Genomic DNA, 72,089 nt, shown 5'->3' on the forward strand with positions numbered 1-72,089 from the left:
AAAACGGCCTACACCCGAGCATAATAGGGAATAAATCACTATCATTCAATTTACAGCGCACTCTCTCATGCCTGACTGTTTACGTCCCACGTTACACATTCGTCCGCCCAAAACAATGCTACTTCCGGTCATGCTGAGTTTCGTTCCGCCTCAGTTCCCCGTACCTGCAATACAGCTGCCCTCTGGTGGCCCGATGGTCAAACTGCTTATGTTTCATCCTCTGTTGTACAACATATATCTGTCTGGATAACTACTAGAGCTTACCCAAATTGTTCAAAGCGTCATGTATGCAATTCACATTTAACTATGGTCCCCCTGCAGTCAAATACTATCATCTCCTCATTGCACCAGTCTGTTTCTGACCCAACCCCGGACTTTAATGTACATCATTTTAAAAATAGAAAAGGACTGGGCCTAATTCATTGGAACATTAGAAGTCTTGTTAAAGATGGAAAACTAGATCATCTCAAAATATTTATATCTCAAACAGATCCTGATATTCTGGTCATGACTGAATCCTGGTTAAAGGACAAACACAATGACTCTGAGGTATTCTTAAATGATTATAATTTATTTAGAATTGACAGAACTACAATTAGAGGTGGCCATTTATGCCAAAACATGTTATTCTGTTATTGTTCTTAAGGCTGTTGCCGTTGTAAAATGTTTTGAATTCATTGCCCTAAGAGTTAATTTGGGACCAACCAATTCAATTATTGTTATTGGTATTTATAGGCTTCCTTCTGCTAAGCCTGAAGCCTTAGAGAAATTGGCCAGCTTAATCTCTCATTATAAGGATGCAGAAATGATCATAATGGGTGACGTTAACTTAGACTGGGCAACTAATGTATCTGATAAATGGAAAGAAATCTGTAGTAATCTTAACCTCACCCAATTAATCACAGAACCGACTAGACCCAATTTTAATAACATAGAAAGATCAAGCCTTTTAGATCTTATTTTATGCAATAAGAGTGATAAAATAACTGCCTCCGGTGTCTTTGAGCTTGATGTAAGTGACCATTGTCCCATTGCCTGCATCAGAGACACTCGGGTAAAGAAAGCACAGCCACAAGTTATTGCTAAACGCATTTTAATGTGCAAGCCTTTTTTGATGATTTTCACCACAGTGATATTTTAAGCACTTCAACAATTTTGGAACCTAATCTGGCACTAAATCACTTTACTAAGAATTTCAATCTATTGGTAAATAAACATGCTCCATTAAAAAAATCAAAGAATAAAAAATAGATCTAGCCCATGGTTCACCATGGATTTAACCGAACTGCTCAGATTAAAGAATAAGGCATGGACCTTAGCTAGAAAATACGGTGACCATTCTCACTGGGCCGCTTTTAGGAAAATTAGAAATAAATTTACTGCATCAGTGTCGAAAGCTAAATCAATTTACTATTTAAACAATTTCTCAATCTGCTACTCAAATCCAGCAAAATTCTGGAAACTAGTAAACTCAACTACTAAAAATAATAATATTATAACCATGCCTACTCATATAAAGTATGATCAAACTGTCATATCTGGTGAAGTGGAAATATGCACATCATTTAATAATCACTTCATTACAGCTGGGCACCTCTTTGAAAACACTCACTCTGATAATGTCATGAGGAACCTAGAAACAAATGAGTCCACTTTAGCTGACCCTCATGAAACCCCTCAGTTTACGCTCAAACTCCTTACCTCAGAGGAAGTAGGTAGAGCACTTTCAGCTATTGACCCCAAAAAAGCAACTGGTGAAGATGGTTTGGATCCCTATCTTCTCCAGCTTTCTGCCTCAGCATTTCTGAATCTATTACTCATATCTTTAATCAATCCATTTTATCAGGTGTCATCCCAAATGTATGGAAGATTGCCCATGTTGTTCCCCTGCACAAAGGGGGAGATAAAATGGACCTAAACAACTACAGGCCTATTTCTAAGTTGTCATGTCTATCGAAAACATTGGAATCCTTAATATGTGAACAATTCACAGGGTTTTTAGCTAGACACTCACTGTTGAGTCCTTGTCAATCAGGCTTCAGGGCTAACCATAGCACCATTTCGGCTGTATCTCTGGTCTTAAATGACATCGTGTCCGCAGTGGATAACAAAAAGCAATGTGCAGCTCTGTTCATTGATCTATCAAAGGCATTCGACACTGTGGACCACTTCCTGCTTTTGCGCAGGTTGCAACACATTGGATGTGACTCTAATAGTCTCAAATGGTTTTCTAATTACCTCTCTGATAGAAAACAGTGTGTGAGAGCTGGAAAAGTTCAATCTGCTCTTCTACCCATATCTAAAGGTGTTCCACAAGGTTCAATCCTAGGACCGGTTTTCTTTACCATTTATATAAATGACATTGCGAAGGAAGTGAAAGATTGTAACATCCATCTATATGCTGATGATACGATACTATACTGTTGGGCAGACACTATGCAATTAGCTTTTAATAATCTACAACGTGCTTTCAATGTTTTACAACGTGCCCTTTTTAATCTAAAGCTTGTTTTAAATGCAGAAAAAACGAAAGTCATGCTCTTCACTAGAGCAAAATCAGTTGATTTTTCAAATCTGTCAATTTGCACTTTATATGGCACTCCTCTGGAAAGAGTCAAGCACTACAAATACCTGGGCATCTGGATTGATGATAAATTCACTTTTAAATTTCACATTGAAAACCTAACCAAAACATTGCGGGCTAAACTGTCCCTACTTTATAGACACAAATCTTGTTTCCCCTTGTTTTGTAGGAAAAGGATAATAGAGGCTGTCCTACTCTCAGTCTTTGATTATGGGGACACCATCTATAGACACGCTGCTGCTACCACCCTAAAGCCCCTAGACGCCATTTATCACTCCGCTTTACGCTTCATCACAGGTAACAATCCCTTCTCCACTCTTCCAGACGATCGCACCTGACCTACTCCCCTTCATAACCGCCATCATCAACAGTTCTGTAACTTCAGGCTGTGTCCCAGCTGCCTTCAAGACAGCCAGAGTATCACCACTCCTCAAGAAACCAACTCTTGACGCCTCGGACGTCAAGAACTACAGACCGGTATCCCTCCTCTCATTTCTTTCAAAAACCCTTGAACGTGTGGTCTCTAACCAGCTTTCTCTCCGTCTCTCACAGAACAACCTGCTGGACCCCAACCAGTCAGGTTTTAAACCGGCCCATTCCACAGAAACGGCACTCCTAGCAGTCACAGAAGCACTCCATGCTGCCCAGGCTGCATCCCACTCTGCAGTCCTGATTCTTCTGGATCTATCAGCGGCATTCGACACAGTGAATCACCAGCTGCTCCTGGACACCCTTGCTGACCTAGGCATCACCGGGACGGCACTAAAGTGGTTCTCCTCCTACCTGTCGGACCGGACCTACCAGGTCTCATGGAAAGGTTTGCTTTCATCCCCCCGAACCCTCCAAACGGGAGTCCCCCAGGGATCCGTACTTGGCCCTCTGCTGTTCTCCCTGTACACCATATCCCTTGGTGCTGTAATCTCTGCTCACAATCTATCATATCACTGCTACGCTGATGACACTCAACTGTTTTTGTCCTTCCCCCCTTCTGCCACCCAGGTGGAAGAGCGCATTGCTGCATGTCTGGCCGACATCTCACAGTGGATGTCAGCCCACCACCTCAAGCTGAACCCGGACAAGACGGAGCTACTCTTCTTCCCAGCTAAGTCTTGCCCCATGCAAGATCTCACTATTTCCATAGATAATGCATTGGTGACTTCAGTTCCGACTGCTAGAAACCTTGGTGTGGTCCTGGACACCCAGCTATCATTTAAGGCACATATTGCATCAGTCACCCGGCCCTGTAGGTTCACACTCTATAACATCCGTAAAATCAGACCGTTCCTCACCCAGGAGGCAGCGCAGCTCCTCATTCAGACATCTGTCATATCAAAACTCGACTATTGTAACTCTCTCCTCAATGGTCTCCCGGCATGTGCACTCAAACCTCTCCAACTGATCCAAAATGCCGCGGCACGACTGGTCTTCAACCAGCCTAAGTTCTCACATGTCTCTCCCCTTCTCCGCAGCCTCCACTGGCTCCCGGTTGCGGCCCGCATGGAATACAAAACACTGATGCTGACCTTCAAAGCAGCCAAAGGTATGGCTCCTCCATACCTCCAAAAGCTGATCAACCCCTACAACCCCACTCGTTCACTTAGATCAGCCGACACAGGGATGCTGACCGAACCCTCGCTAAAAACTCCAGGGCAAAAATCCACTCGTCCGAGACAGTTTGCCCTCTTGGCTCCCAAGTTGTGGAATAAACTCCCTGTCGCACTTAGAACAACGGACTCACTCGCTACCTTTCGCCGTGGACTGAAGACTCACCTTTTCAGACTCCACCTAAACCCTTAGCACTACAGTAAAATCAATGACCATACATGAAGCTAGTTAACATTTGTTTGTTAGGTTTCTTTAGAACTTGATTATATTGTGTTTTTCTCTAGATAGATATCCATTTACATTGTTATATTGCTGTTAATGTACTGACCTATTATCTTGTTTATTATTGCGATGTTGTATCTGCTTATTGTAAGTCGCTTTGGATTAAAAGCGTCTGCTAAATGCCTAAACTGTAAACTGTAAACTGTAACCCATACAACACCCACCACTGCACTTTATACTCTACAGTAGGTTGGCCCGCTCTCTCCGTGAGACGGGATCATCACTGGTTCGTTTACATTTATAAAGCCCTTTTAAAGAAATCACCAGAATATATATCCTCTCTACTAATACCAAACCCCTCCATTCACCACACACGTTCTCAAAACTATCTCCCACAAATAGTTCCCACGGCCTATACCGAACTCGGCAAAACAGCCTTTGGTTTTAGTGCTCCTTTTAGTTGGAACGAGTTACAAGGTATTTTAAAATTAGAATCCTTGATTTCATTGGGACGTTTCAAAAATCTGCTCACAAATCTTATTGTTTTTGATTGTCATTGTTTTAATTAAGTTGTCTGTTATTGTTTTTGTACTGTTCTTTCTTATGGTTTTGAATAACATAACTTGTTTTGCTGCTGTTCTTACTTTTACTATTATTGTTGTTGCTTGTTCTTGTTGTAATCTCGGCATTCTTGAAAATGAGGGCCTGCCCTCAATGTATTCCCGAGAAATAAATAAAGGTTGAATGACTTGGAGGTATTGTGGTTCTAATTATGTCACTTATGTCACGTTGCTGTGTGTGTGTGTGTGTGTGTGTGTGTGTGTGTGTGTGTGTGTGTGTGTGTGTGTGTGTGTGTGTGTGTGTGGGTGTGTTTGTGTGTGTGCATGCGTGCGTGCGTGTGTGGTTCTAAATAGCACAGGTAGGCCTACATGTAGGCCTAGTAGCATACTACTGTAATTATTATTTTAGGGTAATTGATCTAGCCTAGAAGTACCCGGTGATTCTAAAGTGGTGGACACTTTAGCCTATGCAAACTATGTGTGAACTGTGAATGGGTCATTGTGTGAATGGGTGACATTGATATATGGGTAGGGTAGGCTACACTCACTAGAATACCTCACTCACTCACTCACTCACCTTTGTTGTCTATTTTGGGCATCTGTGACAACAGGGCATGCAGTTTGTATATGATTTATAAATATAGGCGAGTATTCCAAACACATCGACGACACTGTCGGCGACATGCAAAAGCTGTCGGCGACAATACCAAGTCTGGCAGGTGAGAATTCCACCCAAATTTGTGAGCCTTCCTCGGCGACTCTTCCACGTTTTCCGGCGACCTTCATTCCGGCGACTCTACCGGTTACCTCTGGCGTCTTACTGGTACTAGTCCTTACCCGTCCTTACCAGTGTTGGGCAGTAACGAATTACTAATAATATATTACTGTAATATTATTACTTTATCCAGTAACGAGTAGTGTAAGGTATTACTCTGTCAAAAACGGTAATATATAACGCTTTACTCCGCCCAAAAAACGCCTCGTTACTATATTACTTGTGCCTCGCTGGCAGGAGAGGAGAGCACTCAGAGCAGCGCATGCAGCTGCTTAATTGACGGTCGTTAACTTCTTTTGATGTTCTCTGAGAGCCTAGGTCAACTTGACACAGAGTTGCGCAGCGAGTTGTAGATTGCGTCGCAACACACACACACACACACACACAGACACAGACACACACACACACACACACACACACACACACACACACACACACACACACACACACACACACACACACACACACACACACACACTGAAGAGAGAGAGAGAGAGAGAGAGAGAGAGAGAGAGAGAGAGAGAGAGAGACACACACTGAAGAGAGAGAGAGAGAGAGAGAGAGAGAGAGAGAGACGGTCAGTGAGCCCCTCCTCTTCTCATTTACACACGACGACACACAGGGAGAAGTAGTTTCTCTTCATCTCCGTGGTGCTGGATTGTTTTTCAACTTACAGATACTCCTAATAAAGTAGGCTGCTTTCTGATTAGGCCTATATCCTTTATTCTGAGTTAAAGACCATACAGAGCCTAGGGTCAAAATTACTGACAGTTTTAAATGTCTGGTAAATGCACTGATCACAGCTGTTAAATAAAGCTTGTTTGGCTGATTGGAGACTTATTTTTCCAATAAATTGGATTCTGTTCTAAAAGGAGCTGCCTGGGGGCACGGTGGCGCAGTGGTTAGCACTTCGCCTCACAGCTAGAAGGTCCTGGGTACGATTCCCGCCGGGGGACGCTGTGGGTGCTGGGGGCGTGTTTCTCCCTCCGTGTCACCAGCGCCCACACCCTAGGTGGGGTCGACGATAGGGCCTTTCTGTGTGGAGTTTGCATGTTCTCCCCGTGTCTCCTAGGGTTGATACCCTCACAAAAACATGCAGTAATCCTGGTCTCAATAATGCCTCCCCCTGGCCAGCCGGGGCGCTTGATGGAGGGGAAAGGAACTGGTTGGAATAACGTGTTCCTTCCACGCGCTACGTCCATCCCGGGGAAAATCCCCCCTGTCAGGTGAAAAGAAACAACTTGGACTACTCATGTATTGAAGGAAGCATGAGGTCAGTCCGTTGTCTCCCCAGGCGCGGCAGAGGGAGAGCAGAGCCCAGGATTACATAGGCAATTGGCACTGGGTGAAAAAATGGGTTGCAAAAGGAGCTGGCTAAACAGATTGTGTCATTGTACCCTACATCTCTTTTCTTTTGCGGGGTAAAAAAAAAGAAAAAAGTAATATAACTTAATATATTATATATTACTCTTGATTCCAAGTAATAAGTAATATAATATTATTACTTTTTCCAAGGAGTAATAAGTAATATGTAACGATTACTCTCCTAAGTAATATTGCCCAACACTGGTCCTTACCCGTTTGAACTCTGAATTAGAGGTTTGCGCCCGCTTCGCCCGCTTATGAAATATCAAATCAAGTCCATAAATTAGAGAACAAAATGTTTAAGAACTTAAGAAGTAGGGAAAATAGTAGATCTACAAGCTCACATCTGCTATTTTCACTAGTTTGGGTCCCTGCCGGGCAAATGTCTGTATTACTCTTCATGGGAGATCAAAGTTTGGGAACCACTGATGTATATTATATAATATATAAATGTTTGGTCTGGTTATTTATTATTCTATGTTATGGTATTCATTATGCATCATTTCTGCTTATATGTTGCCAAAAAAATATATACTTTTATTTTTTTTATTTCTTTATTTTTGTAACAATACAATGGCACAGTGCAGCACAACATCAAACTAGAAGCAGTGCTCTTCGGAGCACAGGTCTCCACCAGGCCAGGCGTCCTGGTGGTGCTATAATAGGCCAATGTAAAAAAGGGTGGCATGTGTTCTTCACCAATCTTAGACCTTTCATGGTGCTACCATGAGGCTGATTTGAACATTTCGTAGTGTAATTTCTTCCTTGGCCTTTTGCGAATGTGAGTGCACAATTTCATAACAATTGCACGCTGTGTTTGATTTGAGTTATTTTGGATCAATCCTGCAAAGTTTGGAGGCCAATCTTAGCCAATCAGGATGGAATATTTAATATGGGACAGATCCGTCTTGATCATATGACTGTAGAGATACTGTGTACTGATTTGTGTTAATTTTGGGTAAAATCTGAAGGAGTAATATCCAAAAATGTGTCTTACATAAGTCGGCCTCCTGGTGGTGCTATAAAAGGCTGATGTGAAGAATGCAAGGAAAGGGTTTTTCCTTTGCCTCTAGGGAGTGCACTTACAAAGTTTGAAACTAATCGGTGGAGTTATAGGTAAAACCACAAATTGGCCTGTTATAGCGCCACCATGCCACCATTAAGTGGCATTTCTTCCTTGGCCTAGTGGGAATGTGTGTGCGCGATTTCATGTTAATTGCACTCTGCGTTTGTGATTCGAGGCATTTTGTCCAAAACGGACCAATCTTACAAACTTTGAAAGCCAATCTCAGCCAATCAGGATGGAATATGGACAATCAGACAGATCCATGTCGATCACATGACTGTAGAGATACTGTCTACCGATTTGCGTGATTTGTGGACAAAATATGTAGGAGTACTGGCCAAAGGGTAGCTTTGCACAAATTGGCCTCCTGGTGGCGCTAGAACAGGCCCATGTGAAAAAGGTGGGGCAGAGGTTCTGAATTGGCATCCAGGGAGTGCGCGTACAATGTTTGAAACTGATCGGTGGAGTTATAGGTAAAACCACGAATCGCCACCATGAGGCTGATTTCAAATTTTTGAAGTGGCATTTCTTTCTCGGCCTTCTAGTGGGAACATGTGTGCGCGATTTCATGTTAATTGCCCTCTGCGTTTGTTATTTGAGGCATTTTGTCCAAAACGGACCAATCTTACAAACTTTGAAAGGCAATATCAGCCAATCAGGATGGAATATGGACAATCAGACGATCACATGACTGTAGAGATACTGTCTACCGATTTGTGTGATTTTTGGACAAAATCTGTAGGAGTAGTGTACAGAAATTAGGGCTGCGAATCTTTGGGTATATCCCACGATTCGATTCAGAATCGATTCTTGGGGTCACGATTCACAATTTTTTTCGATTCTTTCAAATCAAACGATTCGAATTCAGAAACGATTATTTTCCGATTTAAAAACGATTCTCGATTCAAAATGATTCTCGATTCAAAGCAATTCTCTATTCAATTCATATATCAGGATCTACTCCAGCTATCTCTTACCCTAACCTTAACTCATTCTGTGCCTATCCCGAACATTGGATATGTTCAATCCAATACAATTTTTGTTTTTATTAATTGACTTACCCTGAGCTGCTTGTAGAGCCGTGGGTGGTCCTGGCTCGTCCTACGCTAGCCAGCTAGCCATTTTACATGGTCCGACGATATATTCCATTAAAAATGGTTTAAAATACATTTTTGAGACCCCCAATGTTCACCGAATGTTCAGCGCCGCTTCCGGAACGTAGTCCAGTGTGCCTATCCCGAACATGTTCAGGATTTTTAATGAAATGAATAAAATGATCCGAGGCCTTCTGAAGCCTGAGCCTAAATTTAAAATCCAGAGTTCCAAATCCGGGGGCCACCCAGCCGGCCGTTACCCGCGAACGAATCGCCGAATCGCCGCCGAATCCAATGAAAACCCACATCTTTGAAGGGCCATATCTCTGGATTGTGTCTTTAGGGAGGCGCGCCGAGGTTTATTTACGGCGAAATCGCCGAAAAATGATCTTTAAAATGACAAGATGGGAATAGCTATTCTGTTAGCATTATCATCCGGGACCTTTCCATGACGTGCACGAACGTGAGCACGCTCGTCACTGCAACGTGAGCCCCCGGATGCTAATGCAGTCCCCTATGGGAGAAAGTCTGGCATTCTAACGGCGCCATCTAGGGGTGGCACTAAAACGGTTAAAAGACCCAATGAAATGACTATTTTTGGGTATTTTATTTTGAAGTTTCAGTTTGAAAAGGAAGCCTGTGTGTTTCTGAACCAATCCGAGGGGACCAGCCCTTCAGGCGATGGGATTTAAAATCTGAGTAATGGGAGTAATGGGAGCCAGCAATGGGAAACAAACAGGTGAATGTAATCAAAGGTTCATTTATATTCAAAAAGTCTATCGATGTCATCACTTTTTGAATTTCTGTTCACAGGAAGTAATTAAGAATGGCCTATTTAGGGACCTTTGATATAAATATACACAGAAATTGTTTATTTTCAATTTTTTTGGCATCTAGTGTTAGGTATGGCCACATTATCACTACAGATATGCTCTAAAAGTGTGAAAAACATGTTTTTGATTTCACCCTGTCTTTAACCTCTATGGACGTGTTGCCACTCCGACAATAAGAACGGAGTGGCGACATGTCGGAATGGAGAGACCCCCCGGTGAGGTCATGAGGTGATGACGTAATGCTGTGCCTATGTGACAAGTAACCAGCAGTAACAACAACTACCTTTTCCGGTTTTACCTTCAGAATAAAGTATTTACACTGCCCCATACCCAGGCCCTCATGCGACGGCATGGCACGCCACTTAACATTATATAGACTGTAGACGCATTTGATGTACCGGAGCGCAAGAAGCAGGTGGCGGAGCCAAGCTCCGGCAAGCTCCGGCATTAATTAAGCCCTGGGTCTTGAGCTTTTGAACATGTGTAGCAGAGTGACTCAGCCTGATGGCCTCAAAAGTTTAGTATCTCTCCTGGTACAAAGGGATATCCCTTTGGTCTGATGGTTAAGATCAGTGGTGAAAGTGAGCCGGAACGGCCGGAACCCCCGTTCCGTTAAAACATTTGGGGCCGGAACGGCGTTCCGTTAAGAAAAGGAGAAGCCAGCTGTCAAAATCCCATGTTAAATAACCTGCCACAAACGCACGTCCAGGAAGAAAACAATAGCCTATACTAAAGTCATATTAACATACAGTAGGCTACACAAGTGTTAGTCTACTATATTTTCTGATAAAGTGCTTCTAAATTATTCCCGTGGGTTTGTGTAGGTCAGTGTAATCGATTCTGTTTCAGTGTTTGACACGGAGCGGGTAGAGTAGAGGTGGGACGTTCGTGAACGAATCGAGTCGTTTGAACGGCTCTTTGAAATGAACGATAGGATTCGGTTCACAGTAGATAGCCGTTCCTTCGAATGAGCCAGTCTTTTGAACGGCTCTTTGAAAGGAACGGAGCCATAAATCCCATCTCTAGGAGAGACTCGTCGTGTCTGTGGCACTGTGCCTGCCATGGTGCCTGCATGCGATGCAGCCTAGACCAAAGGCAGAATAGACCAAAATGATTCTATTCTGCAGTAAAGTAGGCTAGGCTATACTTAAAACCTGTACTTAAATACAGTACTTTAGTAAATGTACTTAGTTACTTTAGATAACTGGTTATAATAATATTAATAATAATATATTATATTATCTGGAATTTATATAAAGCTTTCAAATATGCTTCATGTGTGTGGGGGCCTGGGGAGACAACAAATAAGAGAGCAAGATATGGTGACTAGACTAGGATAGAATAATGTTGCTCTATCAGCATTTCTTTCTTTGTTGATGCTGCTACTGTATGTGTTTATGTGGATATACTAAACAAAATGTTGTTGTACAGTGACCATAAACATCTTATCTTATCTTAGGTGATTCTGCTTTTTTGTTTTTATGAGATACTTAAATGGTTTCCTGTGGAAATAAGCTTAGTCTTTTCATGGATCTCCTTTTATAGTAGACCTTGTACCAGTGAACTGTACCGTCATGAAACTGTACCTTTTCCTATGCAAACTAATAAAGTCTTCAATCAATCAATCAATCAATCAATCAATGCTAGCCCTACTGCTTACCCTTCTGTATGGAACAATGAACAATATGAGGAGGCTTAGATATTTTCTTTAGGATTTCAATCATGTTTCATGTTACAGTAAGTGTAATGCCGTTGCCTAATTCAGGTGTAGGACCTGTAGTGTTTTTATGTGTGTATAACTATGCCAAAATGCAGTTTTCTATGCATTTCAAGGGTTTTGGGGGGTTAGAGCCTCCCAATTTTTTCCGGCCGCGCGCGGCCAATTTTGGGACAGTTCCGGCAAGAATTTCAAACCACTTTCACCACTGGTTAAGATACACGGGAAACCCGCGTTCGAATCCTGGGCGTTACACATGGGGATATAACAACCAAGGTGGTAATTATTGGTAACTAACTGGGCCAGGTTATAGGAGGCGGAAGTCTCCTAAAAATCTTACGCTAGACCTACATGTCATTTAAAAGTTTACTGACTTTTTTGTGAACCTCAGACAGTAATATACGTTTCTTGAGTCAATATTTAGATAGGGATGGGTATCGTCTGCGATACTTTTAATGGTATCAATCGCATGACATCGATACTATCGAGTATTGGTTCACGTAAAAACAAACGATACCTCGTTTCGATACTCTTGAACACACCCCTGGCCGGTCGCATCTGTAAGAGTTGGGCTACTGAGACTGCTTTAGTAGGCTACACTCGTTACCGTGGAAAATAGCCGACAATAGCCTATAATGTTTATTATTATGTGTATATTCTATTGTAGACAACCAATAGAATTATACAATAGCAGCCATAACAGTAATAGTAGTCACATCAACTACTCTACTACTACTACTAGGCCTACTTGACATGAAAATGGCTGAATAACTGGCTTAATAACCTATTTTGGTGTCTAAAATAGCCCATATATAGAAAAAGGCAAATAATTATAATAATAATAATAAATAAAAAGTATCGAAAATGGTATCGAAAAGGGTATCGTATCGATTCCCAGGTATCGAAAAAGGTATCGTATCGATTCAAAGGTGAACGATACCCATCCCTATATTTAGATATCTGATATTAATTTAAACAGTTATACAGTATGAGAACCAAAATGGTGATTGGTTATTTGAGGTGGAATTCCCCAAATAGGCTACAAGTAGGCTACAATGAAGAATTTCTCCTGCCGAAACAAAGAAAGATAGAATTGAAACCGCTGTCAGCAATATTTTAAATATTTATCTGTCCCTTAAAACAATGATTTGTGGTTGTCTGGGTGGCCTAGACAAAAGGCCACCCAGACAACCACCCAGAGAACCACCAATCATCTGACCCGAAAGTTTCCAGAAAAACAGTGAACTGAGAAAAGGAAAAAAAAAGGAACTGAAATCATACGGCATGTATTTCACACGTATTTCATTGCACTTTCGGTGCGAGTTCTGGCACCCATGGGGAGCGTCAGGGAGCGTCATGGCCGTTCCCGGCGGTCACGTGGTTTCCCTTCCTTATTTGAACTTGCAAATACGCGTTCAGACAAACCACAAATCATCTGACCAGATGATCAAGTGCTGTCAGCAATATTTTAACTGTGTATTTGTCCCTTTAGCAAAAACTGTATTTTTTTTTGTTAAAGACAAGGAACTTGCAAATACACCCAGACAACCCACAAATACCCGAAAACAGGGAACTGAGAGAACTGAAATGTGCAACATACTGCATCTGAAACTTGACTTGAAGTGCATTTTAAAAGTTCTGTGAATCATTGTTGATTGACTATAATAAAGGCCTGACACTTTTTGTTAGTTTTCTTTTAACTAAATTATTGACGTAATCTATGTTTGCATTTTTTTTTATTAGCAGCATTAAACTGACAGTACTAGACTTGGTTCTGGGGCAATTTGAGCCACTTGACTTGACCAATTCTTTTTTTAATAACTCATATTTGTATGGCCCTTTGCCATAGATGCTTGGCATGAAGGCAGAGTAAATTTACGTAGCTTTTATAATTGTAAAGGTTTTATCAACTTATTGCAATAATGTAAACACACAAAGGTAAATCTAAGACAACATGTCTGATTTATTCATGCTTTTACACATTCTTTTAACTCATACAAACACAACATAATATCTAATAAATTATCGTAATAAAAAGAATCATAATAAAAAATCATAAAATAATAAATCATGAAAATCATGATATCTAATAAATATTATCTAATAAAAAAATAGATTTTTGGAAAATGAGAATCGATTCTGTTAGAAACACGATTCGAATTCGAATCGATTTTTTCCTGCACCCCTAACAGAAATGTGTTTGCAAACATCGGCCTCATGGTGGCGCTAGAACAGGGCCATTTGAAAAATGTGGGGCAGAGGTTCTGAATTGGCATCCAGGGAGTGTGTGAGCTCATTTTGGCAGCAACCGGGCCAACGGCGCCAGAGATTAGCTGGTAACAAACTCGGAGGATGGACGCACGCACGGACGGAAGTACGAAGGGACAGGGGCGAAAACATACTCTCCCCCTGCCTTCGGCTGGTGGAGACAATTAAGTTAAAATACAGTCAGTCCAAGAAACAAATAAATAAACTAGAAGCAGTGCTCTTCCGAGCACAGGTCTCCACCAGGCCAGGCGTCCTGGTGGTGCTACTGTATAGGCCAATGTAAAAAGGGTGGCATATGTTCTTCACCGTAGACCTTTCATGGCAATCGGACACTGCATGCATGATTTGAGGCATTGTGTTCCAAAAATGTGTTTTGCTAAAGTCTACCTGCTGGTGGCGCTATAACAGGCCAATGTGAAAAGGGTAGCATTTGTTCCTTGACATAGTGGAAATATGTGTGGCAAATTTCACGGTAATTGCAAGCTGCGTTGATGATTTGAGGCATTTTGTTCAAAAATTTAGCAATTCTGCAAACTTTGGAAGCTAATATTAGCCAATCAGGATGGAATATGAAATATCAGACGGATCAGACTTGATCACATGACTATAGAGATACTGTGTACTGATTTGTGTTATTTTTGGAGAAGATCTGAAGGAGCAATATCCAAAAATGTGTTTTACATAAGCCGGCCCAAAGGTGGCGCTATAAAAGGCTGATGTGAAAATTGCAGGGAAAGGGTTTTTCCTTGGCCTCTAGGGAGTGCGCTTACAAAGTTTGAAACTGATCGGAAAAAAATAAGTGGCATTTCTTCCTCGGCCTAGCGGGAACGTGTGTGTGCGATTTCATGTTAATTGCACTTTGCGTTTGTGATTTGAGGCATTTGGTTCAAAACGGCTCAATCCTACCAACTTTGGAAGCCAATCTCAGCCAATAAGGATGGAATATGCAAAATCAGACAGATCCATGTCGATCACATGACTGTCGAGATACTACCTACCGATTCGTAGGATTTTTGGATAAAATCTGTAATAGTGTACAGAAATGTATTTTGCAAACAATTCGACCTCATGGTGGCGCTAGAACACGCCCATTTGAAAAATGTGGGTCAGAGGTTCTGAATTGGCATCCAGGGAGTGTGTGTGCTCATTTTGGGTTAGGGTTAGTCAAAAATAGCTACAAGCTCACAACGCGTCACAAGTTGTGACGCGTTGTGAGCTTGTAGATCTGCTATTCTTTGGTGAAGTTTCCCCCCCAGAATAGGGATGCTGGGTTTCAAGTAGTTGTAACATTATTTTCAGTCAGTTCTGATGGAAACGGATATTTCTCCTTAACATAGCCTACTGTATCTCAGGTGGGAAGATATGCATATTGATGTTGCTTGATATGATGTAAGATTCTAAAAGTTAACAGAGTAATTCAAGGGTGCAACGTGAATCTTATCGCCTGTCTCTCGCAATGCAATGCCTTTCTCACTCAATAATAATATTTCATACAGTTAAGCCTCACTGTTGGCTCTGTACTTGGTCTAGCTTTTTTCCCTCTACAGTTTAGAGGACCCCTGTGTGTGTGTGTGTATGTGTGTGTATGTGTGTGTGTGTGTGTGTGTGTGTGTGTGTGTGTGTGTGTGTGTGTGTGTGTGTGTGTGTGTGTGTGTGTGACAGTGTTGCAACAGCTCTGTGCTGTGTCAAAGCTCCTCCCCTCTCTGACTCAGAGGAGTCAGGAAACAGAAACTTACAGCACACTCTTCTCTGTTGACACAGACAGATACACACACACAGACAGGCGTAGATTCACGGTCAGTTCGAACGCACCTTCCAGTGAGGAGGACAGACAGTCTTTCCACAGCTACAGGAGGGAATACTGACCCAGACCACTGGAACCTGCTGCTGACTCTGTCAACTGAATGGACTTTAACAACAACCACCATTCAAAGGGAAAGTAAACTTCAGGGAACATTCTAGAGGAGGGAGTGTTACCACCACTGACTGGCTCATTTCCTTTATTGAGCAGAGTGTTTGTTGCTTCATTCAGGGACAAAATGGCATCCAAGGCAACTCGTCCAGAAGAGGATTATTCATGTCCTGTGTGTTGTGACATCTTTAAAGATCCTGTTCTCCTGTCCTGCAGCCACAGCTTCTGTAAAGCCTGTCTGCAGGAATGGTGGAGAGAGAAGGTAATAAAAGAATGTCCAGTTTGTAAGGAGAGACATTCAGTGGATCCACCCAGAAACCTGGCTCTGAAGAACCTGTGTGAGGCCTTCACACAGGAGAGACATCAGAGAGCTTCAACAGGGTCTGAGGTTCTCTGCAGTCTGCATGCTGAGAAACTCAAACTGTTCTGTCTGGAATGTCAACTGACCGTGTGTCTTGTGTGTCTGGATTCCAAAAAACACACCAAACACAGTTTCAGACCAGTTGATGAAGTTGCACTGGAACACAAGGAGGAGGTCCAGAAATCACTGAAGCCTTTACAAGAGAAACTGGAGGTCTTTAATAAAGTTAAAACAAACTGTGACCAAACAGCAGAACACATTAAGGTCCGGGCCCGGCACACAGAGATGCAGATGAAGGAACAGTTTAAGAAGATGCATCAGTTTCTACAAGAGGAAGAGAAGACCAGGATCACTGCACTGAGGGAGGAAGAGCAGCAGAAGACTCAGATGGTGAAGGAGAAGATTGAGGGTCTGAACAGAGACATATCAACCCTTTCAGACACAATCAGAGCCATAGAGGAGGATCTGAGAGCTGAACACATCTCATTCCTGCAGAACTACAAGACCACAGTGGAAAGAGTCCAGTTCACACTGCAGGACCCACAGCCGGTCTCAGGAGCACTGATAGACGAGACCAAACACCTGAAGAGCCTGACCTTCAGAGTCTGGGACAAGATGAAGGACATTGTCTCCTACACTCCTGTCATTCTGGACCCCAACCCTGCCCATCCAAACCTCATCCTGTCTGATGATCTGACCAGTGTGAGATGGGGAGAGAAACAGCAGCTTCCTGACAACCCAGAGAGGTTTGACCACTGGTGCCGTGTCCTGGGTTCTGAGGGCTTTAACTCTGGGACTCACAGCTGGGATGTTGAGGTTGGAGACAACACACGCTGGGCACTGGGTGTGTCTGCAGAGTCTTTTCAGAGGAAGGGAAAGGGAGGGGGTCAATACTGGGGCATAGGTTTATATGAAGGTAAATACACAGCAGGCTCCTCACCAGGGTCACTCACTGATCTCTCAGTGAAGCAGAACCCCAAGAAGATCAGAGTCCAGCTGGACTGGAACAAAGGAAAGCTGTCCTTCTCTGATCCTGATACTAACACACACATACACACCTTCACACACACTTTCACTGACACACTCTTTCCATTCATTAACACTAGCCGTACTGTGACTGTCCCTCTGAAGATGTTACCATGGAAGATCAGTGTAACTCTGGAACCACGTAGTTCCAGAGTAACTGGCCAATGTGAGAAGGGTGGCATCTGTTCCTTGGCCTAGTGGGAATGTGTGTGCAAAATCTCACACACATAGCAGGCTGCGTTTGAGACATTTTGTTCAAAAAGGAGCAATCCTGCAAACCTTGGAATTCAATGTTAGCCAATTAGATAGAATATGATATCGGACACATCTGTCATGATTACATCACTGTAGAGATACTGTGTACTGATTTGTGTGATTTTCGGATAAAATCTGAAGGAGTAATAGCGAAGAATGTGTTTTACATACTGTAAGTCGGCCTTCTGGTGGCGCTATAAATGGCAGATGTGAAAAATGCAGGGCACAGGTTTTTCCTTGGCCTCTGGGAAGTGTGCATACAAAGTTTTACACTAATCGGTGGTTATAGGTAAAAGCACAAATTGGCCTCTACACAACATGTGGGTCAGTGACGTGACGCCCCAAAAAATGTGTTTTTAAAAAAACTTTAAATTGCAGGCATAAAAGTTATTTACTTTTGTTCTACTCACTCTCAACCTTATGGAAATACATTTTGTTTTTAGATATTTTATTGGAATCAGACTTTATTCAGCAGTTTGTTGTACTTGTGCCTAAAATCGTCATATGAAATAATTGTTCATAAAATGAAAATGGAGTACATCTTTCTTAAGTTACTCACTTTATCAAAGTCCTTTATCATAACTAACCAGTGATCCACTATAGTTTTTTGAAAATTAATTATATCTGTATATTTTTTTCATAATCGACACTCTGTGTGAGGCCCATGTTCATGATCTTACAACATATTTTAAATGTATTCTGTCAAAACTTTCTCTAAAATTACACAAATATTTGTGACTCTTCCTGATAATATTCTCTATGTAATCCATAAACATTTTTTTGGTTTAATCATTAATAAAGGTATGATTTTTCACTATTTGGAATGTCACACCAAATGATTTAGTGTCACACCGTATGATCATATCTTCATGTGTCAAAGCAAACTGTGTTTTAACCTACCTATTATTGAGTACTGAACTTTACTGATTGATTAAACAATTACCCAGGATAACATGGCCTTAATATTTCTGAACAGGATATTATTGTAGGGCTTTAACATGGGATAAGAAAGAATTGTAGTAGTAGATGGATGATGAGGATGTGCACAGGAATGCTACGCACACCTAAGTCTTCTGCCGGCCCACGGCAGAAGGATCCTAAAGAGACAATAAGGCGCATAGCCACACTTGGAGCCAAGGCAACATTTTATTAACACCAATTAGTGTAAACAGAACTCAGCATTCAGGTAAATTGCTTTTTTCCGAAGTCTCCTGAACTTGAACACAGCATTTTGTGTTGAACAAATGTAATTAGGAATCATGACATTACACCACATCTCCACTAGCTAAAGAGTGCTGGGTTGCGCAACTCCGAAAATAGCTGATCTACAAGCTCTCGCAGCACAACGTGTTGAGAGCTTGTAGATCAGCTATTTTCGCTAGTTTTGTCTCGGGTCCTACCTTAACACTGTCCACTGTCCAGTCCAGTGAGTGAAAGTACAAAAGTATTAGATCAGATTAGATTATACATTTAGACTGTATTGTACATCAGCCAGTCGTATTTGGTGAGGGTAGCAAACCGGCTGCCTTGTTGCGGTTCTGCTATGCCACAGATAACCTCCTGCTCTTCGTAGAAAATGCAGTCTCGCCCCTTTGGCTCCTCTCTCCTTGCTGGGTCATTGTTTAGTTTCTCCCTGTACTTTCTCGTTCTCTCAGCACTTGTCATTTTCCAGCTGACAAAAGAAAATGGAATGTATAGTTTAAGACAAAGAGAAAATATTGTTTAGATTGAAACAATATGTTAAGGTTTCTGTGAAGGGGTTTCTGCTCTGTCTGATGAATTTGAAGTATCACTGAATGAAGCTAAATTACATTTTATGTAAAAATGTTTAAAACAAATGTTTAAATGTACAAAAGAAACTTGGAACTTTGTTATTTATTGTTATATCTGTAGTTAAATACAGTATAAATCATATGGTGTGACAATCAAGTCATATGGCGTGACAAGCAGACATGTCACACCATTATGATTAAGTGTCACACCATATTACGTTTTCTGCATTTAGGTTTACCTTGAGGCTACTATGTACACATTAGCATGCTAACAGCATGCTAGCTATAACAAAGCAACCTAGATCTACATGGAAATATGACCAAAACTTCAAATAACTTAAGCTTTTTTTAATGAAAAGGTGTCACACCAACAGACATCCAAAGTGGTGAGTTTGTCAAAGTTTCAACAAGATGGCATTTCATGAAAATGTTAAAATCATAACTCACCTCAGACACCTGTCTTGCAGTTGTGCTGGGAGTGCTGAATAGCCTTACAGAAGAAGGACCTCTCTAGCCAATAGGTGTCCAAATAATTGCCTGTTTAATTTGTCCAAACTAGTGTCACACCAAATGATTTTGGTTTGGGGGTCAAAATGTTTTTGATCAGAAATGACTGAAAACATTATGCTTTGACTTTGAAAAGATATAGGCTCACAAATAGACATTTTTTTAGCCTAAATTCATTTTCAAATGATTTTTAGCAATTCTTTTTCTTAGTTTTATTCAAGTTCCCACTTTGAGAAACAAGGTCAAGACAGTCACACCATATGTGTTTTGCCATGTTTGGTTGAAAATTCTGAAGAAATGAGGAATGAAATGTTTTAATCTTGAGTAAGTTCACATAAAGCTTAATGTCCTGCACAATATTCAGAAGGTTTTTGACAAATATATTTTTTATTTATACATGTTTGACACCGAGGACAGCGAAAACGTTACGTCACGTCACCCACCCATGTATGCAAAAGACTGTAGGCCTATATGCAACAGACATAAAAAACTGTGATACTATGCACCTGGACAGTTTGATGATGTACATAGTAAGCCTTGCTGAGCTATGAAGACCATATGAATCGGCCGAGCCATGAATCTCATAGGGCAGGAGCCTATCTCCTGTTTCTGTAGCTTAAGGCAGCTTGATGTACAAGTACACCCCCTGGACATGACGCTAGTATGTCGCAGGGAGTTACCCCCAATCCAACCCTTGATGCTGAGTTTCAAGCAGGGAGGAACTGGGTCCCATTTTTTAGAATCTTTGGTATGACACGACCCGGGTTTGAACCCGGATCTCCCATTCTCAGGGCAGACACTCAAACCACTAGGCCACTGAGCTGGTTCATGATATCATTGCAATCCTTGAAAATCACAACATAGGTGTAGACATGACAGTTTGTATTATAATGCTGGTTTCAGGATTTATGATGCAAAATACATTATTTAGTAATGGCGGATATTAAAATACGCATCAAGGGGGGTTGGGGGACATTTTTAGGAAGGCTCCATATCAGACATTGTTCAAGGAACCAAACTGTAAAGTCTACCAAATATCACGGTTTTATGCTTGTATAAACCCCAGGCGGGATTCGATCCAACGACCTTCTGCATGAAAGGCATATGCCCTGACCACTACATTAGGCAGCCACAGGATCTGTTAACCATGTTTGTTTAAAAAAAAAGTTCTATGTAGGCTGAGTGCCTTGATTTTATTGATTTCTTTTTTATATTTTGGAGGCTTGGGGTGAGTAAATGTAATCTGAGTATTTCTGACATTTTCGAGTGATCATATTTTCTTTCACTCAGAACAGAAAAATAACGGCCGGTAGAGAAGGGCTCATTTTAAACATGAACGTGATCTGGAGTTAGATCAGACGTGTCAACATTAAAGAGTTTGACATACGCACATGCCAAGGGCATACAGGATGTTAACATCAGCTCAACCCGATGCGGGGTTTGAACTCACAACCATCCGTATATCAGGCACAGGCACTGACCACTACACTACGGCAGTCACACATAAAAGACCTGTCATTAAAAAAAAAAGTTTCAGGTAATGTACTTGACGCCTTCTTTCAAAATGATATAGCGCCCCCCTTTGGCCAATTGGGGTAAGATTGGTTTCAGCGATGTTTGGACTAACCCTCTACAGTAGTTCATCATGAAAATTTTACTTTGCATGTATGTTTTAGAGGCAGAAGAATAATTTGCATACAACTTGCAATATTGATTGAATTATTAAAAATGCATGTTTAAATTTTTTAAAAATCCGATCTGACAGATCTTTAGATATTGGTCCAAAGTTCATGTAAAAAAAGTTCCGTGCACGTGACGCGAAAGTTCCGGAATAAAAGCGGGTTTAAGTGTTTTACAAACTGCTCAAAATGGCGGAAAATCTAAGGGCGGAGCTTACTTAACAAAGACACAGATGTCTTCCGCTTGAGTCAAGGCACGCGTGTAAGCAAGTTGCATGTTTTCAAACGAAACGAGGCATGACTTATGCCCCTTTAAAGTTTGAGTTTTCAAACGCTTCGTATAGCGCCCCCCTTTGGCCAATTGGAGTAAGATTGCTTTCAGTGATATTTGGACTAACCCTCTACATATTTGCCAAATGCCATGAACGTGTCACTTTGCATGTATGATTTGGAGGCAGAAGAATAATTTGCATGAAACTGCATTATACAGTGAATTATTAAAAAATAATGTTTCGCTTTAAAAGAAATCCGGCCGCTGTGCGATGACCGTATTGGTCCAAAGTTCATGTAAAAAAAGTTTCGCGCACGTTACGCGAAAATCCTAGGAGGAGATAGATTTTGACCGTTTTTCATATAATTCAAAATTGTGGGAGAGGTAAAGGTCAGAGGTCAAAAGTCAGAGCGTAAAAGTTGTTCGGCATGAGGAGACGCATAAGTGTATACAGGTTTCATTGCTGTACCTGAAACAGGGCATGAGCTATACCTGTTCAAAGTTGGCATTTTTCAAAGGCTTCCTACAGCGCCACCCTTTGGCCGATTGTTGCGAGCTTCACGTTTTAGCCGTTTGGCATAGTCCTCTGCCATACTGCCGAGTTTCGTAAAAAGCGACTGCAAGGTCTAGCCGCTAGAGAAAAAGTGGCGGAATAATAATAGTTATGATGAAGTCCAATATCAATGAATGGCCTTTTGGCCACTTCGTGGCCCTTGGCCACTAAATATAGCTGCAAGTATAGTGATAAAGTGGCCAAGCCAGAAAAAGTAGGAAAGGAAAAAAGCAGCGGAAAAAAGCAGGAAAAGCAAGAAAAGTGGGAAAATAAATAAAAATCACACCCGTGTGAACTGAGCGGTGGTTTACCCCCCCCCCCCCCTTCCCCCCTGTGTGTGTGTGTGCGTGTGTGTGTGTGTGCCTGGTCTGGCCTGGCCTGAACAACAGCGCCCCTCCCTTAACATGTGTGGTCATAAAAGGTACTGCAGGCCTGCAGGCTACATACAGACACACACACACACACGCACACACACACGCATACACACACGGCCACGTATAGGAGACGGTGTAACCACCGCTCAAAAATAAAACTGGAAGCAGTGAGCAACGAGCACTGAGAACAGGTCTCCGGCAGGTAAGGTGGGTTTTTTTGGCCTCCTGGTGGCTCTATTATAGGCCAAAGTGAAAAGGGTGCCATGCTTTCTTGGGCCTTTCACGGCAATCAGATGCTTTATGTGGGATTTGAGGCATTTTGTTCCAAAAATGTGTTTTGCAAAAGTTGACCTGCTGGTGGCGCTATAACAGGCCAATGTGAGAAGGGTGGCATCTGTTCCTTGGCCTAGTGGGAATGTGTGTGCAAAATGTCACACACACATAGCAGGCTGCATTCACGATTTGAGGCATTTTGTTCAAAAAGGAGCAATCCTGCAAACTTTGGAATCCAATGTTAGCCAATAGGATAGAATATGACATATCGGACAAATCCGTCATGATTACATCACTGTAGAGATACTGTGTACTGATTTGTGTGATTTTTGGATAAAATCTGAAGGAGTAAGTCACAAACAAACAAACACACACACACACACACACACACACACACACACACACACACACACACACACACACACACACACACACACACACACACACACACGAACGAGGGAGCGGTTCTGTATGAGTAGGTCACAGCAGTAGTGGATGTAAATGTGTCTGGTGAAATATGTGTCCGCCGGTGAAATATGCCATCAGGCACAGGACCATTAAGCAGGCTGCCGAGCGTTCAGATCCCGTCGGCCCCCGGTACAATAACAAGGAGAGGCAGGGATTGAGGTGCAGTGGTATAAAGTAACTAAGTGCAGTACATTTACTGCACTTGTACATTTACAATGGCCTCGATATTGAAGAATTTGTTTTACATACTGTAAGTCGGCCTTCTGGTGGCGCTATAAAAGGCAGATGTGAAAAATGCAGGGCACAGTTTTTTCCTTGCCCTCCTGGAAGTATGCATACAAAGTTTTACACTAATCGGTGGAGTTATAGGTAAAAGCACAAATTGGCTTCTACACAACATGTATGCAAAAGACTGTATATGCAACAGACATAAAATACTGTGACACTATTCACCTGGACAGTTTATGATGCTGTACATGATATCATTGTAATCCTTGACCATCACAACATAGGTGTAGACATCACATAGTTTGCATTATAATGCTTGGTTCAGGAGTTATGATGCAAATAAGATGGACGACCTCCGAACCCGGCTACACGTTGAAAGGGATATAAAGAACTGCTGTGTGCTCTGTTTCACGGAGACGTGGCTGAATGTTGACGTTCCTGACAGGGCGGTACAGCTAGACGGCTTCTCTGTGTTCCGCACGGACCGTTCGATGGCAAACACGGGGAAGACAAAAGCGGGCGGTGTTCTGTTTCACATCAACGACTCTTGGTGTACTAATGTGGATATAGTCTCACAGCACTGCTCGTCGGTGCTGGAGCATTTAACACTACGGTGTAGACCGTTCTACTTGCCCAGGGAATTTCCTTGTGTGTTGCTGACGGCTGTATACATCCCACCAGAAGTGAGTGCATCCGAAGCTATGGACGAGCTGAGCGATGTCATAGGCAAGCAGGAAAATAAGCACCCGGAAGCCATATCAATCGTGGCTGGGGACTTTAACCACTGCAACTTGAAATCGGTGTTGCCACACTTTTACCAGCACGTTAAGTGCCCAACAAGGAAGGTAAGGACGCTGGATCATTGTTATTCCACCATCAAGGCTGCCTACAGAGCGGTCCAACGGCCCCACTTTGGGAAATCTGACCACCAAGCGGTGCTACTGCTACCTGCCTACAAGCAGAGAATGAAGAGCGAGCAACCCAAGGAGAGGTCTGTTCAGTGCTGGTCCACAGATAATGTATCTAAACTCCAGGGCTGCTTTGAATCGACAGAATGGTCCATCTTCAAAGACTCAGCCACAAGTTTGGATAACTACGCTGACACTGTCACCAGCTATGTTAAATTCTGTGTGGATAATTGCATCCCAGCGCGAACCGTTCGCTCTTATCCCAACGAGAAGCCGTGGATGAACCATGATACTCGTCTGAAGTTGAGAGAGCGCCGAGCCGCCTTTCAATCTGGGGACGAGGAACGGTACAAAAAATCCAGATACGACCTGAGAAGGGCGATCAGAGACGCTAAGAGACAATATAGGGACAAACTGGAGAACAACTATAGTGGCTGTGACGCACGGCGTATATGGAGAGGGCTGCAGGCGATTACGGATTACAAACCGAAGCCGGCTGTTATTAACACCTCGGACTCTCTACCGGACGAATTGAATAACTTTTTCGCCCGCTTTGAAACTCACAACACGGACCCAGTTACACCGGTGCGGGGAACACCCGGTGCGGTGGAGCTGCAGGTGACACAACGAGATGTGAGTAAAACTTTTAAAAGCGTTGGGACTCATAAGGCGGCCGGCCCTGACGGGATTGCCTCACGTGTCCTTAAGTTGTGTTTCGACCAGCTTTCGGGAGTCTTTACTGACATTTTTAATATGTCCCTGTCATTGTGTGTGGTGCCGTTGTGTTTTAAGGAAACCATAATTGTACCCATAGCAAAGAAAAAACCTGTCGCCTGTCTTAATGATTATCGCCCTGTGGCTTTGACCTCTGTTCTTATGAAGTGTCTGGAAAAAATGGTTATATCACATACAACGCACATTATCCCTGCCAATACTGATCCATTACAGTTTGCATACTGTGCTAATAGATCAGTCGATGATGCTATTTCTCTCGCACTACACATTGCCTTGAAACATCTGGAGAAAAGGAACTCTTATGTCAGACTACTCTTCATAGATTATAGCTCTGCCTTTAACACGATTGTACCATCTAAGCTTGTGTTGAAACTCAGGGGTCTTGGTCTTGGCAGTAGTATCTGCAACTGGCTGTTTGACTTTTTGACAGGCAGGCCACAATCTGTACGAATAGGGAACAAGCATTCATCTAAGATATTGACCAGGACTGGAGCGCCCCAGGGCTGCTGCCTCAGTCCCTTGTTGTATAGTCTGTTCACCTATGATTGTGTTGCCAGGTGTGGCAATAATTCTATTCTCAAATTTGCAGATGACACCACGGTTATAGGACTAATATCCAACGATGACGAGAGGGCCTATAGGAGGGAAATTGAAGAGCTAACCCTATGGTGCCAGAATAACAATCTCTCTCTAAATGTTAGTAAAACAAAAGAGATCATCGTTGACTTTAGGAAGTCTAAAGTCAATCACAGTCCCTTAACCATAAATGGTTCACCTGTAGACATAGTGGACAGTTTCAAATTCCTGGGTGTTCACATAACAAACTCACTCACATGGTCTCAAAACAGCGAAGGTATCCTTATGAAAGCGCAGCAGCGATTGTACTTTCTGAGGCGCCTCAGGAGATTTGGCCTGAGCACCAAGGCTCTTGTTAATTTCTATCGCTGTACCATAGAAAGTGTTTTGACAGGATGCATCACAGTGTGGTTTGGTAACGTGACTGTTCAAGACAGTACACAGTTACAGAGAATTGTGAAGAGAGCTGCCAAAATCATTGGCACAGAATTACCACAGCTACACACAATCTATAACACACGCTGTAAGAAAAAGACAGAGAACATCTTAAAGGACAGCTGTCATCCCGCCCATTCCCTGTTCTATCTCCTCCCATCCAAAAAACGTTACCAGAGCATCAAATCTCACACCACCCGTTTCAGTAATAGTTTTTATGCTCAAGCAATCAGGATGCTTAACGAAGAGATGGAAGCGAGACGTAGGTAGTCATGTGCAATATACGCAGTTTTTAAACTGTACACTGTTACACTGTATGGTTGTTTTGTTGTTTTTGGGTTGTCCTGGGTGACCTGTTGTTGTCTTGTTTTTTTGTGTGTAATAAGGCTGAGAGTGCTCTTGGCACAAGCATTTCATTGTATGTCTATACCTGTATGGATATGCATTTGACTAATAAACCTGAACCTGAACCTGAACCTGAAAATACATTATTTGGTAATGGCGGATATTAAAATAAGCATCAAGGAGCAATCTTATTTTCTTTCAAAATGATATAGCGCCCCCCTTTGGCCAATTGGAGTAAGATTGGTTTCAGTGATATTTGGACTAACCCTCTAGTATTTCATCATGAAAATGTGACTTTGCATGTATGTTTTAGAGGCAGAAGAATAATTTGCATAAAACTGCAATATTCATTGAATTATTAAAAAAGAATGTTTCAATTTAAAAAAAATCGGATCTGACAGATCTTTAGATATTGGTCCAAAGTTCATGTAAAAAAAGTTCTGTGCACGTGATGCGGAAATTCCAGAATAAAAGCGGGTTTAAGTGTTTTACAAACTGCTCAAAATGGCGGAAAATCTAAGGGTGGAGCTTACTTAACAAAGACACAGATGTCTTCCCCTTGAGTCAAGGCACGCATGTAAGCAAGTAGCATGTCTTCAAACAAAACGAGTCATGACTTAAGCCCGTTTGAAGTTTGAATTTTCAAACGCTTTGTAAACCCCCCCCCCCCCCCCCCTTTGGCCAATTGGAATAAGATTGGTTTCAGTGATATTTGGACTAACCCTCTACATCTTTACCAAATGCCATGAACGTGTAACTTTGCATGTATGATTTAGAGGCAGAAGAATAACTTGCATAAAACTGCAATATTCAGTGAATTATTAAAAAAATTAATGTTTCACTTTAAAAGAAATCAGACCAGACAGTTTGACCGTATTGGTCCAAAGTTCATGTAAAAGAAGTTTTGTGCGCGTGACGCAAAAATCCCAGGAGGAGATAGATTTTTACTGTTTTTCATATAATTCAAAATGGTGGGAGAACAAAAGGTCAAAAGTCAGGTGTAAAAGTTGTTCGGCATGAGGAGACACATATGTGTGTCCAGGTTTCATGGCTGTGCGTCAAACAGAGCAGGAGCTATACCTGTTCAAAGTTTGCACTTTCAAAGGCTTCCTACAGCACCACCCTTTGGTAAATTGGTGCGAGCTTCGTGTTTTAGCCGTTTGGCATTGTCCTCTACCATACTGCCAAGTTTCGTAAAAAGCGACTGCACGGTCAAGCCACTAGAGAAAAAGTGGCGGAAGAATAGAAATGATGAAGTACAATTTCAATGAGTGGCCTTTGCCACTTCGTGGCTTGGCCACTAATAATATAACAGTAGGTAGCAGGGCTTTCTCCTATCGAGCCCCTCATCTATGGCATTGTCACTTCTTCTTCTTCTTCATGTATCATCGTCCTTGATGATTGGTTGACGACATTTTATTTCACAAGATTTCTTGTTACTCAGCTTAATCAAGAGTAAATTATAAACATGCACATGGCATGGATGAAAATAAGGCCCTAGACAGTGGTGTAAAGTAACTAAATACATTTACTTAAGTACTGTACTTAAGTACAATTTTGAGGCATTGTACTTTACTTGAGTATTTCCAATTTCCAATACTTTTACTTCTACTCCACTACATCTGGGATCCAAATGTTGTAGCCTACTTTTACTCCACTATATTGAAAACTTTAGTTACTGGATACTTTGCAGATATAAATGATAATATTATAAAATATACATTAATCCACTTTGGCCCTTTTTATACCTAGGCTATTTGAAAATAGCCGATCTACAAGCTGAGCTTGTAGATCTGCTGTTTCATATAGTAACAAATAAACATCTTATCTATCTTATCTTATCCCTAAACCTTTTAGCAATTGTTTACTATTTTGAAAAACATTTTTAAATAGTTCAAATAGCTGATCTACAAGCTCACAACATGTCGATGTAGATCGGCTTTTTGAAGTATCTTAAAATGTTTTTCAAAAAAGTACAAAAATGGCAAAGAAGTTTAGGGCCCCATGTCTGACTCTGAACCAAGAAGCCTCTGAACCAGGATATACAGTAGTCATCCAGTTTTCAATGTAGGTAATTAGCAGTAGCCTGGAACCAGAGCAATCCGCCTGGGCAAAAAAACTTGCCCTTGGCAAATATGGGTCTGGCCCCGCTCAATTGTGAATCCATTTCCTCTCCCCAAAAATTTTGGGAGACCAATCAGGGCCCAGCATTGGTACGGTATGTGTGACTGCTCCCAAACCATTTTCTCCAGGCAGAATAAACTTGCGCTCCAAACTGATATCTCACAAGGGTCTTTTATTTGGCACCATGTGTAGACAATGTGAAAACTGAAAACATACAAACATACATATTTTTAGCCATAATAAACAATGCAACAAAAACAAATGCAATGATCAGTTAAACAATAAAAGGCAATGCAAAATAAGATGAAAACAATAAGTATAATAACTTTACAAAACCAGTGAACCAACAATAAGATACAAAACAATAAAAGTGACATACCGTGTGGCCTTCTGCACTGAATATTTAGGAGATCAGTTAAGTTCTTCTAATTTGGTAGAGACCACCTTTTGGCTCTGTCTTTATATTTTTATTGGAGACTTCTCCCACCGAGAACTCCTCTCTCCACAGCAACTCAGGCTGTTCTGTTCCTATCTGATCATCTGCTGAACATTTGCAGGTGGACCTTAAATACCCCTAATTGATACCATGTGACCATTGCCTGTGCCACGGCACCAACCTAACACCAGAAGGCCTCAACACCCACGAAATTACATAAAATGTCACCCAAATAACCATACATTTATCCTTCACATAATTTGAGCAAACCCAACAATAAAATAAGATAAATCATCTAGCCCCCCCATTGCTGGGACAGCTACGGTATGGTCTAACCAATCGTGTCCAGAGCCATTTTTTAACCGACCCCTTGGAAATGAAAATTCTGCTCGCGAGTCCAGACTAATATCCGATACGCAGTGAGGAATTAGTATGAGCAACGCCAGGCTAAATTAGCAGATGCTCCTATCCAGAGAAACTTCTATGTCTAATGCAGAGAGAGCAATGTATAGTGTTTAGATGGATTAATTGCCACGTGAAACACAGGTAGGTACAGCACAGCATATGTTGAATCTGAGAGGTTTGTAGCAGTAGTTCTCTACATGGGGTCCCGTTCCGGGCACCCGGGATAGCAATTTACAGCATTCCCTTTCAATCCAGGAGGCTATTTTTACAGCATACAATCATCACATCACAGTAAAGGCCGTTTCATGCATCTGACTCATTCTGACCTCCATATTTTTTGATTGCAGAATGGGTAGATATTGGAGGGCCCTTCGTATGCTCGCACAAGTGTTCTCAACCCTCTAACCCTCACTACTGTGCCGTGTAGGGAAACAGAAAAGCCTTGACGCTCTGTGGGAAGAGGTGGCTGAAGGGGGTGCAGTCAGATCTCTGCGCTTACGATTGTCCCCCTAAAGTGGGTGTCCTTGGCTCATTGAAATATACCACAGTACCAAACACATTGTTGAAGGACTGCTGGTGACCCAGGGTTATTATAGTTCACTAAAACGAATGAATTAATGCAGATCTACAATTATTTAAAAAACGAACTAAAATCATAGATGTCCTTAATTTTGTGTCCTCAAAGATATTCCAAAATACCCCCAAAAATGTATACAGGTAGCCTGCACACACACGCACGCACGCACGCACGCACGCACACACACACACACACACACACACACACACACACACACACACACACACACACACACACACACAGCATTCGGCTTGATAATATGGCAATTTTTACTCAATTGTGAAGTGAAGGAAGTACTCACATTTTGTACTTAAGTAACAGTATTAATACCACAATGTAAAGTCAAGATTGACTTTGTAATGATGTGAGCAGCATTTCGTAATTAACTGCATGATTGCTAAAGCCTGTGTGTTGATCAGTACATCATTTGACTATAGTATAATGCCTTCCCAGCCAACAGAGCACGTGCTTTTTACCAGTCAGAAAGAAAGTTTTCAAATAATTGTAGTGGAGTAAAAAGTATGGTGGTTTCCTCTGAGATGTAATGCAGTAGAAATAAAAGTATTGAAAACTAGAAATACTTGAGTATAAATACCTCAGAATTGAACTTCCGTATGCAGCGCTTGAATAAATGTACCGGTACTCACTTGTTAGAGTGTGGTGGTCAAAGGTTAGGTCACTGTCAGGAAGTCCAGGAATGTATCTGCCTCAAACATCCACAAAAGTACAAAACATGTTTCATACATACATATAAATATAGTGATCACTTACATTTCACAACCAAAACAATGAAAAAATGTGTATTCAATTCCGTCAAAGTTTTCACTATACTTTTTAGCACACAACGCTTTGCGAGGCCTTGTGTGCTTGTAGATCTGCTATTTTCACTACTTTGTGCAACAATTTTGTATGAAGTAGGGCTACACATTCTTTTCTTTTTTACAATTTTTTTCTTGGAGATACAGGGTTTCTGTCTGACAGTGACGATATATGAGTCTGGACAGACATGGATGTAGGAAGAAAACAACCGCAATGCAGCCTTTCTAGTTGTTCTAATATGCTCAGCATGAGGTATAATCATGACGGAATCACCTGCAGTGCTGCTACATGATTACCATTAATAATCAGAGAAAATGTCAACCCATCCAAAGACCTTCCTTAGCTTCCACAGATGCTTCTTCTTTAGCAAATCCAAACAGAGATCCAGCTAAATCGGTTTTATTTTTCTATTTTTGGATGTGTTCCAATTTTTTTTGCAGCCAGGTATTATGAACACCTGGCTTTGAGTAGTGTGTGTGTGTGTGTGTGTGTGTGTGTGTGTGTGTGTGTGTGTGTGTGTGTGTGTGTGTGTGTGTGTGTGTGTGTGTGTGTGTGTGTGTGTGCCAAAATGTTTTGATATGCTTATCGTGTTTTCAAAACAGCGAGAGAACCTACCATCTGTCACTTCACTGGAATCCTGGAAAATGCAATCATTCTTTCATACTGTCTGGCACCTTCGTACCTCTATGACTGCCTGCATAGATACGTTCCAAACCGCCCACTCAGGTCAATGAAACAAGGTGAGCCGAGTGCTTCAGAGTTTAGCATGTGTAGTATCTCCAGTCTTGTCGTGTTTGAGGTGCTAGAAGTTAATATAGGATCCAATCAGCATGGGGTCCCATCGGGAAGTTCTTCTCGCACACTCAGAGCCAAGGAACGCATTAAAAAGCCTTTATTTGACAACTAGGGCTATTACATATTACCAGTAAGACTCCCTAATCGGGAGATAAGCGACCGTTGGTCGACACACAGTCCTCAGCCGATGATGTGGCGTGATGTCATACAATACACAAACAACCCCTACAGTATAAAGGGGCAATTCTTGCCAGGAAATAAGCATTTCTTCGACTCAGACCTTATCGCCAGGGTTGGCTTATAGCAGCTGTCGGTAGGACCATATATGGATTCTGTTAGTGTGGATCTCCTAACAGGGCATCATCTGGGATACAATCCCTTTTATGCCCATATATGGAGATCCCTAACAGAATCCCTTTCATGCCCATATATGGAGATCCCTAACAGAATCCCTTTTATGCCCATATATGGAGATCCCTAACAGCATCCCTTTTATGCCAATATATGGAGATCACTAACAGCTAACAGAATCCCTTTTATGCCCATATATGGAGATCCCTAACAGAATCCCTTTTATGCCCATATATGGAGATCCCTAACAGAATCCCTTTTATGCCCATATATGGAGATCCCTAACAGAATCCCTTTTATGCCCATATATGGAGATCCCTAACAGAATCCCTTGTATGCCCATATATGGAGATCCCTAACAGAATCCCTTTTATGCCCATATATGGAGATCCCTAACAGAATCCCTTTTATGCCCATATATTATGGAGAGATCCCTGCTCTGAGTATCTGACATCAGTGTGATGTCACCTGTTTATGCCCATATATGGAGATCCCTGCTCTGCGTATCTGGTTGCTATGGTAAACAGTTGGTTGCTAGGGTAAAAAAACATGGTTGCTATGGTAAACAGTTGGTTGCTAGGGTAAACAGTTGGTTGCTAGCCCACTCAGGTCTTCTAGTGCTGACCTACTCGATGTGCCTAAAATGAAATATAAAAAATATGGTGAAGCAGCTTTCTGCTTCTACGGACCGACAGTTTGGAATAAACTCCCACTACACCTAAGACAGGCAGCCTCTGTGGATAGCTTTAAAGCACAGCTCAAGACCTATTTCTTTACTCTTGCTTTTAGCTGAATTCTTTAATCTCTTTGATGCTATTGACGTCCACGCTGTTCTGAAATTGTTCTTCAATGTTTTATGTTTTTATTTTTCTGCTTTATTGTATTCATGTGTATTTTATTTTTTTCTGTTAAGCACTTGTGCTTCATTTTCTGCTCTGTAAAGCACTTTGAGCTGCATTTCATGTCATGAAAGGTGCTATAGAAATAAAGCTTTATTATTATTATTATTATACACAGTCTTCTATTACCTGCCCTGACATGACGGGTCAGAGTCATTTATCAAGACAAGATAATTGCGATACGGCGGCGATGAGGCTTCTCTGTCTCTCAAACTGTGGGTGACCTACATTTCAGAATGCATGAGCAGCCAAGAATGACAAGACTGTCAATAATGGATGAAATGGGGTGACGAATAGATTAAAGACAGCATGGCACATTGATTTGACTTGGGCCTACACAGTGTCTTTAAAGGGCCACTTCACCCCTGAGACAACCAAATCTTATTTTAATGTTGTTTGGGAGACAATAAACACAATCCTGGGGTCATTTTCATGTTTAATGTGCGTTTTAAGAAATCTTGTCTTAAAACGTCTAACTATAATGCAAAACGCGCCACATGTCAAGTCCGGAAGGACTACACCCGTGTCTCAGTCAGACCAACGTCACCAACCCCACAGACAGCCCACGGGGTGTCTCCTAAAGAGTTCGATCAGCCTTCTTTACCCCTTCCACAGTTGTATGATGTCGTCTGTAAACACTCCAGTCCCTCAGAGCACTCCATGGAGAAACACTACACTAAAGAACACACAACGGATATTTATTTGATATACATAAAACATAAGAACAGCTCCGGTGAAGAGAAAACAGGCTCGAATGCTGAACAGCCTGGATCATGGTATAACTTTAGAGAGTAACTTTATGCCAACTTGATGTAATAATCTAACGTGTATTACTTGATTGCTTTAATGTGAGATATTTATAAAGTTGGGGTAGTATAGAATGTGTAGTTCAGTGCCTGAGTGTCGTAAATAGTAGCCATGCAAGTTTTCATGGCAAGATCCCAGTTATTAGATCCTATTAGACGGAGCCCATCTGTTGTTTACTATGGTTCAATAGCTAGTCAAATGCTACGCTAAACCACTTCTGTAATTCATGCTTTGTCTCAAGACGTCGTTGGGTCCCGAAAATAGCAGACCTACAAGCTCACAACGTGTCGCACATTCTAGACTTTGTGAGCTTGTAGGTCTGCTATATTTGTCGCACAACACAGTCATGCAACTGTATAAATCAGGCTTCACGTCCAACTGATGATTGCCCATCTAATCTATGTTATTTTCAATGACAGGACAGACATATCTTGTTGTTGTCAGCCTGCAAAAGTGGAGAGGTGCTGCTGCCGCTGCTGAAGATGTCTTTGAGATACAGCCATATACTTTTTTCAAGCCTTTCATGTTATAATTTATTTGAAATCTCAGAAATCATAAATGATCTAAACATTCACACAAGTCTTGCTTGCTACTCATTGTTGATCATGTATGGAAACTCAATTCTATGAGAGTTATTTGAACCATCCATGATTCATTTGGCAGAAATGGAACATATAGTATCATGCATAACTATATAACAGTGAAACTCTTGTGCATTCTCTATGAGTATATTTACTTATGCATGTAAACATTACATGTACTGTCCTAGGCAATACAGTAAAACCTAATATTATCCATACACCAATTAAAAGCATGAAACTGGGCATTACTAGGCTATGACAGGTCTAAAATCATTTAACAGAATGTAAAATGATCAACAGCATGTTTTCTATACGTTTAGTCCAGAATATTACTGTAAATGACGGTGAAACATTATGTTCTCAGAAATAAGGAGTAACGCATGAGTGTGAAAGGTTTTGTTTTATTATTATTATTACTAGAAGCTGGGCCGCCCTTCGGGCGGCCCAGCGTCTAGTCGGCGACCTGGCCAACTCGGAACAATGTAAATAGGGAATGAATGCCCCGCCCTTTAATGCAAACCCCATTATACCTGTTTTCATAGGACCCGTTTTGACCATTTGTCTGCCTGTGTCCATTTATGCCCATATATGGAGATATCTGTATCTGTCTGTCTGTCGGTGTCCATTTTATGTCCATATATGGAGATCACTGCAGTTATAGTTCTGGGTCCATTTTATGCCCATATATGCCCATATATGGAGATATCTGTCTATCTGCGTCCATTTTATGCCCATATATGGAGATCTCTGTATCTGTCTGTCTGTGTCCCTTTTATGCCCGTATATGGAGATCTTTGTGATTCTGCATCCATTGTATGCCCATATATGCCATATATGGAGATATCTGTTTATCTGCATCCATTTTATGCCCATATATGAGATTTCTGTCGCTTTTTCAAACAGATGGTCAAAACGGGTCCTATGACAACAGGTATAATGGGGTTTGCATTAAAGGGGGAACCGGCACTGTGTCTGCAACACAGTCGGAGGCACAGACAGATACAGAGATCTCCATAATGGGAATAAAGGGACACAGACAAACAGATGGAGGAGGAGACAAACTTAATGCAAACCCCATTATACCTGTTGTCATAGGACCCGTTTTGACCATCTGTTTGCCTGTGTCCATTTATGCCCATATATGGAGATATCTGTATCTGTCTGTCTGCGTCCACTTTATGCCCATATATGGAGATCTTTGACCATCTGTTTGCCTGTGTCCATTTATGCTCATATATGGAGATATCTGTATTTGTCTGTCTGCATCCATTTTATGCCCATAAATGGAGATCTATGCAGACACAGTGCCAGTTCCGGAAAATCCTGATGTCAGACATCAGAATCCGAACCTTTCGTGCTGGTTCCAGAAAATCGTGTATCGGGTCGGGTCGGGTCGAGGCCGAGCACTGCACTACCTGCTGCGGTGGGGAACGCACGTGCCGAATTTGAAATAGGGAATGAATGCCCCACCCTTTAATGCAAACCCCATGAATGCCCCACCCTTTAATGCAAACCCCAATATACCTGTTGTCATAGGACCCGTTTTGACCATCTGTTTGTCTTTGTCCACTTATGCCCATATATGAAGATCTCTGCACACACAGTACCGGTTGCAGAAAACTCTGATGTCAGACTTTATGCCCATATCTTTTTGCCCATATATGGAGATATCTGTATCTGTCTGTCGGTGTCCATTTTATGTCCATATATGGAGATCACTGCAGTTATAGTTCTGGGTCCATTTTATGCCCATATATGCCCATATATGGAGATATCTGTCTATCTGCATCCATTTTATGCCCATATATGGAGATCTCTGTATCTGTCTGTCTGTGTCCCTTTTATGCCCGTATATGGAGATCTTTGTGATTCTGCATCCATTGTATGCCCATATATGCCATATATGGAGATATCTGTTTATCTGCGTCCATTTTATGCCCATATATGAGATTTCTGTCGCTTTTTCAAACAATCGTGGGTCGGGTCGGGTTGAGGCCGAGCACTGCACTACCTGCTGCGGTGGGGAACGCACGTGCCGAATTTGAAATAGGGAATGAATGCCCCACCCTTTAATGCAAACCCCATGAATGCCCCACCCTTTAATGCAAACCCCAATATACCTGTTGTCATAGGACCCGTTTTGACCATCTGTTTGTCTTTGTCCACTTATGCCCATATATGAAGATCTCTGCACACACAGTACCGGTTGCGGAAAACTCTGATGTCAGACTTTATGCCCATATCTGGAGAACGCGCGTGCCGGTGGGAAGAAGGGTTCTCGAGATACGCGGATTACATACATACATACACATTCACAGAGATGTTGTGTTGACTCATGTGGCGTACGTGATGTCAGAGCCTTTTATGAAGTGATGTCACAATGACTCAGCGCTTGCGCCGATTTCCTCCGGAACAGCCTGATGTCAACAATCAGCTCCGTTATACCTGTTGTCATAGGACCTGTTTTGACCATCTGTTTGCCTGTGTCCATTTATGCCCATATATGGAGATATCTGTATCTGTCTGTCTGTCGGCGTCCATTTTATGTCCATATATGGAGATCACTGCAGATATAGTTCTGGGTCCATTTTATGCCCATATGCCCATATATGGAGATATCTGTCTATTTGCGTCCATTTTATGCCTGCCCCACCCTTTAATGCAAACCCCAATATACCTGTTGTCATAGGACCCGTTTTATATGGAGATATCTGTATCTGTCTGTCTGTCGGCGTCCATTTTATGTCCATATATGGAGATCACTGCAGATATAGTTCTGGGTCCATTTTATGCCCATATGCCCATATATGGAGATATCTGTCTATTTGCGTCCATTTTATGCCTGCCCCACCCTTTAATGCAAACCCCAATATACCTGTTGTCATAGGACCCGTTTTGACCATCTGTTAGCCTTTGTCCCCACCCTTTAATGCAAACCCCAATATACCTGTTGTCATAGGACCCGTTTTGACCATCTGTTTGCCTTCTGTTAGCCTTTGTCCCCACCCTTTAATGCAAACCCCAATATACCTGTTGTCATGTTGGCGACCTGGCCAACTCGGGAACGATGTAAATAGAGAATGAATGCCCCGCCCTTTAATGCAAACCCCATTATACCTGTTGTCATAGGACCTGTTTTGACCATCTGTTTGCCTGTGTCCATTTATGCCCATATATGGAGATATCTGTGTCTGTCTGTCTGTCGGCGTCCATTTTATGTCCATATATGGAGATCACTGCAGATATAGTTCTGGGTCCATTTTATGCCCATATGCCCATATATGGAGATATCTGTCTATTTGCGTCCATTTTATGCCTGCCCCACCCTTTAATGCAAACCCCAATATACCTGTTGTCATAGGACCCGTTTTGACCATCTGTTAGCCTTTGTCCCCACCCTTTAATGCAAACCCCAATATACTGCCCATATGCCCATATATGGAGATATCTGTCTATTTGCGTCCATTTTATGCCTGCCCCACCCTTTAATGCAAACCCCAATATACCTGTTGTCATAGGACCCGTTTTGACCATCTGTTTGCCTTCTGTTAGCCTTTGTCCCCACCCTTTAATGCAAACCCCAATATACCTGTTGTCATGTTGTCATAGGACCCGTTTTGACCATCTGTTTGCCTTCTGTTAGCCTTTGTCCCCACCCTTTAATGCAAACCCCAATATATGGAGATCTCTGCACACACAGTACCGGTTGCGGAAAACTCTGATGTCAGACATCAGCTCCGCATTCGGGGATTCATTTTATGCCCATATCTGGAGAACGCGCGTGCCGGTGGGAAGAACGGTTCTCGAGATTCACATACATACATACACATTCACAGAGATTTATTGTTGACTCATGCGGCGTACGTGATGTCAGAGCCTTTTATGAAGTGATGTCACAATGAGTCAGCGATTGTGCCGATTTCCTCAGGAACAGCCTGATGTCAACAATCAGCTCCGCGTAAGGAGATTCCGAACGTTTCGCGCCGCTTCGGGAAAACCGCATGCCGAGTCGGGCCGAGGCCCGGCACTGCACTCCGCGCCGCGGCGGGGAACGCGCGTGCCGAATCTGAAGCCGGTGGGACGAACGGTTCTCGAGATACGCGGATTACAAACAAACAGACAGACAGACAGAGATTTGTCGCATTTATAGATAGATAACATTGTTGAGTCGACAACGCATCCGTGGATGGACGTCACATCACCGCCGAGACCTTGGTGGGAATGATGAGAAAACGCATGCACAGACATGTTATAGTGCTATACCTTATGAGCAAGTGTTATGAGCAATTTATATATAGCATGCTACATTGTGCTCGATGTGATTGACCGCATGACACATTGATTTTAATTACAAGCCTTCTCGCCAACTCGCACGCTGAGAGCACAATGCAACGTGTGATGTATGAAGAATTGAAGACGTGAGGAAACATGTACCGGTAAATATAGCATTATGCTCGTACTGCGTATCTACCTAACCTAAGTACCTTGCGTGTGCTTTCCCACTGAACTCTTTAGAAATGGTGCAGAATACAAATTCAATGTACAAGTTACAGTACATGATGTAGTGTGTCTGTTGCACCTGCCAGGTGAGGTCGTAAGGATTCAGGTCCCCTGGAGTACTGCCAGCCTTTATGACATATACCGGTATGGTCACTTTGTCATTGATACTTTGATAGAACTTCATACCTCAAAACAGTTTATATATATATATATATATATATATATATATATCTTTCTGTTATTGAGATATATCGGCCTATATATCGGCCTACTCGTGATTGTTATTGATGTGTGATGCCTCTAAATGGCTTTTTTACCTTGTTTTGATGTTATTTTGTCTCCAAAAAACTGATCCAAGTGTTGTTTTATAAAAAAATGCATCATTGTCCATTTTGGCCGACCCGACCACAGCCCACAAAACGGGCGCAGTGGGCTTATGCAAATCTGTTTTAAAATCCATTTTTTTCAGCTCATATCGCCACTTCATACACACACTATAGACATACCGGTAGCAACAACGTTATACTCCAGGCTTACATTGTTGAGATTCTGCCCTAAAACAGTTCATTCACGTTCGAAATCTCGTCTCGCATCGTATTGAATCCAATAGGAATCGGAAGTCTCGCGAGACGAGATTTCGAACGCAAGTGAACCATTTTACGGCAGCACCTCAACAATATACAGACCCCTCGAGTTATTTGTGCATGTTAGCGTATCACTGTGATTATAAACAGCAGAGAAGTACAGAAAAAAAAATATTTTAAAGCAATGGAAATTTGCGGATTTGCATAAGCCCCGCTGCTTCCATTTTGTGGGCTGTGGTTGGGTTGGCCAAAATGGACAATAATGCTTATTTTGCTAAAATAACATCTGGATGAGTTTTATGGAGACAAATTAACAAAACAAGGTAAGAAAGCTATTTAGACCGGAATTCTCCTTTATTGGCAGCCTGGATTTTCAGCCTTGAAAACAGCTTGCAGCATCCATCCGATTGTTGTTCCTTGTCCTCTGCAAACAGCCATTCCAAGTGTAACTCACACCGATGCTCACAATTTATGGAGTAATTTCACTTGGCTCTATCTGGGCAATGATGCTACATCAGCAGATCAAGGTGCCACACCTGGCAGGTCTGAACATTTTTCTTAGCAGCATAACAACCAGCAAATCCCCAGCCCCTCACACATGGAATGGCTGTGATGGAATATTTGCACTTGCACAGGGCAAATTTACTTTACATCATCCTTTTTTAGTTAGAAGTTGCCAACCTTGGCAATGATGACCTTCACTGACATAGTAAAGTGGCCATTAGTAGGAATGCTTAGTTGCTATATCACCTATCCAAGGTGATATCATAAATTGTAGCACAAGAATACATTGCTAAAAGAAAATACAGAAATAAAATAAACAAACAAACTATAAGAAAAAACAACAGGACATGAGAACTCACAAAAGTAATAGATCTTGCCACTCATCTCAGGGACACAACATCTATGCCAAATAACCATATGGCTTTCATCAGGTGGTTAGATTGCTGTAGATGCTGGAGTTGTTCCATTATAGCTGTTCAGGTATTCATGGAAACTGAAAAGGTGTGGGCCTGGGAATATATGGGATTGATATAGCTACCACATATAGATGGAAACATACACAACCTCCTATATTTCGAAAGGAGGCATGGATAATGCAGACAATATATACCCTTACCACAATGCAGAGACAGCAAATGCATTCTCCTTCTTACATGGTCCTTGACCAATGTGTGTGCGTGTGTGCGCCGTGAGTGAGTGAATGCGATCTCCGGTGGACACATCAACACACAACACACCACGAACTATAATAACCCTTTATTTAATCATCAACTCAACCTCCCTCTGCGGATCTGCCAACCTGGGGAGAGCCCCAAACCGAGCTCATGCTTCCTTCAAAGCATGAGGAGTGAGCAGGCCACTTGTTATCACCTGACAGGAGGGAGTTTCCCCATTTGGATGTAGCGCTTGAAGGAACACGTTATTCCAACCAGTTCCTTGCCTTCCCTCCATCAGGAGCCCAGGTTGGCCAGGGAAAGGCTGTATAGAGACCATGCAGGATTACGGCATGTGTTTTGTCAGGGTACCTATACCCATGGGGAGAACAAGCAAATTCCACACAGAAAGGCCCTTTCGCCTACCTTTTTCTTCGAACCTGGGACATTCTAGGTGTGAGGCGACAGCGCTACCGACTGCACCACTGTTCCCCCTGGTAAGTATATTTTGTTGGAAATAATTTTGTACTTTTACTCAACTACCTTTTGAATACCGAACTTGTACCTTTTTACTTAAAGGTACATGAAACCCCGCCTCTTCATTTATTTGATATGAATCTAAAATGTACTGTAGGCGTGGTTATCTGCTGTTGTGGGGAGACGGGTGGAGTTGAGCGTGCATATCATGTTCTGAAACTATAGCCTCAGAGAGAAGCTGTCACACTTGTTGCTGTCGCATTTCGGAAACGTTTAAAACTAGCCATTGCAGGTGTGAAAATTATAAAAAATCCGCAACTCCATGGACATATTTACCGGTAAAAATGTGAAAGTCTTTTACAAATATACCATCTGAAATGTTATCCATGGTTTAACTTTCTCCACACCTGCTCATGTGGACTGTTTATATGGCCGCTCGTCTTGCTGTGAATGCTGTCTACCCGCTGGGACAACTGCGGAGCGATCGGAGCGAGCTAGTTCCACTGTCGGCTATTATCTGTGTGTCAGTGTGTGTGTTCGTGTTTGTGTGTATGTGGTGACAAGTGCGCGCACAGCCACAGAACGCTGTAATCAGTGGCGCCAAATATTTCTTTTCTACGCAGAAACTGGAAGTACACAGAAATAGCTACAGAAACAGCAGAAAGCTCTGAATCCACAAGCCTATAGGGGCAAATTGAACCTAGTGGGCTATATGGGCAAATTATCCCTAGTGACTCATTAATGTATAGAAAAAGTGATTTTGGGTTTCATGCACCTTTAAGTAAAAAAAATAAATTGAGTACTTCTTCCATCACTGCATGCTCCTGTCACTGGCCTTGACCAAAATGCACTCACCTTAGAGCAGGAGGCAGGAACTGGTCCCTGGGCGCCAGAGAATAGCTTACCTCTGCTTCATATAGGATGGGCTGAATGAGGACAAATTCTGTATGTGTACTTGACAATTCTGTATGTGTAACTTCCCAGGTGAGATGTCTTTTTACTTTTTAAACTGCCCATTGAATCACATCTCTGACCTTGTCCTGCCAGCCTGTTGTCACCCTTGTGCTATTCTCCCATCGATTATTTCTGTAACTATCAGACTGTATCACTGTCAGCTGACTAGATCGGAGACATGGATCATGGTCAAATATGGCCTTGAGATCTTTCCAGGTATCCAACATATACCACAATACTAAAGTGGACATAACTGTATGCAGTACAAAACACAACACCTGTTAAACTCGTCACGTAGCAGAGAATGAGTTTGGCCCGTTGTAGAGTTGACAGGACCATTAGATACCACATACCAAAGCCAAAATCTTTATGTATGAAATGGTTCAGATTCAAATCCCATCTCTTTTGAGAGTCCAGGAGTCCCCTCCACTAGTGTAATACTGTGCAAAGTACTCTCGGGCGCTCTCCATGGTGCTGAGTAGACTTAAATCACTGGTGCTGAATGGACTACTGAGCACTGTGAGCAGTCGACCTCGTATCCCCGCTAGACACTGGTCTGGCCCTATGATCATTAAGCAACTAATTAAGGGAACATTTTTATATGGAAAATAGTAGTAGGTCTATCCCTCTTGGTCCAGATGCATAATCTGCATAACATTGATTAGGCTTCAATAGAATGCTGCATGATTCAAAATATTCCTGGAAATAAGATAAATTAATCATGCTGCCAGAAGTACAAGTTCAAAATAGGCTATACACCTTCTTCTCCAATCAAATACACATTGACATGAATCCACCACAGGCAGACTATATCAAATATGAAGCTATGAAATCTATGAAAAGTTCTGCAAAACAGTTTCATACAATAGGGGTCCCTGTTAAATCTCTCTCTCTCTCAGCTAAGGGGTTCTTGGTCTGAAAAACGTTGAACCTATAATGTGATGTTTTTGTTGTTCTGCGTTTTCATCTGACAGACCTGAGGAACTGTCCATGGTCCTGGAATCACTCCGCTGTGGAGAAGCAGTAATCGTTTGTTTGCTTTGTTTAAGTTTTCTCAGCAACACTTTACATTACACTACATGAATGGGATACATGGTGTCAGACAGTGTGCTTTCCGAGATGACAACATTCTTTACGACGACTATGTTTAGGTACGTTAATCCTTTCTATTAGGCATACTTCATGCTTTGCGCCTCAATTTAGAGATTGTGTTGGCTAGATATAGCCTATTAGGCATACATCATGCTTTGCGCTGGCTTTTTCGGCGCACCATTAATGGGTTACGTGACCACATTGTATAAGAGCACAAGAGAGTGAGCCCCCCCTCCCCCGTTTGGGCTGTGTTGTCTTGTCTTGGCATTTGAGCACGCGACATAATTATACGGAGTAATACGGGGTATAGGAGAACAACATCTATCTGGAAACGTAGCAGTGTGCAGTAATATCCATCGATTCCCTTCCCCCGGGCGTCACAGTGATTTGGTTCATTCCTGTAGAGGAGGCGTGTGAGCGAGGTGTTTGACAGCGTGCGGCTCACTTTGCGAGGAGACCATGGAAAGATGGAGATGTAATTAACGGATCAGTTGTCACAAATATGGGGTAAGTTGTTCCTTGAAATGTATCGTTGCTGCTGCTGACTATTCTTGCAGGTTTAGGCATGTGAATAATGCGGAGCTTTTGGCTTGTAAGTGTGACGGTAGGCTAAATGTGTAGGCTAATTATATTAAAGGGACTTTGAAAAAAAGAAAAAGAAAAGAAAAGCTCCGGCAACACTTGATTGTCATTGTCAAAGTTTGATCATCTTGTTGTGCAGGCTCATCATTGCAGTTAAAAGATAGTCTATTTAGAAATGGTAAATGGTGCATTTATATTGTAGGCTATTTTATCCAAGGCGCTTTACAGAGATTGTGAATTACATTCACCCATTCACACACACACACACACACACACACACACACACACACACACACACACACACACACACACACACACACACACACACACACACACACACACACACACATTCAGTATAATGGTTAATCAAGGGCGGTGTGGATGCTATAATCAGTGGTGGAAAAAGTACTCACATATTTTACTTAGTAAAAGTATCAATACTGCAGTATAGAAATATTTACAGTCCGGAATTCAAAATGTACTTGAGTATGAAAGTGTTGGCATCAAAATGTAGGTACCAACAGTAAAAGTAGCCTACAAAAATAGTACACAACTGGAGTAGAAGTAAAAGTATTGAAAATGGGAAATACTCAAGTAAAGTACAAATATGTCAAAATTGTTCTTAAGTACATTACTTAAGTAAATGTACTACTTACACCACTGGCTAATCTTTCAAAAGGTCTGGTGACACTAATGTGGAATCATATAGCCTACCACTAAACCTAAGTCCAGAGTCAGCCTCACAATCAATCTGGGAACCCATTCAGTGAAAGAAAAAGGGAAAAAATGTAATACTGTTGTTTCCTTTGTTTTTACCTCTGGGGGCACCAGCTATACTTTTTTGTGTACAAACAGGAACTCGGTTTGGCTCCTTCCCTTTCTTAGTCCACTTCCTCCCAGGTGATTCTGTGTTTTTCTTACTAACAACACTACATGTTTACTAGAGCAGTGGTGCCCTTGATAAAAGCATAAGCAAGCATCGCAATAACACAAGTGGATATAGGGCATTAATAAGGAAAACCTCACACACAGTGTACACAGTGCACAGTACACAGTGTTCAGGATATTGGCTAAATGCGCTTGCAAGAATTCGTGATGTAGCTAGGCCTAATGAAACAATTCAAGTGTTTTTAAGCATCAACAAGAGAGAAAAGGGGATTTACAAAAGGCTCCTGCATGTTTGCGACTTTGCTGGGTATTTTTGGTTCATTCTGACAACTTTCACTGTTTGACCTATTTTATTCTGTATAGGGTCTGTGACTGTGTGTGTGAGTGTGTGTGTGTGTGTGTGTGTGTGTGTGTGTGTGTGTGTGTGTGTGTGTGTGTGTGTGTGTGTGTGTGTGTGTGTGTGTGTGTGTGTGTGTGTGTGTGTGTGTGCGTGCGTGCGTGCGTGCGTGCGTGCGTGCGTGCGTGCGTGCGTGCGTGCGTGCGTGTGTGTGTGGGCGTGTGTGTATAGGTGCAGACTTGTTTTTATATTTGGCAGCCTAGGACATTTACCAGACTGGTTGTTAGAGGGTTTCACTTTCAGCAACTTGGAGATGCCCATAAAGGAGGCAAAAAGGCTGGCAATGTATTGTGCTGTCTCTGCTATAATTGATGCTGCTCTTTTTTTACCCATATAATAGTACCAAGTGACATGCTTATTGTATCATGAAGTCGAAGACATATGCCATGATTTTTGTGAATGTAACCTTGTGTGTCCTTGTACAGTACCATGTATGCTCTCCTGTGTGTGTGTGTGTGTGTGTGTGTGTGTGTGTGTGTGTGTGTGTGTGTGTGTGTGTGTGTGTGTGTGTGTGTGTGTGCGTGTGCGTGTGCGTGTGGGTGCGTGTGCGCGCATGCATGCGTGCGTGCGTGTTGCTATTGGCCTGTCAATATAAGATAAGATGCACTTTATTAATCCCCAAGTGGAAACTGGCCAATTTATCTATGTTTGTATATTACAATACTAACTTTAACTCTTTCATTGGAAGATGTAATAGTTGCTTATGTTATAACAGTATAAACTATACAGGATTCAAATATAACTACCTTCTTTGGTCATTAAATTAGGAGACACAGTGAAACTAAAACAGTTCAATTAAAACAAATTTCCCCCCTTGGCTATTGACTGACTGTTTAATTAATCTATATTATTACTGCAGGCACAAACTAGCTACCACTGCTGCACAAATCAAATAAAGGTGTTCATTAATGGCTTGAGTTGAAAGACTCATCGTCAGAAATAAAGACTAGATACTACCAGTTCAGTTGGTTGGTGAATCCTAACACAAGTAAAACAAGCAGTTTAAGGATGGTGTATAAATCCAAATATACATTCCACTACAGATGTCAAGTCAAGACCAAATTGAGCACAAAACAACACCACTGAACCAAATTACAGACTACAGGTCCTTTTATTAATTTCATTTTATGATTTTAGCTACCTCCTGTAGTACAGGAGGTGGCTAAAATCATAACATAAAAAGAATAAAAGGTAAATGGTGCATTTATATGGCACCTTTATCCAAGGCGCATACCGTATTACAATGGCAGTGCGTGTGAATGGGTGAACACTCTCTGCAAAACGCATTGGATAAAGGCGCTGTATAAATGCACCATTTACCATTTACAATGTGGATTACATTCACCCATTCATACACAGACAGCAGAGGAAACCATGCGAGGCACCAACCTGCACATCGGGAGCAATTAGGCGTTCAGTGGCTCTACCTCCTGAGCCAAATACAAGCCAAGAAACACTGACATAAATAAACAAGACACAGCTCATAGGCACAAACCAGCCACACCAGAAGGATTGAGATACAAGTAAATATATATAAATACATAGTATGCATGCTGTGTGCATGCCTATCTTTCATGCCTATCTTTCTGTGGGTAAATGACAGGACAGACAGGTGCTGTCTGAGTCACCTTTTGTGTGATGTCTGAGAGAATGAGAGAAAGAGGTTGCTGCCTTGATTGTACTTTCACTTATGATTAGCGGGCTGCCCTTGAGTGTTCCTTTGCGAATACCACACGTTTCATTGCCTGCTTCATTCACAGTGTTTCTCTAATGTCATGCTTCCTTGCAGATAGGAGGAGGGAGAAGGCCCATACTAGTGTGCTTGGCTGGGCCCTTTGATTAGAAGTCTTGTTTGGCAATGACTAGAGCCCTATACGGAGAGTTCTACCACCTACGTTCACTTCACGGGGCGAGTCCAATGGCGGCTCGGGAGGAGCTTCTAAAGTGACAAATCTCTGAACCGGAAGTTTACAGCTCATATGAACAAACATCATTTTCTAACGACCTTTATAAAAATAACCGATTTAGACAAATGAAAGAAAGAAATATCACAGGTTATTTCCGGATGTCTTGTTTTCTGATTTGCAAACGATATAATTACACTGACGTCCCGAAAAGAGCAAAATAATAGTTTTTTGAGGCGGTATATCGCGAGAATTGGTTAGCAAGCTGTTAATAACTGACAGTCTCAAGATAACAGAGTAGGCTACATGCCTTTCATTGCCTTACTTTCACCTGCCAGTCGGTGGTGCTATTGTGCATGTTATCAATGTTATGACTACGCAGTGAGCTAGTGACAAAGCAACAGCTCGACTTTAATGATCTTAAACAACGTTATTTAACATAGTTTGGCAATATTATAAAGTAAATATTACAGAGATTTCATAGTTGTCACTATACAATATACTTTAAAACAATTGTCATGTTTACCAAAAAATGCAGATATTCGCGACACTGCTATTGAAACCAATGTTATTTAAATCGCCCGCTTGTCACTCTCGAGCTGAAACATGGGTCACGTGACCAGTTAATTTTCTGATCCCTCATTGGCACCACTCTCTTTCTCAATTCACTCTGGCGATTACAGCATGGTGAATAACACTAGTAAGACATCTCAGGGTCGCGCCAATTCTTGGCCATCTGGCCAGTGATGTATATGGGACTAGTTACTCATATATAGACCCCTGCATGATAGTCAACAATCACAAGTCAGCCTCAAACACGGCTGACAGAGAAGTGGCCAGATGAGGTTCACAGTCACACACTGATCAATCTGTCACAGATGCTCTGTCAGTCCCATGCTGCACTGTATTTATATATTGTCGCCATGTATCGTAAGGTTTTTGAGGCTGCCTTTTCATCAGACATCAGCTATTTTGTATGGGTGTGAGGCTTGGTTACAAATTCCCTTAAAGTCTGTTGAAACTCTCTACGTGACTGGAGTGAAATCCCTACTTGGGGTGAGGGTTACTACACCTAACTTAACCTGCTTGTTGGAAGCAGGGCTGCCTTCATTGCAAGCTTTAGTGAGAGAAAAGCAGGCCAGGTTCTTCACCAAGATACAGCAGCGTAATGCATGCTTGATGACCCCTTGTGGTATGTTCTTCAACTGCTAAAGAAGGAGAACCAAGTCATGTATTCTCATATATCTGAGATAATGGAATAACAAGATCATATTGAGAGTGACCGAAGGGACATGATTCATAAACTGCAATCCAAGGAGGGAACAAGATATAGGACATACCAAGCCATCAACCCAGATTTATCTGTCCATCCACTCTACACAAGCACCAGCAGTACACCTTACATTGGATTGAGGACTATTTGAGGATAACCTTTACACGGTTTCGGTTGTCCTCTCATAGACTGCGTGTGGAAATGGCAAGGTGGAGTCGCATTCCAACTGAGCAGCGTATATGTCAATGTGAGACTGGTATACAAAATGAACAGCATATACTAGTGTGTCCCCTCGCACAGGACATCAGAAGGAAGTATGGACTTGAGTTTGATGATCTGAGCTCACTCTTTGCGGCAACTAACAGAGAAACTTTGCATATGCTGCATGCCTGCCTGTCACTTTCGGAGCAACAGAAAGTTTCGGTTGTTTGATTCAAGGGATTTTGTGTTGTGTGTTGTTTTTTAATGTATTGTAATTTGTACTTTTAAAGTTTTTTTATTAATGGGTTTTCGATTATTGTTTGGACCCAATGTTTTATACAATTGTGTCAATAAAGTAAACTAAACTATCCCCATATTTCAACTTTCTTTTATTTTTTCACTGTAAATGAATGGCCTACCTTGTCGAACAAGAGTGTATATACAGTAGGCTATTTTCCAATTTAGAAACGTTTTTAAAGTGAAAGTTAAAATGGTTAAGGGTACAGTCCCACCGAACTATGCGTTGCGGCGGATTCTGCCAATGCTTTTCAATGGGAACAGTTGGAGCATTCTTTTCTGTGGAAATCTGCGAATGGCAACAAACCGATCCGTTCCCGCATTGTTGTTGTTGTGTTGGTGGACATTGTATGGTATGGCATTGTGAGGTAGTGTGTGAAATGGAAGGACGTTGTACAATGGCACTGTATGGAAGGTCTGGCATTGTGAAGTAAAATGTGAAATGGAATGAGAATACAGAAGCCAACCATTATCCAAAGTGAACACAGCCTCTGAAATCACTGGAAACCTAAAACTGCCCCCTTATACAGTATGCTCAACATAGCAGCCGAATTTCAGGGTAAAATGCAGAAAAGTAATTTCAAATTCCAAGTACGGTCAAAACGTTTGTGTATGTGTAATGAGCTCCGAGTTACTGAATGCCCCTTCACCTCTTAGGGCAAACCGGCAAACCCCGACGCCGTCCGGAACCCCCAGTGGGGTGCTAAACCCACCAAGTTACCAGATCTTTTTTAACAAAACACTGTCACTAACACTACACTATACCTTTAAGTTAACACAAACAGGTGTTATAACCTTTCTCATTTGTAAAAACCTACTATTACTGTATATACATATACACTTCTCTGAATAAAGGCTGAGACCCTCTTTAACTGTTGAATATTATTACTTTCTACAGCAACTATTTATTTTATAGACCAGGATATACACCTTACTTTAGAAATGTAGACCATAGGTCTGAATGGAGAATGCAAAACCACAAAGACAATGTAAAGTGTGAGTCTGTTAACCTTGTAGCTCTCTCGCCAAGGGCTGTTTATGGAGAGAGGCAGCTCGACTTATTAGTACAAAGAGCCCACTGCGGACAACCTGTCCGTCCGGTTAGGGTGAAGGGATTTGTACTTTATTGTCCGCCGAGCATACCCAACTGACACCTGCCCGCGCAGCGTCAGCCTCTGATAAGGTGAAAGACTTTTAAATTAAGAAAACACTCTTGTTGATTCTTACCAAAAGTCTAAATCAGCTCCACAGCCAGAAGTTACTTCGAGTGCCCTGAGGTCCTAACACCTCTCTCCCATGGACGCGGTACTTCCCCGAAGGGAAGTCAAAAGTCAAAACCTTAAAAGTTGTAAACTCTTAAAAATGACTTCAGACAGACACCAGATAAAAGTGAATAATAAAAAGCTTTAGTGGTAAAAACAGTTACAAAATATAAAATCACCAATACAGTAATTGGCAATGAAAATAATAAAGAGAAGTACAATATAAGTACTTAACTAAACAGAGTCAAAATCTCTCTAAGTATTAGAACAAGAAGTGGTGCAAAGTCCAAAAATTGCAAGTACAAAAGGGTAGGCTTCCTTCCAGCCCCCGAAGGGGCTGCAGATAGCTGCAACACTAACTCACACTCCACAACTAAAACAGGAGACACGGAGCAGTCTCCTTTATACAGAGGTCTGTCGCGTCACAGTGACGTGATTTACACACACAGAACTTTAGTTTAGCACACACACGTTTGCACGCTCTCACGCACTTATCATGCACTAACACGCACATCTTTGCAAAACCAGACAGTCAAGGCCGTTTCGATGTCCAGTCCCAGGCAGGGGCTTTTCGGCATCCTGCTTTCCCAAGGGAAATATATCTCACGTTGACAGATAAGAGATAACAGCTCGTTAGCGTTGGCCCGATGGTTAAAGGAGTGACCGGTATAGCCATGTTGGCGTTAGCGTTGCCAGCTGCGCTGAGGAGTCACCCCAGTTCAAGGCCATCTTGTCGAGCTGGGATGCACGAACACAGAGCAGCCGTGTGCAAAAGCATGTCTCTCTCTCTCTATTCAGTAGATACAGGGCATAGGGTTTCAAAGGACAGGGGGCCATATACTTGGGGTCACAGGCGGGACCCCTAACAGTATGCTATGCTGTTTGTCGTCTCAAATAAATATTGGAGCTACTGAAAGTGAGTTGCGAGCCATTTTCTTGTTTCAGGGAATAAATAGTGCCCATTATTGGGTGAGGGGGCGGAGTAAAGGTGTGATTCGTTGCCTCCTGAACATCTGTTGTTCCCAACACCATAAAACAAAATGATTTAATTATTTAACAGCCGATCCTGCTAGCTCACAACATTGTTGTTGCATTGTGAAGTGTTGTGAGCTTGTAGATGTAAGGCAGTGGTTGAGTGGTTATTGATTTGTATGAGCTGCAGTACTTACTGTAGCTACTGTAGCTACAATATAAATTAACAGTTTGATTTTAAAAGCATTTAGTTACATTAACTTTAAACTTAGCTATTTGTCAAATTAAAACTGTGTTGTTGAAACCCTGGTACTGACTGAATACATAGCATGGAGCCTATACAACCAGGGGAGAAAGGGATGAGATTCCGGGGAGGTTCATCAACCCTGGTACCTTTGGCTTTGGGGTCAATGTTGTGTGCCTGGAGAGAAGGATAAAGGAGAGGAAGAGGAAATCTGTGAGGGGGGATTGTGAAGTATGCCAGCTGCACACTGGCAGGTAGACGAGGCTGGGAGCGTATACTGTACTGTACCGTATGTATGCAGTCAACAAGGAGGACTGGTGTGAGGGCAGAGCTGTCATCTGTGACTGCTTGATTGCGTGTGGTTGTCATCTGCTTCATTAGACATAGTATTAATTAACTCATTAATTGAACTAAATTGTACAAATGACTGTACAACAATTATTCCTGGAGCATGGAGTGTGAGTGAGGGGGGCCCAATCTAGCCTGGCGGGGCCTGACGTCATACTGCATTCACTCACTCATTCCTTCCCCAGTATAACGTCTGGACTTCCGGGTATAGGCAGCGAGTATACTGATTATTTTCTGATCGGGGCCAATCAGTGACTGCTGTCCGCACAACAAACGTAGTCTTCCTGACAACAAGTGAAAAGCTTTCCCTGATTGGTCCATGTGTAGACGGTGACGTAGATGCATACTGCAGCATTTTCAAAACAACAATGGCTGCCCTCGCGATGCAACAAGTGTAACAAGCAATAACTGCAGTTATTTCAGAGTTGGAATCAATTACAAAGGAACATGGGGGATGCGCTAGCGGAGTTCATCGGCCGAAAAGACGTGTTTGTTTGCCGTTCTGCCGACTGGCTGAGAGATGTTTTGCTACGCTGATTGGTTAGAGGAGTCTGTCTGTCAAGGCAAGTACTCCCGCCCACTTTTCAAGCTGCCAATAGGCCGAAGGCCAGACGTTATACTGGGGAAGGAATGTGTGAGTGAATGCAGTATGACGTCAGGCCCCGCCAGGCTATAGGCCCAATCTGCACATCAAAGAATAGGCTTGGGATTTAGAAACCTTTCCAGAGCCCCTGATGTCTCGAGGGTGATTTAAAATGTCTTACTGGTGATTCTTAGTTGTGGGTTCACAATGTGTAGCAGGCAGTCTGACCTGTTGTGAGCTTGTAGAACTGCTATTTTAGTCGTGTGACATGGCCCACAGCCAAACATAAATCAGGTATTGGTCAGGGGGCCAGTTAACTAGAGTGTTCCTACGACTGGCCGCTAGCTTCGCTGTTTCCCCCCCTGCTGGTAACAAAAGGAATATGTTAGACCCCATTCATTTCTCCCAAACTTTTTCTTACCTTAATAAACATTGTCACGAATACTTTATGGTTCCTGTCGCTAGTTTAAAGTCTCGTTTAAATCACCATGATACTGTATGTGTTTTGTGAAAATATGTACCCATTTATTTTATAATTGATGTTAAAGCTGATCATTCTCCACCATTCTCATCTACACCCATAGACCATAGGTCCCACCCTCCTTCTTCTTAGTCTGCTTTATTTTCAGCAAGCTTCCAAGTACCCCTGCGGTTGCACGTGACCGTTGGCAGCCAATAGCCTTCCTTGGGTACCATTAATAACAATGATGGCGGACACCACCCATACGAGGGTAAAAAAAAGCTTCATTTTCGCTCTGATAGAAACTAATGGTGACGTCATCACTTCCCACCGTCCATATTTTCTACAGTCTATGGTATTAGTCTAACTATGAGCCTTATTATCCGCTGATGTAAAAAAATAATAATAATAAAGATATACGCAGGTTGCTTGACAGATGAAAACAAATTGAAACTAGAAATACTGTTCCTTAGAAACAGTGTGGGCTCGCTTCCACCCAAAAAATAATAGTAAAAGGTGTCAAGGTCCCAGGCAATGCTCTCTTTCATTTTACTGACGGGCCCAGTCCGGCCTGTTCGAAGTGGAGCGGTGAATCTGAGCAGCTATACCCTGTGTGTGTATGTACTGTACTGTACTGTACTGTACTGTACTGTACTGTACTGTACTGTACCTTACAGTACTGTACCTTACTGTACTGTACTCTACTGCACTTTACTGTACTTTACTGTACACTACTGTACTTTACTGTACTGTACCTTACTGTACTGTACTCTACTGCACTTTACTGTACTTTTCTGTACACTACTGTACCTTACTGTACTGTACTTTACTGTACCTTACTGTACTGTACTTTACTGTACCTTACTGTACTTTACTGTACTCTGCTGTACTTAACTGTACTGTACTCTGCTGTACCGTACTGTATTGTACTTTACTGTACCTTACTGTACTGTACTTTAATGTACTCTACTGTACCTTACAATACCTTACTGTACTGTACTTTAATGTACTCTACTGTACCTTAATGTACCTTACTGTACTGTACTTTAATGTACTCTACTGTACCTTACTGTACTGTACTTTAATGTACTCTACTGTACCTTACTATACCTTACTGTACTGTACTGTACTGTACTGTACTGTACTGTACTCTACTGTACCTGACTACCTTTCTGTACCTTACTGTACTGTACTTTTATGTACTCTACTGTACTCTACTGTACTCTACTGTACCTGACTGTACCTTATTGTGCTGTAATCTACTGTACCTGACTGTACCTTACTGTACTGTACTTTGCTGTACTCTACTGTACCTTGCTGTACTGTATCTTACTGTACTGTACTCTACTGTACCTTACTGTACACTACTGTATTGTACCTTACTGTACTGTACCTTACTGTACTTTACTGTACTCTACTGTACCTAACTGTACTGTACTGTAACTGTACATATTCAAATTCTGTAATTGTAGCGGAGTAGAAGTAATACAAATGAAAAGCCTGTCAACTGATCTCCCTGACAACCAACAACAACCAACACAATGGCTGATTGTCCACTCAGGCCACTGGGACCTACAGTAAAATCCTTAAATTCTATAGCCTGAAGGGACAGTCCGCCATTCCACTGGTTGCCGCCGGTTGCCAGGGACATATCACAACCAATCAGGATCCTAAAACTTTCTTCTTTTCTAGGTTAAATTTCTCTAAAACTACAAAACATTTCAAAATAAAAAATACAAGCACATGTGTCCACAGTAAGCTGAACACATAACCATTTGAATGGTGTTGAAAGGTGTAAGTGTGTATGAGGTGAATCGCGCCAAAGTTTTGAGGAGATACTGACTGACTGATAGATAAATAATGAAGATAACATACGTGTGCTCGCCTTCCAGGCGAGCCCACAATCATCTTGGAGTGAGGCACCAAATCCAGGCAAAAGCTTTTGTACTTTTTGTAAGTGCCCTGTGGCCTGCATTGTAATATACTCCATTAGTATGCAGTATTTTTCTACACTGAGCTCGATGTGACTGATAGCGACCTTCACAATGAATATCAGGACTATTATAACGGCATAATAATTAGCAGTCATATTCAACACTCACTCTCTCTTTCTCTCTCCTCTCTTTCTTTCTCTCTCTCTCTCTCCCGATCTTTCTCTCTCTCTCCAGTAGGCTGCGAGCATCCAGGCTAGTCTCCTATGTATTAGAATCGCCTCCTCGCTGCATTGTGTCGACTAGAAGGCCGTGAGGGGGCCACCATGACGTTGCGCCCCGACGACAGCGCAGTGGCGGCCAACCTCAGCGGAGCTGCGGACGACGACCCCGGCCTGGCGGGCAACATCTTCCGTCCCTTTTCCGTGTTCAGCATGCTGACGCTCACCCTGCTGTCCATGCTGGTGGTGGCCACCTTCGTGTGGAACCTATTGGTGCTGGTGACCATCTTGAGGGTGAGGACGTTCCACCGCGTGCCCCACAACCTGGTGGCCTCCATGGCCATCTCCGACGTGATGGTGGCCGCACTGGTGATGCCACTCAGCCTGTTCCACGAGCTGAACGGCCGGCGCTGGAAGCTGGGCCGCGTGCTGTGCCAGGTGCAGTGGCTGTAAAGCAGGGGTCTTCAACAGGGGGTCCGGGACCCCTAGGGGGTCCGCAGAGTTACTACAGAGGGTCCTTCAAATCTTCCAATACTTTTTAACTTGAACCCATATTCCATATGTCCATATTCTGAGAACTGTAGCCAAAAATAGCAGATCTACAAGCGTTGTGAGCTTGTAGATCGGCTATTTTCGGCAAAGAGGTTTGGTGTAGAGAGGGAAAAGAGCACACTAAGTACAGAGTACAAGGTCAAGTTTATTAGGTAATGACGGCTCAAGTGGTTAAATATCTGAAAACACAAATTGACATGAATCCAAAATACACTGATGATTGTGTTGTCAAACGATTAAACTCTATGGAATCTATGAAAAGGTTGTGGGGGTCCCTGCTTCAAAAGTAACTATAATACATTTACTCAAGTACTGTAATTAAATTAAATTTTGAGGTATTTGGCACTTTACTTGAGTATTTACAATTTTGAGTACATTTAGTTCAACTCCACTACATCTCCAATCCAAATATTCTAATTTTACTCAGCTACACTTATTTGAAAACAGTTTTTAGATTTGGATTATTATTACAAAACACACATTAACCACTTCAGCCCTATATATACGTTTCAGACATTTGAAAATAGTCAATCTGATCTACAAGCTCACAATGTGTTGCGATCATGCGACGCATTGTGAGCTTGTAGATCTGCTATTTCCAAAGATTTGTATACATTTTATACAAATGTATTGTGAAATGGAACATTTTGCTTAATGAGTAATTTCTACTTTTGGTATTTTAAGTACATTTTGATGCCAATACTTTTGCACTTTTACCCAAGCAAATTTAGAATTCCGTACTTTTACTTGTAACAGAGTACTCCCACATTGCAGTATTGATACTTTTACAGAAGTGAAAAAACATGAGTACTTTTTCCACCACTGTGCCAGGTGTGGATCTCCTTCGACGTGCTCTGCTGCACGGCCAGCATCTGGAACGTGACGGCCATCGCGCTGGACCGCTACTGGTCCATCACTCGCCACCTGGAGTACACGCTCAAGACGCGAAAGAAGATCTCCAACGTCATGATCGGCCTCACCTGGCTGCTGTCCGCCGTCATCTCCCTGTCCCCGCTCTTCGGCTGGGGCGAGATCTACTCGGAGGGGATGAAGTGCCAGGTGAGCCAGGAGCCCTCCTACACGGTCTTCTCCACCGTTGGCGCCTTCTACCTGCCGCTCTGCGTGGTGGTCTTCGTCTACTGGAAGATCTACAAGGCTGCCAAGTTCCGCATCGGATCTCATAAGACTAACACCATCACGCCCATGTCTGAGGTGAGCTGTGGTTGTCAACCCCCACATCGCGATCACTCGCGCGCGGTCACGCCTAAAGAAACGTCTCTCCCTCGTAAATTGTTCAGAATAGGGCACAGTTTCAGACTAAAGCGTGAGTTGAGTCTGAAATCAGGCTAGTCCAGTTGTGCAATACCCGTTGTATCAGTCTGTGATGTAAGTACCATGATGTCAGAGTATGACGTCAGCATGCAGACAGACAGCCATGGTGGCGACGCTGTTTATTATCAGTGATGTCAGCATGCTCATCTCCAAATTTGGGCATTGTTTCAGCATGCGGCTGTTACCATGGTGGCAACACGGGTTAGTATCAGTTATGTCAGCATGCAGACAGACGGTCAGATGCCGGACGGACAGACGTTAAATTAATAGTTAGATATATATTTGAACTAGTTACTTTGCAGATATAAATGATTTTATAAAACATACATTAATCCATTTTATACCTAGGCTATTTGAAAATATCAGATCTACAGTACAAGCTCACAATGTGTTGTCAGATCTGCTATTTTCAACTATTTTGTAAATTTACTTTTGGTACTTTAAGCAAATTTCGATGCCAACACTTTCATACTTTTACTCAATTATATTTTGAATTCCGGACTTTTACTTGTAAGGGTGCCCACACACCAAAATACCTAGAGTGGAATCCGCCAATGCGTTTCAATGAGAATGGAGCGGTTTTTTTTTTGCCAGTAGAGGATTTCTGCAAAAAAACGCCACATTCTCATTGAAATGCATTGGCGGATTCCACTCTAGGTATTTTGGTGTGAGGGCACCCTAACAGAGTATTTCTACATTGAAGTATTGATAATTTTACTTAAGTACAAAATGTGAGTACCTTTTCCACCACTGTTTCTAAGAGAGAGGTTTTCAAAACTGAGCAACTGTCTGACACACAGTTTGCCATTAACAACACCTGCCTCGTTGCGGCTTTGGCCGTGCCCCTGTGGGGTTCTTGTGTGTGGGCGGCAGCAAACCTTCTGAAGTCAATTAGCTGCACCCACACACAGCCACAAAGACACGCTTGTAACGGTATGTGTGCACGCACGCGTGTACGGTACACGGTGTACCCATGGGTGTGCGGTGTACCCATGGGTGTGCTCGTTTCACACCCACCCTCACATCCACGCACAACCGCACACTTCGTTCAAAAACAGTGTTTTTTTGTTGGTATATCAATGTAACAGGCAGCAAAAAGCAGGTAATATATGTCTATAGGAATAGAAAATGTAACAGTGATTGGTCAAATCAGTCTTTATTTTCCTATGTCCGGCAGGGTTGTCTGCTAGGCAGCATGTGAGACACTAGAGATGCAGGTTGGGGCCTGCAACACAAGCAGACATTGATAGGACTGCTGTGTTAATTAGTACCTTTCATTGAGCAATCAATACGAATGCTGGATGACTCGCCACACTGTTCAGTTTTGCTCTGTCATGTGTTGCTGATGTGATTGATTGCTCAGCTGTCATTTGGCTGCTCATGTGACTGACTGCTCAGCTGACTAATTTGTACGCTGACAAATCGACTGAAAGACGTGTACTGTATGTGTCTTCATTTGTTAGATGAACGGCTTACAGGTGAAGGAGGCTTCACACCAGCCCCAGGTGGTGTTTGTGGTGCGCCACGCCACCGTCACCTTCCAGACGGACACGGACACGTGGCGCGAGCGGAAGGAGAAGAAGGCGGCGCTGATGGTGGGCATCCTGATTGGCGTGTTCGTCCTCTGCTGGATCCCCTTCTTCATCACCGAGCTCATCGTCCCGCTGTGCTCCTGCGACATCCCTCCCATCTGGAAGAGCCTCTTCCTGTGGCTGGGCTACTCCAACTCTTTCTTCAACCCGCTCATCTACACCGCCTTCAACAAGAACTATAAAAACGCGCTGAGGAACCTGTTCTCTCTGCAGAGATAGGATTTACTGTTCTGCAACTTAGTTGCACGACACGGCTTGATAAAGTTCATCTACTAATGCCAACTTGGACACATCATCAGTGTTGAAATCTGAGCTCTCTAGGTGTCATTTTATTTACAGTATATTGCATATACTATATTTACATTTGGAATTGGAACAAATCGCAAAGTACTGTACTGATCTGTAGTATAGATCAGGATTTGGGAAGCAGCTACCTTTGCTTCTGAAGAAAACAAGGAGAAAGAATCTGTGTCTCTAGCTCAACTCATCCCCTCATCCACCCCAAAAGGATCTTATAATAACCTAAATGGGTTTGAACTTTGGAAAATTCTCAACGTGTAAAGTTTTACCATTTACTTTGAAAAAGGGGGCTTTTCAGAGGTTACTTGGAATTTAAGACGTCAGACTGTGCTGCGTGAGTTTACAAACTGAAGGCGTACATGTGAAAGTGCTGGGTCAAGCTTAAGGTTGTTTTCTCTCTGGTGTTTTAGGCATATCAGGGAAACGCTGACATTTTTTGTAAAACACAGATTCATTATCAAATGGGACCCTGGATTGAACCCCTCCAATTCAAAACCCATTGTTACAAGTACATTTACAGTATACATACTGTACCTACTGCTATAGATACATGTATAAAAATAAATGTACTGTACAGCACTTTACTGTATAATGTATGTATTACAGTACTACGTGCAGCCTTATTCTGTTTTGAAATAATGTGTATTCCTCACAGAAACCATTCAGTTTATTTTTACAGTTATTACCTGTAAGTGAAAGACATAGTTAGAATACTAGACAGGCACAAAATGGTCACCTTACTCTACGTGCGCCCCAAACTTAAGAAAACAGTACAGAGCCATTGCTTACTGGGATGTGCTCCCCCCACATTAAGAAGACTCTTATCAAGAAATACATTTGGTTTCAAAAGGAAGCTTAAGGCAGCAATAATCAAAAAGGATTTATTTTAGGTTAGCCTCTTATGATTTTTGTCATTTTTGGACAGACAAACCTTTTATTTTTCCAATTCTTAATGTAAATGTTATTGTCTAAGTTTATGTTTTGTCAGAAACATTGATTATGTTTTTTTTGTATGCGGTCAGGCTTAGACCTGGCTCAGGGAAAAGGACGCCCCTGCCTTGAGTCCATCATGGAAAGGCTGTATATGATTTAAGACTGTATTGCATTTATTTATTTATTGTATTGTTGTGATGTTGTTTTATGCTTGGACCCCAGGAAGAATAGTCTCCACTACAATGTAGACTAATGGGGATCCGTAATAAACGTAACTAAACTAAACATGTGACAGTATCAAATCTGATTAGAAAGAGGGTCTTGGTCATGTTTAAAGCCTCGCTCAACGCAGTGAGACTATTTCTTTTTAAAGAATACATTTACATTTTGTCCAATCTGTGTGGTAGATTATGTTAATACAATATAACGTATACAATTGGGGTGGTTGTATTTTGTCTCCCTGCATTTCTATTGAGACATTTCGATCACAGCAAAGGTCATGTCATGTCTCACCTAGACACGAATATTGACCTGATGGTCAAGATTAAATGTAAATGTATGGTAAGAAATTCAGCACTTAAGCAGGAAACCAGGGTAGAAGAGAAAAGTTACTCATGCTGCTTTAAGTGAGATGTTATACGTAGAAGAGCTTAACCTTTTATATTGATTTATTTATAAACATACTTAGGGGTAGTTCACCCTCAAAATGACTTTTTTTCTATTGATTACTCACGCCATGGAGACTTGAGTTTTGTTTATTGTCACATTCCTAAGACAATAATTTGATTTCAATAAATGTATCCACATTGATTCCGGATGGGGACCCAAATGCATTTGGGTGGGTGAACCTTTAATATATTAGCATACTTAAAGTACGACTTCACCACTTTTCAACCTATGTTCATATAATTGGTCCTGACTCCTCACTAATGTTCAAGATAAAAGAGCATATCTTTTTTCTCTGTATGTGTCTCTTAGGAGAGCTGTGAGCAGTTCAAATCATCGTTAAACACGATATTTAGATTTTTATTATCACGAGAACAATGGCCTCCATTATAACATTGCAACTTTTCAGGAATAGAAAGCCTGCAGTTTATATTTGCTTGGATTCCCCATCGATGATGTCACTGGCAGACAGGTTTCTGAACTGCTCACAGCCCTCCTATGAGACACAAACCAAGTAGAAAAAAATTGCGCTATTTTATCATGAACATTAGTGAGGACCAATTATATGAAGATAGGTTGAAAAGTGGTGAAGTCGTCCTTTAATTACTAAAATACATGATCATTTTGTTGAAAATCTATGTTCCATTCTCTCAGTTTTTCATATTTTACGGCATGGTGCTGGGGCGAGAGTTTGACAGAAAGCTATACTATCGACACCTACTGTAGCACAAATGTGTGAGAGAAGAGAAACTAAAAACATGAATAAAAGCTCTATGTCCAGCTATCCCAGACAAATAACACTGTTATGTAGAAAACAAATAAATCCATTGGACCGAGGCACAATAATTCATAATCTACTTTTGTTTATGCTTTGTGGTGATACTTCATGCTTATTATGATGAGGGGAAACCATGGCGAAGGAAGTGGTGCAAAATAACAAAGCAAACACCCAGGGTTGATAGTGGGAAACTATGACAATATTAAACTTGAAACTCATTATACTGTTCCATTCCCCACTTAGCGCATATTTTATGTATCAATCGCCCCAGCTAGTTGACTTGTGATGAGCTTATAAGGGGACCAAAGGGTTTCTGGAGGATTCTCATATTCAAATCACCTCTCAGCGCTCCTTGGGTTGTCCTCAGGGTAGCTGATTATTCGGTTCAAAGCCCCTCTTCCTGAATGTCCTCTGCGATGTCCCGGCTCAGAAAATGCTAAGTAACTCGCATACATACACCACGGCCCAGGGGGGAGGAGGGGTAGCTTCCACCTCTGAACCAGTTAGCTGGACTGCCGTCCATTTTCAACCTTATATAAGCCCAATGCGGAAAGCTGTCCCAAACACGTGCACTCCCCTCCGAGGTGTGGTTATAATTCAAGATTCAAGATGAGATCCAACTTTAGTTTTTCTTAAGTAGTATACATACACATTTTACAATTAGGCATTTAGCAGTCACTCTTAATCCCGAGCGACTTACAATAAGCAAAGTAATACATCAATACAATAAGCAAGGTAATACATCAATACATCAACATCAATACATCAAATGCATAGGGGTCAGTGACGTGACGCCCCAAAAAATGTGTTTTTAAAAAAACTTTAAATTGCAGGCATAAAAGTTATTTACTTTTGTTCTACTCACTCTCAACCTTATGGAAATACATTTTGTTTTTAGATATTTTATTGGAATCAGACTTTATTCAGCAGTTTGTTGAATAAAGTCGTCATATGGTGTGACATGAAAATAATTGTTCATAAAATGAAAATGGAGTACATCTTTCTTAAGTTACTCACTTTATCAAAGTCCTTTATCATAACTAACCAGTGATCCACTATAGTTTTTTGAAAATTAATTATATCTGTATATCTTTTTCATAATCGACACTCTGTGTGAGGCCCATGTTCATGATCTTACAACATATTTTAAATGCATTCTGTCAAAACTTTCTCTAAAATTACACAAATATTTGTGACTCTTCCTGATAATATTCTCTATGTAATCCATAAACATTTTTTTGGTTTAATCATTAATAAAGGTATGATTTTTCACTATTTGGAATGTCACACCAAATGATTTAGTGTCACACCGTATGATCATATCTTCATGTGTCAAAGCAAACTGTGTTTTAACCTACCTATTAGTGAGTACTGAACTTTACTGATTGATTAAACAATTACCCAGGATAACATGGCCTTAATATTTCTGAACAGGATATTATTGTAGGGCTTTAACATGGGATAAGAAAGAATTGTAGTAGTAGATGGATGATGAGGATGTGCACAGGAATGCTACGCACACCTAAGTCTTCTGCCGGCCCACGGCAGAAGGATCCTAAAGAGACAATAAGGCGCATAGCCACACTTGGAGCCAAGGCAACATTTTATTAACACCAATTAGTGGAAACAGAACTCAGCATTCAGGTAAATTGCTTTTTTCCGAAGTCTCCTGAACTTGAACACAGCATTTTGTGTTGAACAAATGTAATTAGGAATCATGACATTACACCACATCTCCACTAGCTAAAGAGTGCTGGGTTGCGCAACTCCGAAAATAGCTGATCTACAAGCTCTCGCAGCACAACGTGTTGAGAGCTTGTAGATCAGCTATTTTCGCTAGTTTTGTCTCGGGTCCTACCTTAACACTGTCCACTGTCCAGTCCAGTGAGTGAAAGTACAAAAGTATTAGATCAGATTAGATTATACATTTAGACTGTATTGTACATCAGCCAGTCGTATTTGGTGAGGGTAGCAAACCGGCTGCCTTGTTGCGGTTCTGCTATGCCACAGACAACCTCCTGCTCTTCGTAGAAAATGCAGTCTCGCCCCTTTGGCTCCTCTCTCCTTGCTGGGTCATTGTTTAGTTTATCCCTGTACTTTCTCGTTCTCTCAGCACTTGTCATTTTCCAGCTGACAAAAGAAAATGGAATGTATAGTTTAAGACAAAGAGAAAATATTGTTTAGATTGAAACAATATGTTAAGGTTTCTGTGAAGGGGTTTCTGCTCTGTCTGATGAATTTGAAGTATCACTGAATGAAGCTAAATTACATTTTATGTAAAAATGTTTAAAACAAATGTTTAAATGTACAAAAGAAACATGAAACTTTGTTATTTATTGTTATATCTGTAGTTAAATACAGTATAAATCATATGGTGTGACAATCAAGTCATATGGCGTGACAAGCAGACATGTCACACCATTATGATTAAGTGTCACACCATATTACGTTTTCTGCATTTAGGTTTACCTTGAGGCTACTATGTACACATTAGCATGCTAACAGCATGCTAGCTATAACAAAGCAACCTAGATCTACATGGAAATATGACCAAAACTTCAAATAACTTAAGCTTTTTTTAATGAAAAGGTGTCACACCAACAGACATCCAAAGTGGTGAGTTTGTCAAAGTTTCAACAAGATGGCATTTCATGAAAATGTTAAAATCATAACTCACCTCAGACACCTGTCTTGCAGTTGTGCTGGGAGTGCTGAATAGCCTTACAGAAGAAGGACCTCTCTAGCCAATAGGTGTCCAAATAATTGCCTGTTTAATTTGTCCAAACTAGTGTCACACCAAATGATTTTGGTTTGGGGGACAAAATGTTTTTGATCAGAAATGACTGAAAACATTATGCTTTGACTTTGAAAAGATATAGGCTCACAAATAGACAGACAGAAATAGCCTAAATTCATTTTCAAATGATTTTTAGCAATTCTTTTTCTTAGTTTTATTCAAGTTCCCACTTGGAGAAACAAGGTCAGGACAGTCACACCATATGAGTTTTGCCATGTTTGGTTGAAAATTCTGAAGAAATGAGGAATGAAATGTTTTAATCTTGAGTAAGTTCACATAAAGCTTAATGTCCTGCACAATATTCAGAAGGTTTTTGACAAATATATTTTTTATTTATACATGTTTGACACCGAGGACAGCGAAAACGTTACGTCACGTCACCCACCCATAGAAATATCAATCTAGAAAAAAAATAACGTAGGTAGACCAAGCACCTAATCAGTAAAATACTTTATATAAAACCTAAGAATGCTATCTAGCTTTCATGTATGGTCATTGAGGGTAGGCGAGTGCTACGGTAAGTGCTATGGGCTTGGGTGGAGTCTGAAGAGGTGAGTCTTCAGGCCATGGCGGAAGCTAGGGAGTGAGTCTGTCGTTCTAAGTGCAAAGTTTATTCCACAGTTTGGGGGCCAGGAGGATTTTGTTATATCAAAATACAATTATTGGGTTAATTATCATCCCAGCCAGAAGATAGTAGTGCAATTATTACCCGGTTTGGTGGAGTGAGAAGCGCCAGTGCTGTGTTAGTGTTGGAGTCCAGAGGTGAAGACATACTGTAATTATGTTCTACAGAGCCCCGCCCCATCCTTCCCACAAATCTAGATCAGAGTGTGCTCAGGAGCTTTCCCCATTTGGGGAGAAGCAGATGTTTGTGACTCCACTCAAGTTTACTTTGAACTCTGCAGCAGGGACTGCTCAAAAGAAGCAGATGTGTGTGTTTCTTTTTCTGTTTGTGTACCGGTATGTGTGTAGAGCAGACTTGTAACGCCACTTATTCTTTTCGATAATTTCTAGCTATAGTTAAATTGTCTAGGGTCAAACTTTGACCACTATACTATAAGTGATATGATATGATATATGATATAGTACTTTATTGTCAGTTCACACTGAAATTTGTCTTGCGACACAGCAAGTCATGTATGCGACACATAACATATATACAAACATTTAACACAGGTAACAAAAACAAGACAGGTTTACATACATAAGGATAATATAGACAAGAGCAGTGTTCACCGCCAAGCCTACCTATGGCCAAGCTCCTGGTTAAGCCTTAAAGTCGACTGATGGACAAAGGACCTTTTTAGTCTGACCTTACTGTATTCTGGAACACCGTATCTCCTTCCTGAAGGCAGCAACCTATATTCTCTATGCAACACATGGCTACTATTAGAGGTAATATTTCTTGCCAACCTTAGAATGCTGTTATCATACGTAGTCGTATATAGCCTCTGAAGTGGTTGTCCAACTATCTTTGAACAAATGTTCAGTTGTTGCAGCAGTTGTGACTTTAGGGCTGCAGACAGACATCCATACCAGGTGGTACTACAGTACTGAAGAACACTCATAATGACAGACGTGAAAAACATAAGAAGAATCTGTCTACTAGCACCAAATGATCTTAAACGGCGAAGGAAGTAGATTCTTTGCTTTGTTTTCTTACACACAGATTCAATCTGATCTTTCCATGACAAAAGATGGTCTATTACTACTCCGAGGTATGTATACGAACATACCTGGTTGATCTGTTCACCATGAATAGTAATGGGAGATCTGTGTGTATCTGGTGGTGCACCAAAAACAATCTCTTCTGTCTTTTTAGTGTTAATGATGAGAGCGTTGTTATCACTCCATTCAACCACCTTATTCACTCTGAGTTGGTGCAGTCCAGGATCACTGGAACTAGAGTGAAATAGTTCCAGTGATCCTGGACTGCACCAACTCATTCTTTCTCAGTCTTTCTTTGACTGTCAGTAAAGTTTCGTTACTGACTTGAAAACAAATCCGTTACGTTACTCCGTTACCCAATGAAAAAAGTAACTTAACAAGTTACTTATTCCGCTACCGACCATTAAAACCCACCTACGTGGAAGTTTGGTAAACATAAAAAAGAGTGCAGCCTCCTTTTAGCTCATGCGTCCTCTTCAAAAGACAGACGCTGCACCAGAACAGTCAGGGAGTGATTTCCTGGTTTCAAGATGACGCGTGTTGCGGAGCTGAAACTATTGCGATTGGCTGACTGGAGTTGTGAATGGGAGTAACGTTTTGTGAATTAAGTGACGGGAGAATTATGTTGCATCAGGGGACGGACTGCCTTTGTGGCAACAGAGGCAGTAATAACGCCATTACACCCAACACTGGCTGTGACTCATTCAGGACAGCTCTGGGAAGAATGATATGTAGTTGTTGTGTCTCAGGGTCAACGCTGTTGACACTAAAGGACCATCCATTTTCAAAATATTATCCATTAGCAGAATAAAATGTGGCCTATGCCTGGAAAAATACTTCTTTCCATGCTTACAGTGATTTTTGTTTGACTAATAACGAAACTGTTCATGTACATTCAGTAATCTGTAATGATTTTTTAATATGGAAATATAATTATACATTTATTTATGAATTTGTGTAAATTACTATATGTGCCTGGTTTTGACAATGGACAATGATATACTACACTGGTATTGTGTGTTGTGTGCGTTGACAGTAACCATGACATGCAATGAAGCCTATCCAGCCTGATTCTCATAGCAGTCTTTCACCATAATATCTCCTGCCACCCTGAATACTATGAATAGTTAATACTCTTTATGTGTGGAGGAAATAGCTGATCAAAGCTCACCGATCTACAAGCTCAGTGATCTACAAACTCACTGAGCTTGTAGATCAGCTATTTTCAAATGGACGAAATGTATACAGAGTACAGACCTGAAGTACAAATTCCTCAAAATTGTACAGTACTTGAATAAATGTACTTTGTTACTTTACAACACTGACTTCTATCAGTCTCAAGCTATCTCTACCTCTGCCCTGTGCCCCTCACAAGACAAGCGAGACATGGCATGATATGTAGTGATTTTAGACCTAAGCAGTGTTGGGTAACATTACTTTTAAAAGTAACTCATTGCGTTACAGGATTACTGACATTAAAAAGTATTCTGTTAGGTTACAGGATTAACTTCTGAGAAAAGAACTTGTTACATTATTATTGCTTTTACCGATAATTAAAACCACTTTGGTAAACATGAAATCAAGAGCGCAGCCTACCGGAATGAACACCAGTGTTGTCAAAGCTAATTTGCATTGACAACATAATGGAATACATCCTCGACTGTACTAAAGGGCAAAGGCCAAAGGGCAACCTCTCTGTCTCTCTCTTCTCTCAATCTCTGCCATGTTGCACAGAGCGACAAATGAATGTAATGAAAACAAGACCAGTAGGCCATCAGCTGTGTGTCACACTAAAAGTAGTGACCCATTGAATAGAATGATTACAATCACCACAGACTGCAAGGCATCGGTCACCGGCTTTCATGCACGTTTCTCCGCTGTTCATTTATCAGGAAACAGTGCAAATGTGTCGGATGGATGGATTTTCCTTTTTGGCAACAGAAAGAACATAGTAAATATAACAAAGTAACGATATTTTCTTTGGAAAAACTAACTAAGTAACTGAGTACTCTAATGCAAAACTAACACGTTAGGTTGCTCTGTTACCCAGAAAAGAATTCTGATTACAGTAACAACGTGACCCCAACACTGACTGACAAAGACGCGTGTCTTTCATGTCCCTCATGCGAGAACCAAGAACCTCCTCCATGTCCCGCTGACTACGCTAGATGTAGTGATTTAGACCGGAGCTGGGATCAAACCCCAGTCTCCAACTCAGCAAACTGATACACAACCTACTAGCCAGAGCAGCTGTTTCCAATCCCTTTTTAATAAGTCACTAGATACCAATTAGTGATGCACAGGTTAGTTTTTTAAAACCCAACCCACCAGACTCATTATGAGAGACCTCCCCAATCTACCTGACCTGAAAGAATATTATGTTAATCGCACAATTCCAAAAAACCAGGCAAGAACAAATTAAGAACAGATTTACAATTGTGCCCTGGCAAAAGACAAGTCCTTTTGAGGGAGGGAAAGGGGCCTAAAAGAAATCAGTCAAGTTAATAACTAAATAAACACAATGCACATTAAAAAAGCGAGCATAATCAACACATAAAACATGATAAAACACCAGTAAGACACCCTATGTCAGGGGTGGGCAATTCTTTTTTTCCATGGGGCCACATGAACAACAGAAAATATTGTGAAGGGCCGGGCCAAAAGGCAGTGCTCCCCACAAGATGTGCTCCCCGCAAACTAAACACACAGCTTTACCTCCGAACTTCAGTAAATAAATACTTAGCAGTCCAAATTTGTTGAAAACCTGGCATTCGACATTGACTTTTCTTTTTTTGGCCACTTTTTGATGGGTAAGGTAAGGCAGGTCGTCTTGACTTGTGACCAGTCTGACCACCTGATTGTTATTGAGAGAACATCCAATGATCACACACACGTGCTGATGTACGCATTGGGTCCATAAAAAAACTTAAAAATAAAAGTAATGCAGCTTTAGTCCATGCATGAGGTAAAATTAGAAAATGTGTTTATTTTGTAATTTGCCATTAACCATACAAGGGCCAGTCAGAGTGAACCAAAGGGCTGCATACGGCCCCCGGGCCGCACTATGCCCATGCAGGTCTGCCCTATGTAGTAATGGAAAGTTAGCCGAGTGCTGGACCAATCTGGGAACTAAATCATTACCAATAGCTTTATGCACAAATGTGTTCATAAAGGTGTCTACTATCACCTCTGAACTTTTTCAATCACAACTCCCTTGTGAAACTTTGTGGGAGCCAATCAAAGTTGGAGCTATCGGGATACCCTGGGCCAGGGATTAAAGAAAAAATAAAAGGCCAATATGAGCGTATGAGGTGTGTAATTAGGGTATTTTTGGGCTGCTGAATCCATTTCAACCATTCATTTTCAGTTAAAATGACTCCTTGGCCATAAAATAGGCCTAATTTGCAAAGGCTTAGCTAATCATGTCATTCGAGTTCACCTGTGTCCTGTTAGTCCCTATGTTTTAAACCCTGTGTTTGAGTGTTCCTTGTCAGATTGCATCATGTTATCCTGTGTATCATGATTTGTGCTTTCCCACCTGATCTTGAATAGTTTTCATGAATTCAAACCCTACTCCTCACCACTAAACTACTATACTAAACTATACTCCTCACCACCTACAAAGCACTCCACAACCTGGCCCCTCCCTACCTCTCCGACCTCCTCGAGCGTTATGCCCCGACCCGGTCGCTCAGGTCCAGCGAGGCTGGCCTCCTCGAGGTTCCAAACACCAGGCGTCGAACCTGAGGTGACAGGGCCTTCTCAGTAGCCGCCCCCACCCTCTGGAACGAACTCCCTAAATGCATCAGAGACGCCCCCTCCCTTCTATCCTTCAAGACCGCTCTGAAAACTCACTTATTCAAAATTGCCTTTCCCAGCTGATCTCGGACCTACTTTTGTTCTACTGTTTTTACTGTATTTTAGCTTATCCTAGTTTCTTTTTCCCCTAATAAAGTTGTTGTTTTTATCTGCCGCACACACACGCACCCACACACTCTTGTAAAGCGACTTTGAGTACTTAGAAAAGCGCTATATAAATTTCAGCTATTATTATTATTATTATTACTCCAACCATTTTTTTTATGCCAATATTATATGTCTCATGGACACACAAAAGTAGGTGTGGCCTATTTTATGGCCAAGGAGTCATGTTTACTGATAACTAATGTTTGGAATGGATTCAGCAGCCCCAAAATACCCTAATTGCACACCTCATACGCTCATATTGGCCATTTTTTTTATTTTTCCCCCTTTAATCCCATGCAGGCCCTCGGGATACCCCCAACTTTGATTGGCTCCCACAAAGTTTCACAAGGGAGTTGTGATTGAAAAAGTTCAGAGGTGATAGTAGACACCTTTATGAACACATTTGTGAAGAAAGCTAATGATTTATAGTTCCCAGATTGGTCCAGCACTCGGCTAACTTTCCTTTACTAATGGGCGAGAAGCGACCTTTGCCGAGGTCGCGCTGAAACCACAGAGACTGACACAATATGTCCATATATGGGAATTCCCAGATATGGGCTTAATATTGATGACATCAGGGATCTCCATATATGGGTATAAAAGGGACAGTGTGACTCGCTTCGCGACAACCACACTGGTTAACATGAGACTGACACAATATGTCCATATACAGTGGGCTTAATATTGATGACATCAGGGATCACCATATGGGTTGCCGTTACACGCCGTGGCGCGAGTCACACTTGCACATGAATCCTGGTGGTTAAGAACGAAGGAATCTGATTAAATGACATGGATCGAAGTGTTTTTTGTTTGTTTTTGTTTTATTGATTGAATACTTTATATTGTTAAAGGAGGCGTTCGGACCAAAACATGACCCCCCTAAATGTGCATGTTTTCATAGACCTTCCTACCTGGTTAGTTGGATTTCCCTCATTGCTGCCTCTGAGCTGAGATCTATTGATCCCTCCCCAGCCCCCACAGCTAAAACGGTCTCTTCATCATCTCCCAAAAGCGCTTATTTCGGCCGCTCCAAAGTATATCTTTTTTTAATGAATCGTCTATTTATGGTTCCTAGAGAAGCACAGATCCGCTGTTATGGCGTTAGCAGTGTAAAAGCATGAGAACCGACCAGTGGAGTTTCGCTTCCTCAGCCCAGGCGAGATCCTCACCTTCTCGCGAGACTTCCGGCCCGGCTGTGCTCCCCTATACGGTAACTCTATAACCACAAATAGACGATTCATTAAAAAATGTATATACTTTGGAGCGGCTGAAATAAGTGCTTTTGGGAGATGATGAAGAGCCTGTTTTAGCTGTGGGGAGGGATCAACAGATCTCAGAACAGAGGCAGCAATGAGTGAAATCCACCTAACCAGGTATGAATTAAGGTAAAACGTGCACATTCAGGGGGGTCATGTTTTGGTCTGAACGCCTCCTTTAATACTTTATTAACAGTTTGCAGATTGTTCAGAGGTAGGCCTACAGTACGGCTTTCAATGATTGTTAAAAGGATAACACAAAAAGCACAGGCTTGTTTCCATTGTGGTGCTGTGTGTATGTATATTCAATTCATTGAGTACCCAATAGTCTTTTCACTTAAACTCACACTACTGTGATTGTACTTGAAAGGACTTCGTCAATGTGGAATCACAGTTACAGACTTTTGTGTAATGGAATGGATTGTACTTTCTAGTTCTCCTGGGTTTGTACACGTGACACCTTTCCTCAGCAAAGTGTTAGTTTGTTGTCCTAATATCCAGAAGAATTCAGAATGGGTTCCCTTGACAGATTTCCAATGCTTTTTTCCACATCTGGATTTTGATTTATGCAATATTATGAAGTTAAAATGAGTTAAGTTATAATGCTTTTTAAAATGTAGGCCTACTGGCGCCCGTTGGGGACCGGCCTACTTGGGACTTACGTTAATCGGGAACAATGCAAGATGGGAATGCAAGCCCCACCCAGTTGTATAATACCCATTGTACCCGTTGTCTGAGGGCTTGTTGTACCTATATGGGCATATAGGTACTTCTGGACAACCGACTATCCAATCAAGTCGACCCACGGGTCGTCGTACAGAGATTCCGTGCATTTGTTTTAAGATAGACCTATTATTTCCCTATGCCTATATGGTTCAAAAATCATAAAACGTGTGTTGATTTGTTAATACAGAGCCTATTCTGGTAATTTATCTAAATCCCAATGCAAAAAGTCCACTGGAAATCTGTGGTGGGAAATCATAGTGAGTAAGTTTAATTTCTGAATTGTGTACAAAAAAAAAACCTGATGCTTGTAGCATTCATCAGTTCTGTTGCTATGACACCAAGAGAAGAAGAAAATGAAGCCCTAAGGCCTAATACAGTACATTCTGTAATGTATGCAGAGGCTTTCGTACATTTAAAACAACCGAAATTGACCAAAGTGCTGTACAGAGAAGGAGCAAACAATAAAAGCATGAGTATATACAGTATACATATAACAAGTGTCAACAAGAACACAACACACATAACTGCAGTGTAAAAGCAAACATTAAAAGACCTCAGGTGAGATTAAAAGCTAGAGAAAATAGGTGAGTTTTAACCTGAGATTTAAAAACGCTTATAGATGGATAGTGTGG

General features: G+C 41.7%; 2 protein-coding genes across 2 annotated transcripts; both read left to right on the top strand.

Moving 5' to 3' along the window:
* Nucleotides 1–16,128: 16,128 nt before the first annotated feature.
* LOC308307188 (nuclear factor 7, brain-like) lies at nucleotides 16,129–43,260 on the top strand (the record flags this gene model as incomplete). The annotated part of the gene is made up of 2 exons (XM_080752359.1): nucleotides 16,129–17,470; nucleotides 43,208–43,260. 2 exons carry the CDS (start codon nucleotides 16,129–16,131, stop codon nucleotides 43,258–43,260), a joined length of 1,395 nt encoding a protein of 464 aa, XP_080608485.1.
* Nucleotides 43,261–54,993: 11,733 nt separating this feature from the next.
* Nucleotides 54,994–58,583, top strand: htr5ab (5-hydroxytryptamine (serotonin) receptor 5A-b; the record flags this gene model as incomplete). The annotated part of the gene is made up of 3 exons (XM_080752360.1): nucleotides 54,994–55,326; nucleotides 56,272–56,652; nucleotides 58,236–58,583. The coding sequence occupies 3 exons, from the start codon at nucleotides 54,994–54,996 to the stop codon at nucleotides 58,581–58,583; spliced, it is 1,062 nt and encodes a 353-aa protein (XP_080608486.1).
* Between the last annotated feature and the right edge of the window lie 13,506 nt (nucleotides 58,584–72,089).

Source organism: Nannobrachium achirus, assembly GCF_963921795.1.
Source record: "Nannobrachium achirus genome assembly, chromosome: 21".
NCBI classification, from domain to species: domain Eukaryota; kingdom Metazoa; phylum Chordata; class Actinopteri; order Myctophiformes; family Myctophidae; genus Nannobrachium; species Nannobrachium achirus.